This window comes from Bos indicus x Bos taurus, chromosome 1 (genome assembly GCF_003369695.1).
Source record: "Bos indicus x Bos taurus breed Angus x Brahman F1 hybrid chromosome 1, Bos_hybrid_MaternalHap_v2.0, whole genome shotgun sequence".
Classification (NCBI taxonomy): Eukaryota; Metazoa; Chordata; class Mammalia; order Artiodactyla; family Bovidae; genus Bos; species Bos indicus x Bos taurus.
The window spans coordinates 126,551,921-126,612,868 of record NC_040076.1 but is presented as its reverse complement, the minus strand read 5'-3'; the positions used below and the strand labels follow the sequence as shown (position 1 = coordinate 126,612,868).

The window sequence follows — 60,948 nt, the reverse complement described above, 5'->3', positions numbered from 1 at the left end:
CTCTCTTTTTCCCCTTTTAAACACTCTGGCATAATACTGAATGACTTTGTTTTTAAGCTGCCTTAGCCTTGCTTTGTGAAGAAAAAGCCCGAGAATTCTCTCCCTGTAGGACGCAAGTGTTATTTTTGGAGCAGAGATTCTTAGCCTGATCTCTGTCTAAACCAATTTCTGTTCTTTGTGAGGTCGTGGTCTGGGGCAGCTCAGAGTCATCTCCGTGGAGGGAAGCTTCCTGGTTTCATGAAGCAGCCTGGGCCGAGGTGTCCAGGGGCCATGCCTGGAACATCCCTGCTTGGGGTCTCCACACACAGCCCCTTCACTCTCAGGTCCCCTTCATTAGGCTTGTGCCCTTGGGAGATTCTGGGCCACCTGCCGTGAAGTGGGCGACTTCCCTGCTGATGTCATTTCACGGGATGTTCCGGGTCAGGGTGACCCTCCCCTTTTAACAGGGTACTGTAGGTCACAGACTCCTCAGAACTAAGGCAGCCATGTCTTGATCTCCACAGGCACTTGAGGGTGCCACCGGCCATGGGAGAGCCACAGCCCCTGCCCTGAGAGTCACGACCTGGGCCTCTGGGAACATGTCCAGTGACTCGCAGCTCAGAGCATCCCCTTCTGTAACCTGCTCTGTATCAGGCTGCTAGACCGGGGGAAGGAAAACCTCTCCAGCTTCTCACAGCTCCTCTTCCTGACCCGTCTCTCCTAGAGGTTTACAGAGCTTGCACTTGCTGGGAAATGTAAAATCAGACACAGTTGCAAACACTGCTGTCAACAGCAAACAGCGCATCACCGTAGAATGAGTCTTTTCCTTTGGTGATTGGTCACTGGATGCAGGAAGCAGGTGTGAGGAACATGGCCAGGGGATGAACAGGTAGACCCTGCAGGTGTTCCAGGTTGCTGGGTGATCCGTGATGCGCCCGTCCCTGGCCAGCTATACATAGCCAGCAAAGCTTCTTACTAGAGAAACCTCTTTCCTCACCCTCCACCAGTCCCATCCGTCACCCCAAAGATTCGCTGTAAATCCCCTGGAAGTCACTGCGTCTCGGATCAGAGAGCTGCCAGCTGGCCCCGGGCCTGACCGCGTCTCCACCGCCGCCGCTCTCCATCCTTCCTTGTCTGTACCAGGGGAGCACGATCGGTGCTCAGCCATGGTCGACATGGGGGGCCTGGACAACCTGATCGCCAACACGGCCTACCTGCAGGCTCGGAAGTCCTCGGACGCCGACAGCAAGGAGCTGCAGCGCCGGCGCCGGAGCCTGATGCTGCCCGGGCCGCAGAGCTGCGAGCAGCTCCGCCAGGCCCTGGCCACCGACTTCCATAGTCTGTGCGAGCAGCAGCCTATCGGCCGCCGCCTCTTCCGGGACTTCCTGGCCACGGTGCCTGCATACCAGGAGGCCAGGGGCTTTCTGGAGGAGGTGCAGAGCTGGGAGCTGGCCGAAGAGGGCCCCGCCAAGGGCAGCGCGCTGCAGGGGCTGGTGACCACTTGTGCCGCCGCCCCTGTCCCGGGGCGCCCACACCCCTTCTTCAGCCCAGCTCTGGTCACCAAGTGCCAAGCAGCCACCACCGACGACGATCGAGCATCCCTGGTGGAGCTGGCCAAGGCCGAGGTCATGGCCTTCCTGCAGGACCAGCCCTTCCGGGAGTTCCTAGCCAGTCCCTTCTATGACAAGTTTCTGCAATGGAAAGTCTTCGAGATGCAGCCAGTGTCAGACAAGTACTTTGAAGAGTTCCGGGTGCTGGGGAAAGGTGGTTTCGGGGAGGTAGGTGTCTGCGAGGAGCCAGGCTGAAAGAGGAGATAGACGGCATAATAGAGTTCTGTTTGTCTTCTTTTTGTCTTCTTTTTAATCTTAAGGGATCTTAGAACTAATTTCAGTGCCACATGTGGAGAAAGCATTCCTAGCTTGCTCTCACCTCTTCTTTTTGTCGCTGGGTGAAATAAAGTGAGAATGCCATAGGAAAAACAAACAAGATGTGGAACTGGCCAGGAATCATGATCATGGGGTTTCCAGGAGGCAGGAACACTCTGAAATGCCCCTTTGGTGAATGATATCAAGACATCAATACAATGGGAGAGTTCCCTTCCCCTTTACTTGTGCTCATGGAGGTAATTTGAGAAAAACTTCAGGTATCTAAGAAAACAATCATCTTGAATTAGAGTCTATAAATCTGTTTTGCACCTCTGCTGTGTTCAGCTTTTTTTTTTTTAAGAAGAAAAAAAAATTCTTTGAGATGAAATTTGCATAAGATTAGCCATTAACCATTTTCAGGTGTACAATTTAATAGCATTTAATACATTACAATGTTATGCAGCCATCATCTCTAGTTCCATTTTCAATACTCCTGTGCCCATTAACAGCTACTTCCCCACCCCAACCCCCAAGCTCCTGGCAGCCTCTGGGCTACTTTCTGCCTCTATGGACTTGCCTATTCTGATGTTTCATATAGATGGAGTCATACAATATGTGAGCTTTTGTCTCTGAATTCTTTCACTGAAAAGTGTACTTTTGCTGAGTAGTGTATTGGAGGTTCATTCACCTTGTAGCGTGGATCAATACTTCATTCCACTGTATGGGAATACTACATTTCATGTATCCGTTCCTCTATTGATGGACAGTTGGGTTGTTTCTGCCTTTTGGCTATCGTGAATAGCGCTGCTGTAAATATTTATGTACAAGTATTTATTTGAATACCTGCTTTCATTTCTGTTTCATATGTGGCGAGGAATGGAATTGCTGGGTCTTGTCTTAGGGCAATTCTGTGTTTAACTTTTTGGGAAATCACCAAAGTCTTCATGTTTTAAGTTCCCTCCAGCAATGCATGAGGGCTTCCCTGGTGGCTCAGTAGTAAAGAATCTGTCTACCACTGCAAGAGACTTGGGTTTGATCCCTGGGTCAGGAAGATCCCCTGGAGAAGGAAGAGGCACTCCAGTATTCTTGCCTGGAAAATCCCATGGACAGAGGAATCTGGTGAGCTACAGTCCATGGTGTCACAAAGAGTCGGGCACAACTTAGCAACTAAACAACAAGCAATGCATGAGTGTTTCAGTTTCTCCACATTCTGGCCAACACTTGTTATTCCTTCTTTTTTTAATGGCCCATTTAGTATGCATCACATGATACCTCACTGTGGTCGAAGCTCCTTCTCCAAGAACCCTCTCACTCACAGCTTTTCTTTCCTCAGTAAGCCTGCTATCTTGCCACCTTGATTGGTTTCTGCCCCTCCATCCTCTGTATCCTCCACTCCCTTCCTCTCTCCACTGCTGTCTATTTCTACCTCTTGTTTTCCCTTTCTTTCTCTCCTTAAGGTATGTGCTGTCCAGGTGAAAAACACCGGTAAGATGTATGCCTGTAAGAAACTGGACAAGAAGCGACTGAAGAAGAAAAATGGTGAGAAAATGGCTCTCTTGGAAAAGGAAATCTTGGAGAGGGTCAGCAGCCCGTTCATTGTCTCTCTGGCGTACGCCTTTGAGAGCAAGTCCCATCTCTGCCTGGTGATGAGCCTGATGAATGGTGGAGACCTCAAGTTCCACATCTACAGTGTGGGTGAACCAGGCCTGGACATGAGCAGGGTGATCTTCTACTCGGCCCAGATAACCTGTGGCGTGCTGCACCTCCACTCCCTCGGCATCGTCTATCGGGACATGAAACCCGAGAACGTGCTTCTGGACGACCTCGGCAACTGCAGACTGTCTGACCTGGGGCTGGCCGTGCAGATCCAGGATGGTAAACCCATCACCCAGAGGGTGAGTGAGCCTCCACTGGCCCAAAGGTGGGCCACAGAGTCAGAGAGGAAGGGAGAAAGCTGTTCTTTCCCAGAGCAGACAGAGCCTTGGACTTAATGCTTCTAATTTTCTTGTTCCTAAACCCCTTGTGCTGTCATTTGCCTTAAGTGGTGTAAGAGGATTAGCTTTACTGGCTCTTTGAGGTCTACTTTGTTCTCCTCTCATTGGAAGCAGAGGGTAGCCTTCTTTGTGAATTGGAGGTGGTCTGTGCCTTCACCATAGATAGCAAGAGCTGAATCCATAGCCAGGAGCTAGGTATGTCCTGCCCATGACCACCTCCCTGGTGCTGTGTTCCTGCATCAGTAGAGCTTTGATTTCCTCTTCGGGAAAATTTTAGGGGCTGGACCCTAAAATTCTAACCCCACTCCAGTACTTTTGCCTAGAAAATCCCATGGATGGAGGAGCCTGGTAGGCTGCAGTCCATGGGGTTGCTAGAGTTGGACACGACTGAGCAACTTCACTTTCACTTTTCACTTTCATGCATTGGAGAAGGAAATGGTAACCAACTCCAGTGTTCTTGCTTGGAGAATCCCAGGGACGGGGGAGCCTGGTGGGCTGCCGTCTATGGGGTCACACAGAGTTGGACACGACTAAAGCGACGCAGCAGCAGCAGCAACAGAAGGTAAAATTTAATAGGATAATAAATAGAAGAAACCCCAACACTTAGCCCATTAAATATCTCCTTTCCTGTTGAGTGCACAATGGAGAAATGTTTTACATTGGACAAAGGTGAAATTTTAAATGAAAAGATATATACAAGTCAACAAAGCAACTGATGTTTATTTTGATCAGTTTGGTCCAAAGAGACTTGCAGAGAATTCTTTGATTAAAAAAGGGATTATAAGAATATTAATTCTTATATGTTAAGATTAATTCTTATATCACATTATGTTAAGTGATCAATACAAAAATCTCTCAAATTCTGACAGGTCTTTACTATTGAGTTTCTGTGCACAAAGATGGGAGAAGTCCCAGGAAGATAAAGGCTCAAGTCAGGTTCCTAAACATACACTTAAAACTTTGTTTCTGCACAGTTTCCAGCTTGCAAGGCAGAGAGGACAATCAGGCAAGGAAGTGAGAAAAATCATGGCAAGTTTGGGAAACTGAAGGTGATTTTATGTGGCTATAATGGAAGGAATGTTGACAAGACGTGTAAGGCTCAGATCATGCAAAGACATTGGAATTCTTTTCTTGTGAGGGACAAGAAGCTATTGAAGGAATTTTTAAAAAGGAATGACATGATCAGATTTGCATTCTTTTAGACACCAGTTTGATCGTAGATGGGAAGCAGAGGAGCTAGCATATGCAGTGGTGCAGGAAGAAATGATGGCGCCTGTGTAAGACATTAGGACTGATGAAGTGGGAAGTAAATCAGAGCTGTTGGAAAGAGACTTGTTGGGATTTCAGGACCAGCTGAGTATGAGGGTGAGGAATTGGGAAGGTCCCTAGCTCCAGTGACTAGAAGGAAGAAAACAGTTATGGGAAAGCTGGAAAGTTTAATTGTGAGTATAGTATATATAAGGCTCTTCTATGACAGGCAGGTGCTGTGATGAAAGGTCTGAGTTAGACACTGGAATTTGGAGTCATCATGGCTTGGGAAGCAGCAGACACTACTGGGATTGTTTGAGAAACAGTGGAGGACAGTCTTTTGAACTCTGTGGGAGAGGGAGAGGGTGGGATGATTTGGGAGAATGGCATTGAAATATGTATAATATCATATATGAAACGAGTTGCCAGTCCAGATTTGATGCACGATACTGGATGCTTGGGGCTGGTGCACTGGACGACCCAGAGGGATGGTATGGGGAGGGAGGAGGGAGGAGGGTTCAGGATGGGGAACACATGTATGCCTGTGGCGGATTCATTGAGATATATGGCAGAAGCAATACAATATTGTAAAGCTTAAAATTAAAATAAAATAAAAAAAAAAAGAAAGAAAAACGCCTGACACAAAGAAAAAAAAGAGAAACAGTGGAGGAAGAGGACCAAGGAATAGCAACGTGTAGGGGTGTGGAAGAAGAGGGATCTTGAAGAGATTAAAGAAGTAGGATGAAAATGGCAGAGTCATTGGAGCTGTATCAGTTAAGTGTTGATTTCACTAGCAATAATAGAAAACCCAAATAACAGTGGATTAAACAAGAGAAAGGGTTATTTTTCTTATGTAACAAGTAGTGTAGAGATAAGGATGACTGATATTAGTTCCGCAGCTATGGGATAATGGCAGAAATCACATCTCTGTGATTTTGTCCTTTTCCATGTGTTGCAAAATGGCTGCTCTAGCCCCAACCATCAAGTCTAGGCAGAGAAAGGAGGAAGGGTCAGAAGTAAATAGGGATGCCCACAGCAACTGAATATATCTCCCTCTAAGGAACTTCCCTAGAAGGCCCATCTGACAGCTTCCATTTAAATCTCATTGGCTAGGACATTTATCTGGCCACCCTACCTGCAGGGGCAGCTGATAAATGACTTTTTTTGTTTTTGCTTTTTTGAGAGGGAGAGAGGAATTCTAGCTACTAAGGAAGGAGAGCAAGTAACTACTAAGGAATATGGAACAAGTAACTGGCGGCCTCTGCCACAGGAGCCAAAGAAAAAGAGGATTTAAGTGAGGAGTGTGGTCAGCACTGTTAAGTACTGCCAAGAGGTCACACAGACTGCAGGGTTTGACAATTCTGGAAACCACAGTGTCCTCAGGAAGAGAGGTTTTCAAGGTCAAAACTCAGATAGCAGAGGTTGGATTGACCTGGAAGTAAAGAGTGAGATGAAGGAAGGAGCAGGATGGAGTTTTAAGTAGGGAGACTGGAGATTTAGATGCTGAGGCTAGAAGCAGAAGAGAGGACTTCCCTGTCAGTCCAGTGGTTAAGACTCTGCACTCCCAAGGACAACAGGGCCTGGGTTTGATCCCTGGTAAGGGAACTAGGATTCTACATACCTTATGGCTTAAAACCAAAAATAGTGGGAAAAATAAAAAAGATTCAGGAGATAAATTGCTGGTCGTGTAGAAAGGAAAGAGGCTGAACGAAGGTGGAGAAATCGAGAAAGTGGTGGAGAAGGATGGAGAACTTCAGTATAACTATCTCCTAAGTAGAGGTGGAGGAAGCAAGAAGATGGGGAGGAAGCAGAGTGTTTGCCTCCCAGGGACTTTACTATGAAAAGAGAGACACCGTGAATGCATGTCTATCAATGCACACAAAATCAGAAGTGTACTACTTTCAGTATATTATTTTGAATTTGTATTGCTGATTATGCAGAGAGGAAGTGTTCCTTCTGAGCATCCCGTGGGCGTGCATCATGCTGACCGGTGGCACCGTCTCCACCTTGCTGAAGGATGAGGAGACACACAGCTCAGTCTCTTGTAAATCCCTTCTCAGTCTTCCTCCAGCTCTGTTCATGGGCCAAGAGAATATTTAGGGACAGTTCCTCCTGCATCCAGCTCTCTGGCTCTTTTGGAACCTGCAGGAAGCTTTTGGTGCCTCCTCAGTATTGTCCACTATAACAAGGGCAGTTGGTGGAGTTTAGGGCTTCCCCGGTGGTATTAGTGGTAAAGAACCTGCCTGCCAGCGCAGGAGACATAAGAGATGCGGGTTCAGCCCTGGGTCAGGAAGATCCCCTGGAGGAGGGCATGGAAACTCCAGTATTATTGCTAGGAGAATCCCATGGACAGAGAAGCCTGGCAGGCTGTGATCCATAGGGTTGCACAGAGTCAGACAGAACTGAAGCAACTTAGCATGCGTGCATACAATGCCTAGAGGCCTCTCACTCTTTTGTCTTTTCTGAGTCCCTCTTTGTCCCAAGAGACCAGATTTCTGGGTTTAGACCACTTGCCCCATCCAAGAAAGTTTATGCCCTGGTCCTTGGACCTGCCTCTGAAGCCCAGGAGATTTTCAGGAAGGATGGAGGGAAAAAAGGGGGTCAGAGAGAAGGTTTAGAAAGCCACAGAAAGAAAGAAAAAAGAAATGTGTTCCTCCTTCACTGTTTACTGGTCTACATATCTAAGTGAAGCCCTTCAGTATCGTACTTACTGCAGTTCCCACACAATAACTGGGCCCCCAAGTGGATTTTAAATCATTATACTCACAATCCATTTCACAGAAGAAATAAAAAGGAACATATTTTATACAGCTTCTGTAACTAACTAATGTTTTGATGTCAAGAAACCATGATAAAGAATTACTGGGTCTTCCCTGGTGGTGCAGTAGCTAAGACTCTGCACTCCCAATGCAGGGAACCCAGGGAACTAGATCCCACATACCACAGCTGAAGATCCTGCATGCCACAGTGAAGATTGATGATCCCACATGCCCCAACTAGAACCTGGTGCAACCAAATAAAAGCAAAATTTTAAGTACAGATCTCACTATATTCCCAGAGTATGATCAGCTGGATGAAGGTAGAACTGTAAAGAAAAGTCCTGCTAAATTTTTGCATAAATGTAAGGAAACCCACTAGAATATTTCGATACTGATTGGATCCTATCAAAGGAAAGCATGTATCATTTTGCCTTACAGGGAAATTGCATTTGTGAGATAATTCTATAACGTGGATTAAAAAGACTTTGAACAACAATTGTGCAGAGCTGAAGGAGCAAACCCAAATGGCATGCAGTGTAAGAAGTGAAGCGAGTGCCGTGGAGCCCAGAACAGAGTGAGCACTTCCATCTAAGGAGGGAAGCCACTCCTCGTGTCCAGTGACCACACTGTGAGAACAGAGATCCAAAGTTCTGGCTCTTTTTTCTTTAATATTTATTCATTCATTTATTATTTTTGGCTGCACTGGGTCTTCGTTGCTGCACACAGGCTTTCTCTAGGTGCAGCGAGGGAGGCCAGTCTCTAGTTGCGGTGCTCAGACTTCTCATTGCTGCGGCTTTTCTTGTTGTGAAGCAGGGGCTCTGGGCTCACAGGCTTCAGTAGTCACGGTGCACAGGTTTAGCTGCCCTGCAGCATGTGGGATCCTAGTTCCCAGGCCAAGAATTGAACCTGTGTCCCCTGCATTAGCAGGCGAGTTCTCATCCACTGGGTCACCAGAGAAGTCCCCTGACTTTTTAAAACAGAAACGGACACCTGTGAATTTTTGAGAAGTGTCTTGCTTTTAAAATGAGGACAATTCATTAAAAAGAATGCATTTGAATTAGTTCTAATGAGGTGGCTGAAACTGGAGCCTATTATACACAGTGAAGTAAGTCAGAAAGAAAAACACCAATACACTATACTAACGCATATATATGGAATTTAGAAAGATGGTAACGATGACCCTATACGCGAGACAGCAAAAGAGACACAGATGTAAAGAACAGTCTTTTGGACTCTGTGGGAGAAGGCGAAGGTGGGATGATTTGAGAGAATAGCATTGGAACATGTAAATTATCATATGTGAAACAGATTGCCAGTCCAGGTTCGATGCATGAGACAGGGTGCTCTGGGCCAGTGCACTGGGATGACTCAGAGGGATGGGATGGGGAGGGAGGCTGGGAGGGGGTTTCAGGATGGGGAACACATGTACACCCGTAGTGGATTCATGTCAATGTATGGCAAAAACCACTACAATATTGTAAAGTAATTAGCCTCCAATTAAAATAAATTAATTAATTTTAAAAATAGATAAATAAAATGAGGACAATTAATTCAAAATGAGCCCAAACCATAAACCAACAACAACAAAATCCTAGTGAGATTAATCACACTAGCTGCCATCTGTATTCATCGAGTTTGTTATCACGCTATCCATGTTTGACAGTCTCTGAATATAAAGTTCAATATAGATGCTCTGAAGGCCACTATATCTTAAAGGCAAGAAAAGAATGTGATATGCACCTAGTATTGAAGATTTTTTTCAACAAGAAAATGGCATGACCAGAGTGATTCTTCTTTTTTAAAGAGTTTTATTGAAGTATATTTGATTTACAATGTTCTGTTAATTTCTGCTATATAGCAAAGATGTGTGTGTGTGTGTGTGTGTTCTTTTTCATATTCATTTCCGGTGTGGTTTATCATAAGATACTGAGTATAGTTCCCTGTGCTATAGTTTATCCATCCTATATGTACTAATCGGAGAAGGCAATGGCACCCCACTCCAGTACTCTTCCTGGAAAATCCCATGGATGGAGGAGCCTCATAGGCTACAGTCCATGGGGTCGCTAAGAGTCGGACACGACTGAGCTACTTCACTTTGACTTTTCACTTTCATGCATTGGAGAAGGAAATGGCAACCCACTCCAGTGTTCTTGCCTGGAGAATCCCAGGGACAGGGGAGCCTGGTGGGCTGCCGTCTATGGGGTCGCACAGAGTCGGACACAACTGAAGCGACTTAGCAGCATATGTACTAATTTGCATCTGGTAATCGGAATTCCCAATCCTCTTTTCCTCCACCTCACCCCCGTGGCAAACACAAGTCTATTTTCTGTGACCGCGAGTCTGTTTCTGCTTTGTAGACACATTCATTTATGTCGTATTTTAGATTCCACACATAAGTGATATCAAATGCTATGGTATCTATCTTTCTCTTTCTGACCTTTTTCACTTAACATGGTAATCTCTGGGTCCCTTCCTGTTGCTGCAGGCGGCCTTATTTCATTCTTTTTTATGGCTGAGTAATATTCCATTGTGTATTTATACCACATCTTTTTTATCCATTCATCTGTCAGTGGGCATTTAGGTTTCTTCCATGTCTTGGCTATTGCACATAGTGCTGCTGTGAACATAGGGGCATGTATCTTTTCAACTTATAGTTTTGTCTGGCTATACAGAGTGCTTCTTTAAGAAGATGATTAACAGCATATATGATGAATTGAAGTATGATGAATTACTGTAATAATCCCCACACGAGGTAATGAGAATTGAAGTATGGCCCTGGGCTCTGAACAGCCTTACTTCCAGAGTTCAGCTCTCTGGCTTCACCTAAGTTCCACCAAGACCCACATCTGTGTCTAATTCTCTTAAAGCATGGCTGTCTTCGGTGGAAGAGGCCATGGTTATTGGGGGAATGGAGCCACTTCTAGAAGGTGATGCCCTTTGTCCAGTGGGTCTCCTTGGTTGCGGGTAGTTGGACAATGATTCACGAAGGAAAGGTGAGGGTAGTTCTGCCCTAGTCTGAGAAAGACTGAGGAAGACACACAATGAGAGGCAAGGATGCTTAAGAGCACTGGCTGGAATGCAGAGGCCCTGGCTTCCTGTCCTAGACCTATCCCTGACTCACGGAGTCAGCCATCTCAGGCAGGCCCCAGGACATCCTTAATCTATAAGATTTCATGAATCTATGAGATAGTCTTTGAATTATTTATAGGAAAAGACTCATAAACTCAGAAGATGAACATATGGCCTACGTTTTACTATGATTTACTGGGCTATCAATCATGGATCTTAAGGAACAAAGCGAAGTTACTTAAGAAAATGAAATTAATGATTTTCATAACTGAGAAGCCTAGCAGTTTGGCCTGATCCAGGGTCTGAGCAGTGTCGCTGAAAGCTCTCCCTCTGTGTCCCAGCTCTGCCCTCCTTGGTATTAGCCTCACTTTCACTCTCAGGAGCTCCTACGTGGAGGCCACCGGCAGCTCCACGCATATCTTAGCAACCAAACAATTTCATGGAAAGGGAACAGTTCTTTACAAAAGGTCCTTCAAATTCCCAGGGAAGACTCTCAATGGACAACTCAAGTTACATGCCCAATCATATCCAACTCCACCGGCCAGGACTATGTCTCTGTTCTCAGGAACTAGGGAGTTCGGTCCTATATAAATATCGGAGACAGGGGAAGTGTTCTCCAATAGAAAACAGAGATGGAGGGACTTCCCTGGTGGCCCATTGGTTAAGACTCTACGCTTCCAATGCAGGGACCTTGGGTTTGATCGCTGGTTGGGGAACAGAGATCCAAAATGCCACACCACAAGGCCAAAAGAAACAAGAAAATAGGGATGGAAGAGAATGGGAATGGAATTCAGATAGACAGAAACAGTGGATGCCCTTAATAACTGCTCGATGGTTTGGAAACTTTCTGACCTCTTACTTAAGTGATGACAGCATCTAGATAGAGCCTTTACAAAAAGATGTTACAAGGTAGGGGCTATTATTAGCTCCATTTTACAGATGGAGAAGTTGAAACTCAGGTTAAGTTACCCATCCAAAGTCACGTTGCTCATATGTGAGATGAACCCAGGTATGCCAGATTCAACAGCACTTATAGTTTTGACTCCACCTTGACACAACTGAGCGACTGAACTGAACTGAACTGAACTTTCAAATTCACACACAGGGCAGAATGTTGCCTCTGGTTTATAATGCTGTAAAAGACCCTCCACTGAATAAAACTCAGAATGAGTGTGTGTGATGACGCATAACTTCCTAAGTCTGGTCTGACATGTGTACACCAATCTCAGGCTTAGTTGAACCTCTGATGGAGTTCAGACTTTGGAAAAGGAGCCCAACCTTTACAGGGAAACATGTGACTAATATTTCAGAGTCAGCCTCCCACAGCCCGACACAATATCATTAACTGTCGTCCCAGCCACCGTCAGTATTCACCTATAATAAATGTGATAAGCACTCCAGCCTGTTTTCCAGCTGACATTCACATGCACACATTAAAACTAACTCTTGGCAGTTTTAGAGATATGAGGTAAATATAATAGGAAAATCAGGCAGTGGGGCTTGTGCTAGGACTTTTCAAGTTCAATGTTCTATGTGGAGAGCAGTGACCTTCAGATTTTAAGGAACATGAGTCAATCCTTAAAACTTGCTATTTTGTCAGGAATCAGAATGAAATTAGCACAGTGACCCAAGAGCTCATGACATGTTTGGTTACCTTGCCCTACCTCTGATCAGTTCTTCACACTCAGAAGGATGATGGGTGACAGAGCTCCAGCATTACATTTATTTTCTGAATGTTTATTTATTTGGCTGCATCGGGTCTTAGTTGCTGCATGAGATATTTATTGAGTCATGTGAGATCTTTCAGAGAAGGCAATGGCACCCCACTCTAGTACTCTTGCCTGGAAAATCCCATGGACGGAGGAGCCTGGTAGGCTGCAGTCCATGGGGTCGCTAAGAGTCGGACGTGACTGAGCAACTTCACTTTCACTTTTCACTTTCATGCATTGGAGAAGAAATGGCACCCCACTCCAGTGTTCTTGCCTGGAGAATCCCAGGGACGGGGGAGCTTGGCGGGCTGCCGTCTATGGGGTTGCACAGAGTCGGACAGACTGAAGCGACTTAGCAGCAGTGAGACCTTTTGTTCAGGTGCATGGACTTTCTAGTTGTGGCACGCAGGTTCAGTAGTTGTGGTACATGGGCTTAGTTGCTCTGTGGCACGTGGGATCTTAGTTCCCCTACCAGGGATCAAACCTGTGTCCCCTGCATTGTAAGCTGGATTCTAAACCACTGGACCACCAAGGAAGTCCCAGCCATCATATTTATTTTGAAGCTCTTATTGTGTTGAATAAAATGCTAGGGACACACTAAATAAGTGATTTTTAAAAGATCTCTGAGTGTGTTTTAATTACTTGAAACAGCAAGAAAGACCCAGCATTGCTGGGTTGACAACTACATATATCACAGCCCTTATGACCCTGCTCCAAGTATTTTTCTCTTTGAGAATTTACTTCTGAGAACCACACAGGACAGGCATTCTGGTTACTTTATTGTCACATGCTGGTCTCCACCAAAACTCCCTCAAAAAACAATAAAATAAAATAAGGCATAGAGCCATGAGCAAAAAGAGACATTTCTTGCCCTCATGGAGCTTACAGTCTAGTGAAGGAGACAGAACTTCATTTCACCCAATGAATGTAACCTTTCAATGATGACAAGTGCTGTGAAGATGTGGTACATGGGGCTCTTCAGGGAGGATTTGTTAACATGTGAGACTCTGGGGCTTCCCAGGTGGCTCAATAGTAAAGAACCTGCCCACAATGCGGGAGCCACAGGAGACAAAGTTTCGATCTCTGGGTTGGAAAGATTCTCTGGAGGAGGGCATGGCAACCCACTCCAGTATTTTTGCCTGGAGAATCCCATGGACAGAGGAGCCTGGCAGGCTACAGTACATAGGGTCACAAAGAGTCAGACGTGACTGAAGTGAGCCCACTCGCATGTGAGACTCTGAGCATCAGCCATAGGGGAAAACTCACTGACATCAGAAAGAAGATAGAAATTCACTCGGCAAAGCAGTTTGGGTGGTGTCTTGGTAGGTGTCACTAGAAACTGACTCAGAAACAGATTTCCATGTGGAGGATTTATTTATCTATTTTCAAATTTTTATTATTTATTCATAGCAACGCTGGGTCTTCGTTGCTGTGAGCGGGCTACTCTGTAGTTGTGGTGTGTGGTCTTCTTATAGGAGTGGTTTCTCCTGTTGCAGAGCACTGGCTCTAGGGCGCAGACTCACTAGCTGTGGCCCACAGGCTTATTGCTCCGAGGCATGTGGAATCTTCCTGGGGCAGGAATCGAACCCGGATCCCCTGCATTGGCAGGCAGATTCTCAATCACTGGACCACTAGGGAAGTCCCTGGAAAGCCTTTGAAAGTGTTTAACCAAAGCAGGCAAAGAGTTTAGAATTCCATTTTGGAACAAAATGACTCCATCTGAAGCGAAAGCAGATCAGAGGGGATTCATGTGGATTGTGGTTGTTTGCAATCCCGGTGAAAGATGATGGCAGCTCAGCCCACATGTGCTGGGGAATGGTGGGGGGTGTGAGGGGTAGTCAGAGCACAGTGTTTGATTTGGAAAGAGATTCCAGAATGACCCGGCTTCAGTAATGGTTTGGATGTGAGCTAAGGGAGAGGGGATCAAGGTGATTTACTAGGTGAGGTCATGTCACAGGTACTGACTTGGCTCTGAGTACAGACAAATGCCTGTCTTCATGAAGTCCCGGACAGGGAAGAGACCATCAAGCCACAGGGCAGTGACAGTACAGCAGGCAAGCTGTCCCAGTTGGGTGCGCAGGAAGGTCACCAACCCCAGCATGGGGTCAGGAAGGGCTTCCAGGAGGAAATGACAACCAAAGGCAGACTTGTAAGGCAAACAGAGGTGAGCCAGGTGAACCGAAAGGAAAGTGGGCTTGGCACAGGGCTCAGCATAGGGTGGTGGTCTGCAACCGAGAGCAGTTTGGGCCCCCAGAGCATTATGAAAATGTCTGGAGACTTTTTCGTTTGTCATGAAGGGGGAACTGCCACTGGCTTCTAGTGGATAGGGTCCAGGGAGGCTGTGAACATCTTACGATGTGCAGGACACCCCCTCCCGCTCCCCGCCCAAAGAGCACCCTCCATGTCCACAGTGCTTCAGTGGACAGCCCTGATCAGAGGCTTAGGGCTCAGCCACAGAACAGACTGACTCTGTAGCTGCCTCGAGTGTGAAGTCACAGGGCGTGAGGGGTGACAGCAAGTGCAACTGGAAAATGGGCGTATGTCAGGCCCTAGAGGGCTGGAGGAGTCGGACAAAGGCATTCGAACCCAGTGCCAAGGGTACTGGGGAGCCATTGAAGATTTCCAGGCAGAAAAGTGACAAATCAGCCTTGGAAGAACAGTCAGGAAGAGGGAGTTGAAGGTAAAGAATAGGGGAATGCAGTGTTCATAGTAGTACTATTTACAAAAGCCAGGACATGGAAATACCCATCAACAGTCGGTTTAAGAAGTGATGTGTGTATATACACACACACACATATATGTATATATACACACATACATTAGAATATTACTTCTCCATACAAAAGAATGAAATCCTGCTTATATAGGGAAAGTAAAAAATAATATGGGCTTCCTGATATCTCAGACAGTAAAGAATCTGCCTGCAATGTGGGAGACCTGGGTTGCTCCCTGGGTTGGGAAGATCCCCTGGAGAAGGGAATGGCAACCCACTCCAGTATTCTTGCCTGGAGAATCCCAGGGACAGAGGAGCCTGACGGGCTGCAGTTCATGGGATCACAAAGAGTGAGATACAGAGAACAAACCTGTAGTTACCAAAGGAGAGAGGAAAGAGAATTTGACAGTCTGCACGGCTTGGTGTGTGGAGAGCAGGTTGGCCCTGGGTCTTCCCTGGGGACTGGGCAGGCTGGCACATTGTCTGTTGATTTGTGGCTGTGAGGAGAAAGAAGAGCCGTGAGGTCTGCAGTCTGCAGCAGGAGGGGGCTGTCTTGCGAGATGATGCAATCCAGAGAACAACCAGTTGCCGCATCTTCTAATTTAAGGTAGACACGGGTTGGAGGCTCAGAGCATCCTTTCAGATCAAGTGCAGCTGATGAAATGCCGTCTACAGGATCAGTGAGATGGGAGGACAGTGAGTTTGTCAATCCGGTTCTGCCATTTACTATGGCTGCTGTTTATAGAAGCACAGGCTGACCCCACACCTGGGGCACTTGGCTGTGGGGACAGTGAGGACTGACAGCCAGCCAAGCCAGGCAGACTGCCTCCTAATTGGCCCAGACTTGCTACTTAGGCTGGTCTCAGCCCTGCACTTAACCCCAGGCAAGTCATGCCTCTTCTCTGAGCTTGGTTAATACTGCTCGCCTCTTAGGCTTGATGAGAAGATTAAGGTAGATAAATGCCTAGCAGAGATAAGCCACTTGGTAGGCACTCAAAAAATGATTGCTATGGTCATTCTACAAGAAGCCCAGCACCGAACCCTTTGTCGTGATCCCCACTATTGCACTGTTTCTGCCTCACCGGAAAGGCACTGTAGCTGCTCCAGGGACCTTGGCTGCTGTGCTTTTTCTCTGAGGGACGCAGAGAGCCAGCAGGACTCCAAGGCTGCAGCGGGGTGGGCAGTGGATGAGGGCACAGCTCACCTGCTAGCTGAGCCCAGCAGGCACACACCATCATCTTGCTTCCTCACAGCCACATGGAGCTTTGTGATTTTATTCTGAGCCTTTTAGAGGCATCATGGAAAACAGGTATCAGCCTGCCACTGGACAGATTCACAGAACATGAATCCACCCAAGGACACACTCCAGAGGAAGAACTACTGCTATTGATCTCTGATGATGCACCAGGCTCATCTTTCAATCTGATGGAGTCTTAGAGGCTTCTGGGTTTTTTGTGTGTGTAGCTGCCCTGCCTACAGGACCAGCTTTGGCTTGGTCGTGGCTAACACCTATTGAAGGTGTGAAACATGCCAGACTTTGAAAAAGCACTCAGTGTGTCTTATGGTTTTAATATTCATCACGATCCTATGAGATCAGAGCTGTGAAGCTCAGAGAGGTTGAGTAACTGGCCTGGGGGTGACCAGCTAATAATGAGTACAGCTGGGATGTGCACTAGAGCTGACTGACGCCAGACTGTATAGGTGCAGGATTCGTTCTTGCAGGGACCCCTTTTCTGGATCCCCTTCTCCCAGGGCTGTCAGGGAGAGTAGCAAAGCCCCTCTGATGAGGTTCCCGCCCCGGCCCAGGAAGTTGCTTTCCCCGGCTGGCAGAAAGCAACAAGGCAGGCGGACGAGGAACAAAAGTTAGGCCGGCGGCGATCTGGAGGCTGCAGCCGGGGGCGCTAAGCACATAGGGCGGGGCCTCGGAGCAAAGTCCCCTGGGGTCCCGGGCCGCATTCCTCTGAGGTCTGCAAAGGCCACCGCTTAAAGGCGCAGAGGAGCAGCTGGGAACGAGAACAAAGCGGCCGGGCCCCCCTCGGAGGAAGGAAGGAGCGAGCCCCAGGAAACAGCTGATAGCGCTAAGCTCAGCTTGTTTTTTTTCCTCTGCTCAACAGTTCTCCTGCCACGGCAAACAAAAGATGTACATTCTGATTCCCTCTTCTGTTTGGATTGTGCTGTCGAGTGGATCTGGTCTGTGATAAACTGGGGGGAAGAGAATCCGCGGGCGGTTTCTTGCTCCGCTGGCCAGTTTGCTGGGCCATCGCGAGACGCGGAGATAGCTTCTTTGACCGCCTCTTTGTCCCGCGCGACTCAGTAAATCCAGCCCGGCCTGGCCACACCCGGGGCCCGCGATACAGGCATTTCTTTTCCTGATGAATTGAAGATTGCCAACTTTGCAGGTTCACTGGGAACTGGCAGTGACCTTGACCTTGAAAGACCTGCACTGTACACACGGCACGCATGCTCGGGGGACACACTTTTTTTATGGACGTGTAAAACTATTAAGAGACGAACTATGCCCTCTCAGCCCCTCTGAAAGTCCACTCCCTGCTCTCATCACCGCGGCTGAGGTCACAGTTCACTCCTGCCCAGAGCCACCCTTGGACAACTCAGTGTGCAAATTCCGCCCAGCCTGGACCCAGCCACTTCGCTCTCAGGGGCCCGGGGTGAGAGCGACTACAGCTGCAGGGTCAGGGGAAGCCAGCATCTGACAGCAAGAGCAAGGCAGGCAGGAGGTGTCCACACAGGTCCCCACAAGCTAGCTGGGATCCTGATGCTCGCCTGGGGTGTCCACCTCCCTCCAAGTCTGGATACCTGTAGGTGACAGGTGGCCCTGATGGGACTAAGCAACCCACGTGTGATGACAGTGGCAGATGCACCTCCTGCTGCCCGCTTGCAGGTGGGTGGGGATTTGAACCTCCATCTGGCTTCCCTGGTGGCTCAGTGGTAAAGAATCTCCCTGCCAATACAGGAGAAATTGGTTTAACCCCTGGGTGGAAAAGACCCCCTGGAGAAGGAAATGGCAACCCTCTCCAGTATTCTTGCATGGGAAATCCCAAGGACAGAAGAGCCTGATGAGCTACAGTCCACGGGGTCGCAAAAGAGTAGGACACGACTTAGCAACTCAAGAACAACAACTGGCTTCCTAAACCCTACGAGGTTTGATGTTTGATATCCTGAATGCTGGGCATACTGTGTTTTGCCTGACCAGGTGTTGACAGAGTGAGCCCATCCAAGGGCACTAGAAAACCATGGCAAAACAAAACAAAATGAATCAAAAGAAGTTAAACTATACACAAAAACCTCCACTGAGTCCTGTTGCTGCTGATACTTGGGTGATCCCTACAGCCCTTGCGATGGCAGTTCTGGTCACACGGACTGAAAAAGATTGTTTTGATGCCATAGAGACTGATGTGCGGGGGCCCTTTGTAACTGCAGGAGTTAAACTGAGCTGCGAGAGGTCAGCGTGGCTGGACCCTGCCCGGTGCTGTTTGGCCCGGTCTCTCCTCCCACCCCGTTCTGAGGAGGCAGTTCACATGCAGAAGACAAATGGCGTAAAGGGCAGGCAATTAATTTTTTCAGCTGGAGGCTGTGAAGGAATTTGGGTGCTTAGACTCTGGCGTGCACTGCTAATTCCATTCTTCTCCTCTGTGAAATACCTCCACTCTGCAAGGGGGTGGTGCCCTTCAAAATTCCATCACTGATGTTTTCTGCCTTTGGGGCCAAGAGGTAAATTCTTTGTTCAGTCACTAAGTCATGTCCGACTCTTTGCAACCCCATGGACTGCAGCACACCAGGCTTCCCTGTCCTTCATTATCTCCTAGAGTTTGCTTAAACTCATGTCCATTGAGTCAGTGATGATATTTTCTCTTTAGAGTCAAGAGGTAAATTTAGTGCTGAAAATTATTTGGAATGAGTCTGAGGTTACCCTCTGTACTATTAATGCTTCAAAACCCCAAGGGGCTATAGTGTCAGCTGGCCGATTCTTCCCTTATTTCCTGGAGAGGGAGCAACGTGGTCCTGGCATGGTTCAAGGTCTGGTTCCCACCACCTAGCAGCCTCTGGTGTGGAGCAGCCCAGCCAACCTGGTGAGCAGAAATGCAGGCAGGGAACAGAGAACTTGCTGGGAAAAGGGGAAGAGATGTAGCTTAAGCAAGCATGGACCACAATGAAGACTTAGTACTTGGCAGATGGGGAGAGGGAAGGAGGATACTCTAGAGGGAGAAAAAGAAATCCTGAAGGGAACTTGGAAGAGTAAGAAAAAGTTACCTCAGCCATTTCCACAGAGGCAATGTAGTGTAGTAATTCACAACGCAAGCCTGTGTGTAAATCTTGGGTGGGTGACCTTGGGCAAGATTTAACCTCTGTGGGTTAGTTTTCCAGTCGGCAAAATGGGCGATAAAGTAGTCTCTATCTCATAGGGTTATCATGAAGAGTAAATAAGAAATTCATAGAAAGCAATGGAGAAAATATTTAGCGTGTAATAAACACTCAATACCTATTTCCCATTATTAATATTTCCAATTTTTCTCCCAGTGTGTGTCTCACAATCCTTTGTTCAGGACGGACTGGCATATGCTCTCCACTTTTACCCTAAAGCTTCTACCAATCAACTGATGTTTATCCAGTGTCCTGATTAGTGATTTTAATCCTTCAAGTCACTTGCCTCTGAAATCTGCTCATTGGAAGCTTGCCACACACAGAGTAAGCTCACAATAAATGTAACCAAGTAGAATTTACCCATCATCACCATCTGAAATGCAGTAGGATGTGGTTTATAGTCTTTTTTTATGCCTCTCCCACCCCAGCTCAAGAAATTCAACAGAGAGAAGCCTGACCCAGGAACTTACAGCCCAACTCAGAGCTGTAGAGGATGAAATACCACACACAAGGAGACCTTTAGCAGCTTTCCATCTCAGCACCCATAATGAGGGCAAGCAGACTGACACCTCTCTTATGGAGTAGTAGAGAATCTCCCTCTGGGGACACTGAATAGCCTAACAAAAAAGGTCTACAGGTGAGATCCTTGATGACATGGCTTGGCATAATCACCCTACAGTGAAATCCAAGCTTTTGTCAGCTTTTTGGTGTCACACTGTTAAGCATAAACAAAGATCGTTTGTCACTTGAAAAAAATCATCCAAAATGAAAGGCAGTGCCAAAACAAACAGAAGAAAGAAACTTGGAGCAAACAGGAACAATTCAGGGAGTAAAAAAGAACATTTTTGAAAACCTACAATTCTTATCTTTGAGATTTAAGGGAAGATATTGCATCCATGAAACAGGGACAGATGCTGTAAAACAAAGAACATTCAGAGAAGAAAAAGGACATTTGGAAATAAAATATGTGTAAATATGTCTGCAGAACAGCATGGATAAATCTCAAAAAACACTATGTTTAAAAAAAGAGAAGTCAAACACAAAGGAGAATCTATCTTACAATTCCTTCTATATGAAATGCAAGACTAATTGATGGTGACAGAAATCAGGAAGTGGTTGCCTGGGAAGCAGGGAGGAGAAGGAACCAGAAGGGGCACAAAGTAGCTTTCGACGTGAATGGAAATGTTCTTTATCTGGTTTGGGTTCTATTTGTGTGGATGTAGTCAATTATCAAAATTTACTGAACCAACAGTATAAGATCTATGCACATTATTCTGTGTTAATTATGTTAATAAAAACATATTTGCAGAAATGAAAAGTTCAGTAGAAGTTTCTAGATCTAGCTATCAACTTACAGGAAACAAAGAACAGAGGAGCATGTTAAATGACATCACAGGAATGCAATTAGCAAAGTCTGACTGTGGGAAACTCTAGAGTTTAACCAATTTTTTTTCTAATAAAAACTTGCAAGGGGAGGTGGTGAGGAGAGACAGAAAAAATTAATTGTCACAGAGATTTAAGAGACATATAATCAATCACATTGTGTGAACCTTGTTTGAATCTAAATTTAAACAAACAATTTAGAGGACAAGTTTACTGAACAATAGGGAAACATGTCCAGATATTTGATAATATTCAAGAATTATTGTTATTTTTAAAGTGAGATAATGGTGTTTGTAGTGCTTTGGGTTTGTTTGCTTTTTTTTTTTTTTAAAGTGACCTTACCTTTTAAAGATTCATAGTGAAATACTTCAAGTAATATCTGAGTTAGTAGAGTGGAGGGCAATAAGAGTGAGTAAGGACAAAAGAAACAAGATTGATCATGTGTTGATAATTGTTAAAGCTGGGAGTAGAGTACACTGGGTTTATTATTCTAGTGTCTTTTCTTTTGTGTGTGTTTGAAATTTCCCATTAATAAAGTACTTTAAAAAAAATAGAAGAGTTAGAAGAAAAACTGAGGAAGTCTCCCAGATTAAAAAAGGAAGGAAAGAAAAAGACAAAGAGATGGAAAATAGAAGCAAAAGGTAAGAAACACAATAAGTTCAGATTTAAAGAGAGAGAGAGAGAGAGCAGGAGAGAGAGAAGAAAGAAAATGAAAAGAAGAAAATGATCAAAGAAATAATTCGAGCAAATTTTATGATACTGACAGCCATTAGTTTCTAGACTGAGAGGCCAGCCAGTAGCCAACACGGGGTGAAAAATAGCCCACACCAAAGCCCATCATAGAGAAATTTCATGAAGCTGGTGTACCGGCTCACAACCTCACACACCGACAGTCTTCACTGATGCCTCCTTTTTCTCTCTCTCTTGGGCAGTACCCTGTTGGCACCACTTGTAGAGGCCAAGTTGCTCCTCCACTTTTAGAAGCGGATGAAACATCATACTTTGGTATGATGCGGGACCTGGTTTTCAGCGCGACTGCTGAGGGTCTGGATAACATATCTGGGTAGACAAGCTAGCTTCAGCGTAACTGTCTTTTTCTTTCATGCTTTAACAATTCTGTTTTTTATTATATTTAGTCATGATATAATTTCAAAATACAATTAAACATTTACCTGAAAATAACATTTTCAAATTGAAATATAGTTGGAATTTCCCTCGTGGGCCAGTGGTTAAGAACCGCCTGCCAATGCAGTGTACACGGGTTTGATCCCTGGTATAGGAACTAAGATCCCACATGCCACAGACTACTGAGTCCTTGGGCTGCAACGAGAGAGTAGCCTCTGAGCATCACAACTAGAGAAAGTCCACACACAGCAATAAAGACCTAGCAGAGATTAAACTTAAATAAAATTTCTTTAAAAAATGAAATATAGTTGATATACAATATTATGTAAGTTATAGGTATGCAATATAGTGATTTTCAATTTTTAAATGTTATGCTCCATTTATGGACTTCCCTGATGGCACAGATGATGAAGAATCTACCTGCAGTGAAGTAGATGAGGGTTCAATCCCTGGTTCTGGAAGGCCCCCTGGAGTAGGAAACAGCAACCTACTCCAGTATTCTTGCCTGGAGAATCCCATGGACAGAGGAACCTAGCAGGATACAGTCCATGGGGTTGCAAAGAGCTGGACAAGAATAAGCAACTAACAGGTCAGGAAGCAACAGTTAGAACTGGACATGGAACAACAGACTGGTTCCAAATAGAAAAATGAGGACGTCAAGGCTGTATATTGTCACCCTGCTTATTTAACTTATATGCAGAGTACATCATGAGAAATGCTGGGCTGGAAGAAGCACAAGCTAGAATCAAGATTCCCGGGAGAAATATCAATAACCTCAGATATGCAGATGACAACACCCTTATGGCAGAAAGTGAAGAAGAACTAAAAAAGCATCTTGATGAAAGTGAAAGAGGAAAGTGAAAAAGTTGGCTTAAAGCTCAACATTCAGAAAACGAAGATCATGGCATCTGGTCCCATCACTTCATGGCAAATAGATGTGGAAACAGTGGCTGACTTTATTTTGGGGGGCTCCAAAATCACTGCAGATGGTGATTGCAGCCATGAAATTAAAAGACACTTACTCCTTGGAAGGAAAGTTATGACCAACCTAGATAGCATATTCAAAAGCAGAGACATTACTTTGCCAACAAAGGTCCGTCTACTCAAGGCTATGGTTTTTCCAGTGGTCATGTATGGATGTGATAGTTGGACTGTGAAGAAAGCTGAGCGCGGAAGAACTGATGCTTTTGAACTGTGGTGTTGGAGAAGACTCTTGAGAGTCCCTTGGACTGCAAGGAGATCCAACCAGTCCATCCTAAAGGAGATCAGTCCTGGGTGTTCATTAGAAGGACTGATGCTAAAGCTGAAACTCCAGTACTCTGGCCACCTCATGCGAAGAGTTGACTCATTGGAAAAGACCCTGATGCTGGGAGGGATTGGGGGCAGGAGGAGAAGGGGACGACAGAGGATGAGATGGCTGGATGGCATCACCGACTCGATGGACATGAATTTGAGTGAACTCTGGGAGTTGGTGATGGACAGAGAGGCCTGGCGTGCTGCGATTCATGGGGTCGCAAAGAGTCGGACACGACTGAGTGACTAAACTGAACTGAACTGAAGCAACTAACACATACACATACTCCATTTATAGTTATTATAAAATATTGGCTATAATTCCCAGTGTTGTACAATATATCCTTGCTTATTTTATATTTAATAGTTTGTGCCTCTTAATCTCCTATCCCTATATTGCCCCCTGGCACTGGTAGCCACTGTTTTATTCTCTATATCTGTGAGTCTGCTTTTTTGTGGTTGCTGTGGTTATAGCCACTGATTTGTTGCATTTTTTTAGATTCCACGTATAAGTTATAGCATACAGGGTTACTATTGACTAATGGCAATGGGAGATGAGAGGGAGCTGGGCAGACAGATGCCCCTCTCCTATGGTTCCTCCTTGTGACCCTTCTGGAAGAGTGTTATGTACCCATTAAACTAGAAGCCAGTGTGGTAACATCTGACATCACATTCCCCCTGCCCCTCTTTCCTTTTTTCCCTGTGCGTTCTTTTTTTTCTATATAGTTTTATTTCTTTTTGACTGTGCTGGCTCTTCGTTGCTGTGGGGGCTTTTCTCTAGTTGTGGTGAGTGGGCTGCTCTTCACTGCAGTGGCTGGGCTTCTCTTGTGGTAGCTTCTTTTGTGAAGTGTGGGTTCTAGGGCACAGGCTCAGTAGTTGTGGCAGCCGTTTTAGTTGTTCCTCGGCATGCGGAATCTTCCCAGATCAGGGACTGAACCCGTGTCTCCTGCATTGGCAGGCAGATTCTTTACCACTGAGCCACCAAGGAAGCCCTCCCTGTACATTCTATTATGAAAACTTTCAAACATATAGAGAAGTTGAAAGAATTCACAATGAGCGCCTGTATACCCATTACCTAGATTTTACCATAGACATTTTAAACAGCTTTCAGTTCAGTTCAGTCGCTCAGTTGTGTCCAACTCTTTGTGACCTGATGGACTGCAGCACGCCAGGCTTCCCCTTCCATCACTAATTCCCGGAGCTTACTCAAACCCATGTCCATCAAGTCAGTGATGCCATCCAACATGTCATCTTCTGTCGTCCCCTTTTCCTCCCTCCTTCAATCTTTCCCAGCATCAGAGTCTTTTCTAGTGAGTCAGTTCTTCGCATCAGGTGGCCCAAGTATTGGAGTTTCCGCTTCAGCATCAGTCCTTCCAATGAATATTCAAGACTGATTTCCTTTAGGATGGACTGGTTGGATCTCCTTGCAGTCCAAGGGACTCTCAAGAGTCTTCTCCAACACCACAGTTCAAAAGCATCAGTTCTTCAGCACTCAGATTTCTTTATAAACAGCTTTATTGAGATATAACTTACTTTTTTAAATATTCATTTGGCTGCACTGGCTCTTAGTTGCAATGTGCGGGATCTTTTGTTGTGGCACGTGGGCTCAGTAGCTGCGGCCTGTGGGCTTACTTGCCCTGTGGCACTTGCAGTCTTAGTTCCCTGACCAGGAATCAAACCCACGTCCCAAGCAAGTTCTTAACCATTGGACCACTAGGGAAGTCCTGAGATATAATTTAAATACATAAAATTGACCATATAAAGTGTACAATCCAGTGGTTTCTAGTATATTCACAGATACGTGAACATTGTCACAGTTTTAGAATATTCTCTTCACCCCTAAAAGAAACCACCTGTCAATTAACAGTCACTCTCATTCCCCTTCTCCCAACCTTGCACGCATGCGTTCCTGCCCAGTTGCTCAGTCGTGTCCGACTTCTTGCAACCTTATGGACTGTAGCCTGCCAGGTTCCTCGTCCATGGGATTCTCCAGGCAAGAATACTGCAGTGGGTTGCTACGACCTCCTTCCTGACCCAGAGATCCAATCCTCATCTCCTATGTCTCCAGCATTGCAGGCAGATTCTTTGCCCGCTGTGCCACCTTTCCCAGTCTTAAACAACCACTAATCTACTTTCTGAATCTATGGAATCACCTATTTTAGACACTGCATATCAATGGAGTCATACAGTAAGTGGTCTTTGGTGACTTGTTTCTTTCACTTAGCATAATGTTTTTAAGGCTTATCCATGTTGTAACATTTATCCATGCTTTATTCTTTTTTATATAGTATTTCATTGTATATTATTAACATTTTATATGTGCTTTATCACCTGTCCATCCATCTATCCTTCCCCCTATGGATCCATGAATCCATCTTATATCTTTTATGTATTTCCGGTTTTTTAAGTCTTTCCACAACTCTCATTGCCTTTGCCTTGCACACCTTTCAATACAACTCATGTCACATTATCACATGGCCACCCTGGGAGCAACAGGGGCTGGGAGATGGAGTACTTAGCCTTCTGGCTCTACACAGAGGGACAAAGAGAAAAGGGAGCCTGGGAATGGATTTTTGTTACCTTGGCAGACAGCATTTCTCAATTTCGTCCACATCTCCCCCTCCAGATTCCCCTCCCACCATTGCATCTCACAGATCTTTTATTCTAGAAATCCGAAACTCCTTAAAGTTCCCTGGGCACCCCACGTTTTTCTGGACTCCAACTCTTACACTCATCCTTTACCCGGACAACCTTCTCTGTGTGACAGGTTCTTTCCTCCTAATTCAACTCAGCTGTCACCCTTCAGTGAAATATCCCCAACACACAAACACACACACACACCCTCTGGCCTCCCTTTGTTTGCTTTCCACTCCCATTTTGGCATTGACCCTCCTTTATTGAATTAACCTTTTGATCTGTCTCCACCAACCTGTAAATCCTCAGAGGCAGGGGCCAGGCCTTGTATATCTTGGTATCCCTAGAAATCACTGCAGGGGTGGCTCCACAAATATTTGTTGGATATTGAATGGAAAACGTCTGGTTACCATTGTTACTATTGTTTACCTGCCAAACATGTTTTGGGGCATGCAGGAAAGGAGACTTGGGAGTAAATACCTGGTTTGAAACAATGATGAGTAAGACTATATCCTGGGCCTCAGAGGACCTCCAGCACCCTTTCGTTCTGGGCAGATGTAACACTGGACAAGATGCCAGGACAACAGATGTAAACTGGTACTGTCCCGGGCAAACCGGAACATAAGGTCACCCAAATTACATGTCCACGTCTATGAAAACAGCAGTGCCACGCTGACTCATGACCAGCCTGTCAGACCAGTCACTTCCAGAATTTTCTTGCACGGGCCAATTACTCCTAATCAGTGCTTGGGTTATTCGTGTTTTTCATTGTTATTATCCATGTAAAAAAATCACCCATGAAATTTAATATTCCTAAGGTAGTACATACATTGTGCACATAAAAGAAACATATACTTGGGCTTCCCTGGTGGCCCAGTGGTTAAGAATCCGCCTTGCAATGCAGGATACATGGGTTAGATACCTGGTCCGGGAAGATCCCACATGCCACGGAGAAGCTAAGGCTGTGTGCCACAGTGACTGAGCCCACAGCTCCATGAGCTCCGCACACCGTGGAGCTCATGTTCTGCAATAAGAGAAGACACTGCAACTAGAAGCCCACCATCTACAATAAGAGAAAGCCTATGCACAGCAATGAAGACCCAATGCGGCCAAAAATACATTGAAAAAAATATATATATATACTTATGCAACCAGAAAGAAAAAAAATCACCCAATGAACAACAAAAACGTTTTTCAACCTTTTCTGGTGTACTAAATTCACATTTACAAACAGTATGCAAAACCCATTACATATATGCACTTCTTGGTATTAACATGTGACTCTGGTCTGTTGTCTTTACTGAAAGGCATTGGGTGTTTCCAGCCTGTGGCCATAATGGCACTATGAACATCTTGATGTAGATTCCTTTCCCTTTCTTCTGAGTCAATTCTTTGAGCTACTTGCTCCAAGTGATCTGGTTCTGGAACGAGAATGGTAGATACATCTTACTTACCTATTGGTCTGTGTCTGACCGCTCTCCTGAAAATCTGAGTCAAATCACAGAGCACATCTGTTTCTCAGAGCTCTGTCAATAATTGATGTTTTCATGTTTTCTGTATTAATAGGTGTTTATTGTGTTGCGATTCATGGGGTCGCAAAGAATCGGACACAACTGAGCGACTGAACTGAACTGAACTGAACTGAATTGTCATTTAGGATGTTGTTAGCATTTTTAAGTGCTGCAGAGGTTATACATTATATATATACATTATACTTTAAACAAAAGCAGCTTAGTTTTTATGAAAACACATTCTAATGTAAATATATACATTATAATTATAAGATTTGTTGCAGGTATTCGTTAAGTATTTGTTGAATGAATGAGTGAAATTATGCTGAGTTACAAAGAGAGATGCTGTGTGATTCTACTTAAATGAGGTACCTAGAATGGTCAAATTCATAAAGACAGAAAGTAGATGGCAGTTGCCAGGGCTTGGGGAGTGGAGGCAATGGGGAGTTGTTTAATGGGTACAGAGTTTCAGCTTTTAAAGATGAAAAGAATTTAGGAGATTCATTGCACAATGTGAATGTACTTACTAGTTGAACTGACCATTTAAAATGGTAAGATGGTAAATTGTGTATTATGTGTAATATATATATGTGTGTGCGTGTGTGTGTATGTCTTTGTGTGTGCTCAGTTGCTCAGAAATATCCAACTCTTTGCAATCCCATAGACTGTAGCCTGCCAGGCTCCGCTGTCCATGGGATTTCTGAGACAAAAATACTGGGATGGGTTGCCATTTCCCTCTCCAGGCGATCTTTCTGACCCAGGGATCGAATCTACATTTCCTACATTGGCAGGCAGATTTTTTTTTACCACTGAGTCACCTGAGAAGCCTGTAAAAAAAAAAAAAAACATATATATATATATATATATATATATATATATATATATATATATAAACCCAATGATCATTTGGTATATATTATCAGTGGCAGTGTGCCTATAATATATAGTCATTCATGTTAAATGAAGTTTCATGTGTGGAATTTTCTGATTTAAAATATTTGTGTTAATTTTTCAGTGCAGAGACAAATAGGCAAAGATGGCTGATGATAATATCATCACATGCCAAATAGACTAAAAAACTCTTATACAGATACTACTATGTGAGCATCCAATATTATCATTAAAGAGCTCTACCTTTTAAAAAATCATGCATCTAATTTTCTATTATCTTTGAATGAAAAGCAGAAGCACAATTTAGGGGCTCTTAGCAACAGCCATGTGAATTTTTCACCTAAGGATGAAGTGAGGAGACTAAAAGAGTTTGCTGCTGTGCTAAGTCGATCAGTCGTGTCCGACTCTTAGCAACCCCATGGACTGCAGCCTACCAGGCTCCTCCATCCATGGGATTTTCCAGGCAAGAGTACTGGAGTCGGGTGCCATTGCCTTCTCTGAAAAGAGTCTAGGTTTGATTTTGATCAAGAGACCAAAATCTCTTGATTTTCCCACTTCAAGAGTCACAGTATCTCTCTCCATCATAATGCACTCCAGCCAAGTCCTCTTAATGTCTCATTGGCTAAAATGGATTGCGTGGCTTGCCCTGACTACATCAGAGGCTATTGGGAAAGTTGGGGAATAGAACAGGTTAGACACGTGGCCACTCCAAGTAAATTAGGGTTCCCTCATAAGGAAAGAGAAGGAGAATGGGCATTGGGAAGGCATCAGCCGTGTCTGTTACACTCACATTAGTGTTTTTGTTTTGTTTTTTTGCTTGGGGCATTACAGGCTGGAACTAATGGTTATATGGCTCCTGAAATCCTAATGGAAAAAGCAAGTTATTCCTATCCTGTGGACTGGTTTGCAATGGGATGCAGTATTTATGAAATGGTTGCTGGACGAACACCATTCAGAGATTACAAGGAAAAAGTCAGTAAAGAGGATTTAAAGCAAAGAACACTGAAAGAGGAAGTCAGATTCCAACACAGTAACTTCACAGAGGAAGCAAAAGATATTTGCAGACTCTTCTTGGCTAAGACACCAGAGCAACGCTTAGGAAGCAGGTAACTATTATATAAAGATAATGTTTATATTATCTTATAAATAAATATTTATTGTCAGCATTGCCACAGGGATTTGGAGAATACTTTGGATTGATGATAAGGCCTTGGTATTAAATAATAGCAGTATTTTCTTATTATTTGCATATTGTGTGGTTAAGTATTTTCAACACTTTCAAATACTAGAAACACTTGATGTCCAACAGTCTCCAAAATACATTTTAAAGTGAAAAGGTGAGGTGCAAAGCAGCATACATTAAAAAGAAGAAAAATAATACATAATTCAAATAGTTGCATTGACTATTTCAAGCAGAGTATAGAAGGAATATATAGGATTGATTGAATTTACTTTTATTTTATCTTTTGCCTGCACTGTGTGTCATCAGTTCAGATCAGTCACTCAGTCCTGTCTGATTCTTTGCGATCCCACAGACTGCAGCATACCAGCCTTCCCTGTTATCACCAATTCCCAGAGCTTGCTTAGACTCATGTCCATCGAGTTGGTGATGCCATCCAACCATCTCCTCTGTTGTCCCCTTCTCCTTCCGCCTTCAATCTTTCCCAAAATCAGGGTCTTTTTCAATGAGTCCGTTCTTTGCATCAGGTGGCCAAAGTATTGGAGTTTCAGTTTCAGCATCAGTCCTTCCAATGAATATTTATGACTGATTTCCTTTAGGATGGACTGGTTGGATCTTCTTGCAGTCCAAGGGACTCTCAAGAGACTTCTCCAAACCACAGTTCAAAAGCATCAATTCTTCGGCACTCAGCTTTCTTCACAGTCCAACTCTCACATCCATACATGACCACTGGAAAAACCATGGCTTGGACCTTTGTCAGCAAAGGAATGTCTCTGTTTCTTAATATGCTGTCGAGGGTGATCATAGCTTTTCTTCCAAGGAATAAGAGCCTTTGAATTTCATGGCTGCAGTAACCATCTGCAGTGATTTTGGAGTCCAGGAAAATAAAGTCTCTCACTGTTTCCATTGTTTCCCCATCTATTTGCCATGAAGTGATGGACTGGATGCCATGATCTTCGTTTTTTTAACATTGAGTTTTAAGCCAGCTTTTTCACTCTCCTCTTTCACTTTCATTAAGAGGCTGTTTAGTTCCTCTTCACTTTCTGCCATAAGGGTGGTGTCATCTGTGTATCTGAGGTTATTGATATTTCTCCCTGCAATCTTGATTTCAGCTTGTGCTTCATCCAGTCCAGGATTTCTCATGATGTACTCTGCATATAAGTTAAATAAGCAGGGTGACAATATACAGCCTTGACGTACTCCTTTCCCAATTTGGAACCAGTCTGTTGTTCCATGTCCGGTACTAACTGTTGCTTCTTGACCTGCATACAGATTTCTCAGGAGGCAAGTAAGGTGGTCTGGTATTTCCATCCCTTGAAGAATATTCCACAGTTTGTTGTGATCCACACAGTCAAAGGCTTTGGTGTAGTCAATAAAGAAGAAGTAGATGTTTTTCTGGAATTCTCTTGCTTTTTCTATGATCCAACAGATGTTGGCAATTTAATCTCTGGTTCCTCTGCCTTGTCTAAATCCCGCTTGAACATCTGGAAGCTCATGGTTCACATACTGTTGAAGACTGGCTTGGAGAATTTTGAGTATTGCTTTGCTAGTGTGTGAGAATGAGTGCAATTGTGTGATAGTTTGAGCATTCTTTGGCATTGCCCTTTGGGATTGGAATGAAAACTGACCTTTTCTAGTCCTGTGGCCACTGCTGAGTTTTCCAAATTTGCTGGCATATTGAGTGCAGCACTTTCATAGCATCATCTTTTAGGACTTGAAATAGCTCAACTGGAATTCCATCACCTCCACTAGCTTTGTTTGTAGTGATGCTTCCTAAGGCTCACTTGACTTCACATTCCAGGACGTCTGGCTCTAGGTGAGTGATCACATCATTATGGTTATCTGGGTCATGAAGATCTTTTTTGTATAGTTCTTCTGTGTATTCTTGCCACCTCTTCTTAATATCTTCTGCTTCTGTTAGGTCCATACCGTTTCTGTCCTTTATTGTGCCCATCTTTGCATGAAATGTTCCCTTGGTATCTCTAATTTTCTTGAAGAGATCTCTCATCTTTCCCATTCTATTGCTTTCCTCTGTTTCTTTGCACCTATCGCTGAGGAAGGCTTTCTTATCTCTCCTTGCTATTCTTTGGAACTCTGTATTCGAATGTGTGTATCTTTCCTTTTCTCCTTTGCCTTTAGCATCTCTTCTTTTCTCAGATATTTATAAGACCTCCTCAGACAACCATTTTGCCTTTTTGCATTTCTTTTTCTTGAGTCTTGATCACTGCCTCCTGTACAATGTCATGAACCTCCGTCCATAGTTCATCAGGCACTCTATCAGATCTAATCCCTTGAATCTATTTGTCACTTCCACTGTATAATTGTTAGGGATTTGATTTAGGCCATACCTGAATGGTCTAGTGGTTTTCCCTACTTTCTTCAATTTAAGTCTGAATTTGGCAATAAATAGTTCATGATCTGTGCCACTGTCTGCTCCCAGTCTTGTTTTTGCTGACTGTATAGATCTTCTCCACTTTGGCTGCAAAGAATATAATCAATCTGATTTCAGTATTGACCATCTGGTGGTGTCCATGTGTAGAGTCTTCTCTTATGTTGTTGGAAGAGGGTGCTTGCTATGACTGGTGAGTTCTCTTGGCAAAACTCTGTTAGCCTTTGCCCTGCTTCATTTCGTATTCCAAGGCCAAACTTGCCTGTTACTCCAGGTATCTTTTGACTTCCTACTTTTGAATTCCAGTCCCCTATGAGATGGTGATGGACAAGGAGGCCTGGTGTGCTGCGATTCATGGGGTCGCAAAGAGTCAGACACGACTGAGCAACTGAACTGAACTGAACTGACTGATGATGAAAATGATATCTTTTTTTAGGTGTTTGTTCTAGAAGATCTTGTAGGTCTTCGTAGAACCATTCAGCTTCAGCTTCTTCAGCATTACTGGTCGGGGCATAGACTTGGTTTTCTGTGATACTGAATGGTTTGCCTTGGAAAGAGACAGAGATCATTCTGTCATTTTTGAGATTGCACCCAAGTACTGCATTTTGGACTGTTTTGTTGACTATAAGGGCTACTCCATTTCTTCTATGGGCTTCTTGCCCACAGTAGTAGATATAATGGTCATCTGAATTAAATTCACCCATTCCAGTCCATTTTAGTTCACTGATTCCTAAAATGTCGATGTTCACTCTTGCCATCTCCTATTTGACCACTTCTAATTTACCCTGATTCATGGAACTAACATTCCAGGTTCCTATGCAATTTTGCTCTTTGCAGCATTGAACTTTATTTTCATCACCAGTCACATCCATAACTGGGCATTTTTTTCACTTTGGCTCCATCTCTTCATTCTTTCTGGAGTTATTTCTCCACTCTTCTTCAGTAGCACATTGGGCACCCACTGACCTGGGGAGTTCATCTTTCAGTGTCGTATCTTTTTGCCTTTTCATACTGTTCCTTCGATTCTCAAGGCAAGCATACTGAAGTGATTTGCCATTGCCTTCTCCGTGTGTCATATGGGATCTTAGTTCACCAACCAGGGCTCAAACCCATGCCCTCTGCAATGGAGGCATGGAGTCTTAACCACTGGATAGCCAGGGGAGTCCCAGGATTAACTGACCTAAAAAGAGAGAAATTGAGAGAGCTGGCGACAGGGATACAAAATAACAATTTTCATTCAGTTCAGTTCAGTTCAGTCGCTCAGTTGTGTCCGACTCTTTGCGACCCCATGAATTGCAGCATGACAGGCCTCCCTGTCCACCACCAACTCCCAGAGTTCACTCAGACTCACATCCATCGAGTCGGTGATGCCATCCAGCCATCTCATCCTCTGTCGTCCCCTTCTCCTCCTGCCCCCAATCCCTCCCAGCATCAGAGTCCTTTCCAGTGAGTCAACTCTTCGCATGAGGTGGCCAAAGTACTGGAGTTTCAGCTTTAGCATCATTCCTTCCAAAGAAATCCCAGGGCTGATCTCCTTCAGAATGGACTGGTTGCTTGAATTTTGAGCTATGTGAATAAATTATTACTCAAAAATGAGTAAAACTTAAAATAAAAGCCATCAGTACAGATAGCCATAGTTCTGGGAAATTCTGCCCCTTTTAAACATCTCTGTAAAATACCATCAATCAGTCAATAGATATTTAATAAGTACATATGATGTTGCCAGGTATGTTAAGTACAGTTGAAATTAGTTTTGAGAAAAGTCAAGTTTTATTGCTTACAATGGAGTAATAAGATCAAGATATTTTAGAAGAAAAAAATTACAAAAGCTGACCTGTGATAGCACCCTCGGCAGCAAGTAATTGTGTTACGTAGGGGGAAAACCAAGATTTTTCGAGTCACAGAGATAGACTCACATCCCAGCTCTGCTACATACTGGTCATTTTATCCCCAGCAATTGAATTATTTTCTCTGAGTCTCAATATCCTAATATATAAAATGAGATTTTTGTGGGCGTGATGGTTAATTTTGTGTCTCAACTTGACTAGGCCACAGTACTCAGATATTTGATCAAACATTATTCCAGATGTTTCTGTGCAGGTATTTTTAGGCAAGATTAATATATAAACACATGAGTAAAGCAGGTTATTCTTCATTATGTGAACGAGCCTCTTGCTATCCATTTGAAGGCCTTAATAGAAAAGAACTGGCTTCCCTGGGAGAAGAGGGAATTCTGCCAGCAAACTATCTTTAAACTTGAACTGCACCTCTTCCCTGGGTCTCCAGCCACACAGCCTACCTTGCAGAATGTGAACTTGCCAAACCTCCACAGTCGCCTGAGCCAGTTCTTTAAAATAAACCTCTCTCTCTCTCTTTATCATATACATATTGCTGGGAGAGGAAAGAACTTTTCTTCTACCTTCCTTAGGTTTAGGAATGGAGGCCTGAAAATTAAACTGCCGGAAGATGATTAACAAGAGACAGATTTTTATTTACATTCATACCCGGAGTTCACAGAAAATTGTGGCTAGGAGGCAGTTAGAATTTCAGGCTTACACACCATCCTAATAGGGAAGGTGGATGGGGAGAAGGTTACTTACCAGAAAACAAATGATTTCTTTGAAATGGTGGGGGAAGGGCACTTATGGGAGAGCAGTTGACTTTTAGGAAAGATAAATGGCCCTTAGGAGACTAGATGGGAGATATGATATCTTTGTGACAATGTCTATTTATGTGTGGTGCTGACTTCTCTCAGTGGTGATAAGAGTCAGTCTTACCTGATTTCAAAACTCTGAAACTCCTGGGGAGAGGATTTATGAGTTAGGTATTTTTCCAAGGCTCTGCTTATCTTAAAGGCAGACAAGGGGACTTCAAAACCTGCATCTGTTGACTCTCAAATACCTACAGCACAGCTCAGTTGTGTCCGATGCTTTTGACCCCATGATCTATATAGTCCATGGAATTATCCAGGCCAGAATACTGAAGTGGGGACCTGGGTTGGGTAGCCTTTCCAACCCAGGGATCAAACCCAGGTCTCCCGCATTGCAGGCAGATTCTTCACCAGCTGAGCCACAGGGAAGCACAAGAATACTGGTGTGGGTAGCCTATCACTTCTCCAGCAGATCTTCCCAACCCAGGAATTGAACTGGGGTCTCCTGCATTACAGCCAGATTCTTTACCAACTGAGCTATCAGGGAAGCCCAGTTTTTATGTCACTGGCGTGCATTCTGGACCCCTTCAACATCCTTTTGGTTCTGTTTTTCTAAAGAACCCTAACTCACTCAGTGGGATATTTTGAGGCTTAGATATAATACATGCAAGGTTAGATTCTTTACCATCTGAGCCTACAGGGAGGTTAGATATAATGTATGTTAGGAATCATTCAATAAATGATAGCAATTATTAAGTAGTCCTAAGAGTGATATCAGCTAATGTTTTAACTCACCTATGAGTTTATGTGTCTTAAATTACTTGGATTGAATTTTCAAAATCTAAAAACATATAACAAATAGAAAGTTACAACCATAAAGTAATATGACTGATTTTTAAAATTACCAAAACTTGGGGGGCGAAATTAAAATCCTCTGAGTAGTTGTCATGGAAGCTCTAGAACAAGGCTGCCTTAGCGTACAATGCTTTTGTATGGAGGCAAGCTTTTGATTTTTGACCTGATTTTTTAAAACAGTGAAACAAAATGTATTTATAATGACTTTCAAAACATTTCAAAGATAACCAAACTTACAGAGGAGTATTTTGAAATGAGATGAAACCCTACATTGATGGGAAGTAAAATCTGGAAGTGATTTTCTTGTGTAGATTTCAACATGGTTGTATTAATGTGGTCAGAATAGGCCATGTTGTGATAACAGGCAAATCCCAAAGTCTCAGCCACTTTAAAGTATTATTTCTCATTCACACGAAGTCCTTTATATGTCCAGTGGTTCTCCAGCGTATTTCCTTTCAGAGCGGTGACTCAAAGCTCCAGGCTACCTCCATCTTTCAGCTCCACTGGAACTTGTGGGTTTCGGTTGCTATGGCAACACAAGTGCATGTAGAACACCTGGGAGCTTTGTCCTGCCTCAGACCCACTTCACAGGTCAGTTCAGACACACTTCTGTTAGCCAGAAAGAATCCTTGGGCCCTAAGAGCCAGGAGGCTGTCTCGTATTGCCTTCTATCTGCCCAGGAAGGAGGAGAGGAGAACTGAATATGGTGACCACTGATCATCTCTACCATCCTGGATTTCAAGCACATGCAGGGGGTGGGAAGCGGGGGTGGAGTGTCAACAGTGGCCAAGGCACTGGAAGAAGTGAACAGTCTCTTTAGATCACCTCCCTGAAGGAAACACGACCCACTCGTTGTGTTTGAATAAAAATCTATCTCAATACTTTATAAGCACACTTTGAATCTATAAAATGAAACATTGACCAACCTCTTTAGGAAAACACCACCTTAAAGCACCATATCATGGCCTGAAGCTGCTCTGTCAAGCGAAACCTTTTTAAAAAGCATCTGTTGTTGAGACTGTTTTGAATAAAAGCTGTTTACAACATTAGAGCGAAGGCATATAAAAACCAGCTGTTCAGTGAAAGAGAAAACCTTCCAACATTTTCATTTCAACTCTTTGTATTTTTTAAACATTCATTCAGACGAGATAACGTTTGATTACTGTCGTGGGCATCCTGCAAAGACAGCAAATGCCTAGACAGAGTGTTACACAGCGGAGAGGTCAAGTGCCCCCCTCACTGTTGCATTCACGAGCATTTGAAAGAAATTAAAAACCCTGCTCTTTTAGACATCACTCAAGGGAATCTCCTCTTTTGCCTTTATGTGGGGTTTGTGAGTTAATTTTGCAGAGAGGCCAAAAACCTTTTTGACACAGGGACTCCAGATAGAGTCAACTATGGTGTTTTCCAATAAAATAAAAAGTGAAGACTCAAGTACTTTGCAGGATTTATTCTGATCAGATAGTGCAGACAAGGACAAATAACCATGTAAGTCTCTGACTTAAGCGCTTCTCCAAGACACAATTTTGGGCCAATTCAGGTTCTTGGCAGACCAAACCCCACAGTGTGGTCCTTGTGTATGGGCAGCTGGTATCTTTTCTTCAATGATTGTTACCAAAAAATCCATTGTAATCTGTGTGGGGCTTGGTAACACAAGAGCCCCTGTCAGTGCTCTGAAATGTATTTAATAAGCAGAAGTCTCCCTGGAGCTGCTGATTTGGCTATTAGAAAAGGTGCTGCTTCCTTCAATAGCCTCTTCTATTAGTCCAAAGGGCACAGCATGATGATGCGTCAAAAGAACCCTGAGCAGGGACTTCCCTAGTGGCTCAGGGGTTAAGATTCCCACTCCCACTGCAGAGGGCCTGGGTTCAATCCCTGGTCAGGGAACCTGGAGCTCCCCTGAGACAACTAAAGATCCCATGTGCCGCAACTAAGACCCAGTGTAACCAAATAAATAAAACTTAAAAAATAAAATAAATTTTAAAAGAGCCCTAAAGAAAGCTGCCAGGGAAATGTTTAAGAGTCAACTGACCTTCACACAATTTCTAATTCCACAACTGAGGCTAAACATCACTCGTGCCAAAGAACCAAGTGAGCAGCCCCATGGTGGCCTAGACACAGAGGGAAAGAACAGAAGTTGGAGAGCCTAGTCTTCTGTTGTTAGCATCAGCAACCAGAGGCATTTATTGGAAAGGGGCAAAAGGCATGGGCCCTGCCCTCTAGGGGCACCTGGTGGGAGATGTTGAGGAACATGAGGGAAACCTCAACGTGGCCCATTGTGTCCTTGTCTGTCTGTGACTAGTTGCAAAAAAGGCAGCAGTTGGTCCTTCTTAATGGACAAACCAAGGCCATCTGGGCCTAGTTGAGATGTTAGTTGAGAACTGTACATTTGGGGGGACTTCCCTGGTGGTTCAGTGGCTAAGAATTTGCCTTCCAATGCAAGGGACACAGATTTGATCCCTGATCAGGGAATTAAGAGCTCACATGCCATGGGGCAACCAAGCCAGAGCACTCTAGAGCCTGTGCACTGCAACAAGATTGCCTGTGCCACAAGCAACCAAGAACCAACGCAGCCGAAAAAACTAAATAAATATTTTAAAAAAGAGACAGTCATCAATGAAAAAACTGCATTTTTAAAATTATACGCGATTTTTAAAACTATACATCATTCTACTGATGCATGGTGTTAATGTCTGCTATACAGCAAAGTGATTCAAATAAGGTAAGGTGAAGTCGCTCATGCGACACCACATGCTGTAGCTTAATCAAGCTCCTCCATCCATGGGATTTTCCAGGCAAGAGTACTGGAGTGGGTTGCCATTTCCTTCTCCAGAGGATCTTCCCCACCCAGGGTTCAAACCCAGGTCTCCCACATTGTAGGCAGACGCTTTACCATCTGAGCCACCAGGGAAGTCAGTTATACATATATAAACATATTCCTTTTCATATTCTTTCCCATGATGGTTTATTACAGGATACTGAATATAGTTCCCTATGTTACCCAAAAGGACTGTGTTGTTTATCCATTCTATATATAACAGCTTGCATCTGCTAATCCCAAACTCCCCACCCACCCACCCCCACCTCTTGGCAACCACAAGTCTGTTGTCTAGATTTGTGAGTTTCTTTCTGTTTCCTGCATAAGAAAACTCTGCATCTTGATGTGAAGACTGGCTCGGCAAGTTCCCCATGGTTACTGAGCTCCTGGGCGCTCTCCTTTATCCAAGTTAAATCTGCTCAGAGTGACTTTAAAGGTGCCCTCTTGACCTCTGGTACAGTGCGTTCATACCTGCCAGCAGCCATCAAGGTGGTACAAGCTCCTTTCTCATGGCACCTGGTCCCATCCTAACTCCTCTGTTGTCTTCAAGACACACAGACCTGAGGTTCATTCCTGATATACTTGGAATAGAATTTTAGCTCTAGTCTAGTTCTGACACATTTAAAATCTATCTGATTCCAACCCCCATTCCTTGAATATACTTCAATAAAACTGACTGAACAACAACAAAAGAAAAAGAGAAAAAAATTGTTTGAACCTGATACTGCAAAACAGCTCCCCTACTTTTTAAAACATTTCTTGAAAACTTGGACTTAAGAAAATCAAGAGGGGACTTCCCTGATGGTCCCTTCTCACTCACAATGAATAGGGCCCAGACTCAATTCCTGGTTGCGGAACTAGATCTCACATACCACAACTAAAAAAATATATCCCATATGCCACAACTAAAATATGGTGCAGCCAAATAAATATCTTCCTTTAAAAAAAAGAACCAAGAGAAGTGTATGGCAGACCACCCTTGACATAATCCCCAAAGATCTCCACCTCTTGCCGTCCACACCCTTGAGTAACCCCTTCCCTTAAGGATGGGCTGAGCTGACTGACTTGCTTCTACCAAATAGAATAGGCTAGAAGTAAGGAGATGTCACTTCCAAGATTAGGTAATAACAAGAAGAGGCTCACATGGTGAGGGGGGTACTTTCCAGTAACCATGTCAGTGAGCTTGGAAGCAGATTACCCCTGTCACTGACCCCCTAGTCAAACCTTCAGATGAGACCACAGCCCTGACCGATAGCTTTACTGTGATGTCACTAGAGACCTTGAGCCAGAAGTGCCTGCCTGGTTTATCAGAGCCTAGATACTTGCCCCACAGAAACTGTGAGATAATAGCAAATGTTTGTTGTTTTAAGTCACTAAGTGTTGGGGCTATCTGTTACACAGCAAAAGATAACTAACACAAAAGGTTACTCAACTAGAAACACACTTTCCCCCCTTATTATAAGGCAAATACCAGAATAATTTCTAGCATTGGGAAGAAGGGCTTGAAAACAAATAATGAAAGTCATGAGTATCAAATGTATGCTCATTTATGCTACTAAAAATTGCTAATGGGTTATTTTAAAGTCTTTAAATATTATTGTGGCAGTTGGGGGAGGTAGGTGGGGTTCTTAGAAATTGTGTCATATGAACAGTAAGGAGATATGACTGCTATCTTTTAAAAAGTAAGTGGTGATCAGGTGAGGAAAGACATGCTTAACTTGTTCTCTCTAACCCTGAAGGACAAAGCAAGAGGATGTGACTGGAAGTTGTAGGCAAGCAGGTTCTGGCCCCACTGAATTTTGCTGGTGTTTCCGTGAAACACCATGAACAAAAGTCATGCCAAACTGCCTGACTCTAAAAATTACATCTAAAGTGAAAGTGGTCTACAAACAATGAAAATGCTACTGAATGCATATGGTAGAATTGTGGAGTGATTTTTAAAGATGTTATTTTTCTAAATTATTATTTTTATATCATCTTTGCAATGAGAATGAAATGTAATTCTAGGAAAAGAATACCACATGCTTTGTATTGCTAGAAGAGTTCCTCTTTGGGTTTGTTACTATGTCTCAGGCTGACCGTCTCCTTTCTTCACAGAGAAAAGTCTGATGATCCCAGGAAACACCATTTCTTCAAAACCATCAATTTTCCTCGCCTGGAAGCCGGCCTAGTTGAACCTCCATTTGTGCCAGACCCATCAGTGGTTTATGCCAAAGACATCAATGAAATCGATGATTTCTCTGAGGTTCGAGGAGTTGAATTTGATGATAACGATAAGCAGTTCTTTCAAAGGTTTGCAACAGGTGCTGTCCCCATAGCTTGGCAGGAAGAGATTATAGAAACGGGACTGTTTGCAGAATTGAATGACCCCAACAGGCCCGCAGGTTGTGGGGAGGGTTCATCCAGGTCTGGCGTATGTTTGTTATTATAAGTTGTTGTCTCTACCAGACCAGCAGCAGGAGTCTCAGCTGACAGAATCCTCGAATGTTCTTAATACATGAAATCTGTTGTGAAGGACTGATCAATCAGGAGGGGTACCTCAACTACAGAACAGTTCAAAAGACAAATGAACTCACCACTAGGACATATTTGCTCTCCTTCCTTCCCTCCTTTCCTCCCTTCTTCTTTTCCTCCCTACCTTACTTCTTTATTCTTTCTTTCTTCCTTCACAAAGAAAAGTACAGTCTCGGTTTTCACTGAGTGCTGGGAAAAGGAGCCCTCAGATTTGTTTTGATAAAGTAAAAGCCTGAGCCTTCGCCATCATGCCCTTGAAAATGACGTCAAGTCCTAGGAACAGAGGATGGAGCTTTGGGGTATGCTCAGAAAAATGAGCATTTTCAATTCTTAGTAAATAATCATTTTAGTTTTTCTTTGTTTATATCTTTTCTTCCTTTCATCTTTCAGTATTTCTTCCCCTTCTGTACTTATGAAAAGGATTTTAAACCTGAAAATAAATATTTCTGACTTCCTTCTCCCCTGTTTAAAAAAAAAAAAGGGAGTGGATTGTAATATTTTGGAAATATTTCAGATCACAAAATAATTTTTAATTTGCAGAATGTCTCTTTTTCATATTTTTGAAATATTCTACCATTATAATGTTCAGTTCAGTTCAGTCGCTCAGTCGTGTTTGACTCTTTGCGACCGCATGAATCGCAGCACGCCACGCCTCCCTGTCCATCACCAACTCCCAGAGTTCACTCAGACTCACGTCCATCGAGTCGGTGATTTCATCCAGCCATCTCATCCTCTGTCGTCCCCTTCTCCTCCTGCCCCCAATCCCTCCCAGCATCAGAGTCTTTTCCAATGAGTCAACTCTTCACATAAAGTGGCCAAAGTACTGGAGTTTCAGCTTTAGCATCATTCCTTCCAAAGAACACCCAGAACTGATCTCCTTTAGAATGGACTGGTTGGATCTCCTTGCAGTCCAAGGGACTCTCAAGAGTCTTCTCCAACACTACAGTTCAAAAGCATCAATTCTTCAGCGCTCAGCTTTCTTCACAGTCCAACTCTCACATCCATACATGACTACTGGAAAAACCATAGCCTTGACTGAAGCATGTTAAATATAGATACACATGATGTCTGTGGATTAAAGTATTCTGTAAATTGAGTTCTTTAAGTAGTATTCTACAAATTGCTCACTTGTATACTCCCATATTCCATTGCTTCCCAATTTTTGCTGAACTTTGGAATCACCCAGAAGTCTTTTAAAATACTAGTGCGTTAACTCCCACTGCCAGATTTTAATCGATCTGGGGTACAACCTGGGCATCTAGATTTTCATAAGCTCTCCAGGTGATACCAGTGTGCAACAAAGTTTGGGATCTACGGCCTTGTAGATTTAAATGTTTATACACGGATCCTTGTTTGGGTCACTCAAAACCCTAATCAGACATTTTGACAGCAATCTTCCAAATACTCCAAAAAATGCATAACTTGGGCAATTGCACTTAAATGAAGCGATTATAATCTGTATTCATCTTGTAGATTTTCTTGCCCAGGCACACTTTAGTTCTTCACACATATCTTGGAAAGTAGATCTCTTGACTGTTTCAAGACCTAAAGGAGAAACATGGGCCTTGAAACTAATTTGAACAAATGGTGGCTTTCAATTCAAGTGGGTGCCCAGCCAACACTCTATAGGAGTATTGTACTTAATCACTCAGTCGTGTCTGATTCTTTGAGGTCCCATGGACTATAGCCTGCCAGGTTTCTCTGTCCATGGAATTTTCCAAGCAAGAATACTGGAACAGGTTGCCATTTCCTTCTTTAGGGGATCTTCCCGACCCAGGGATTGAACCTGCATCTCTTGTGTCTCCTGCATTGGCAGGTGGATTCTTTACCAGTAGCACACCAATTAGCACTTCTCAAAAGCACAGCCAGGATTTCCCTGGTGGTCCAGTGACTAAGACTCTATGATCCCAATGCTCAGGTTCTATCTGTGGTCAGGGAACTAGATCCCACATGCTGCAACTAAGATCCCAGTTGAGACCTGGCATAGCCAAATAACTAAATAGAACAACAAAAAAAAAATTTTTAAAGCACAGCCAAAGTAAGAATTTTAAGGCTGAGATATATAAATTTGACATAAATATATCTGGAGTGATTGTGTGTGTGTGTGTATGTGCGCGCGCATAAGGCAATCTTGTTTGTCCCAAAGGTGAGAAACTTGGCTGAACTTATTTTAAAAGTTTTGTCCCTTGAGTAAGGGAGCCAAAAATTACAAAAACACTGGCAAAAATTCTTTTGGTTAATTGGAATCCACCTAACAGTAATCCTCAACTACGAGACTCAACTACAACATCAACCATATCAGGAACCAGGAGGAAGAAATGCCCTTGGAGTTGAGCTCTGGGTTAGAACACCTGCCATTCACCCTCCTGCTCACCCTCTATCCTCACTGAGCTCCCTGAAGCTGCAAACCCTACCCTGGAGACACCACAGAGTCCTGAGTCACCCAAGTGAAATACAAGTGTGTCCATCAGATTCTCCTTCCTAAGGCCAGAAAGTAGATTACAACTTGATAAAATGTCTGTTTAACAAAAAAACTAATCAACAGTTAACAGAAACCTAATTAACCACAGCATTCCAAGAGTAGAGATCTCAAGATTTAGCTTTATAAGCATTAAACATTTTTTAAAAGTGAAGTCTACTTGCATTCATTTTTTTCAAGTGAATGCCTACTGGTTTTGATAAACTTCAAAAGCAAATCTGTTTCACTTTTTAGAAGTAACTCAGGAAAATAATTGAGTAAGATAAGCATGTTCAAAGAATCCGCCTGCCAATACAGGAGACTCAAAAGAAGCAGGTTTGATCCCTGGGTCAGGAAGATCCCCTGGCACCTCACTCCAGCATTCTTGTCTGGAAAATTTCACGGGCAGAGCAGCTTGGTGGGCTACAGTCCATGGGACCACAAAGAATTGGACACAACTGAACACAGCAGTACATTTAAACAGTCGCCAAGTAAGTATGTGTTGAGCTTTAATTACATTGAGCCCTATACTGGGTAGTGTTGGGGACACAGCAGAGAAATAAGACAACCATCTAAGAAAGGCCATGTGGTGTCATGTAGAATGCAGATGTATGTGGGTATATTACTCACATTTTAAAAGAGGAAACTGATACTCATAAATGTTTTATAGCTTTTCCAAGGTCACACAGCTTTACAGTGTTATTGAGAAGACATGATGTAGAAATAATAGAAATAATGTATAGGAAGCAAATAGCCTGAGTTGTTGTTGTTCAGTACCCAGTCGTGTCCGACTCTTTGTGACCCCATGGACTGCAGCATGCCAGGCCTCTCTGTCCCTCACCATCTCCCAAAGTTTGCCCTAGTTCATGTCCATTGCAACGGTGATGCCATCCAGCCATCTCTTTCTAACAAATTGAAGATCATGGTCAGGAAGTAGCAGCAGGTCAAATGACTCTAGGTTGAGGAACAAAGTATCAAGAGCTGAACCCACATCTTCATTAAAAGTTACAGAGTGGGTAAGAGAGGCAAGAAAGATGGTTCCTGGGGAGTGGTTGAGAAGGTATTCTTTACACACAACAGAAGAAAAATCTAACTGCAATAAGTGGAGACACAGAAGCCCATCTTAGGCCTTCTGCCTATCATATGCCAGGTGGGGATTCACTTGGGCCAAATCAGAGTGAAGGAGATCCTATAAAGGAGATCGTATAAAGATCCTATATGCCGCAACTAAGACCCAGCACAGTCATAAATCAATACGTAAATATTTAATACATTTTTTTAAAAAGTATTCTCAATTGGTTACTTTGAATATCAAATTTAAGATGTTTCTCATTTAGGTGACCAGGCATGAATGTGAAATAACTGAATAATTTAAGCTTTGCTTCTTGGGAATTGCTCATATGAAAACATAGAGGAAGTTCCCTGACAGTCCAGCAGTTAGAATTCAGCACTTTCACTGCACACAGCAGTGGCCTTGGTTCAATCCCTGGTTGGGTAACTAAGATCCCACAGGCCATGTGGTGCCGCCAAAAAAAAAGGCAGAAAGAAAAAAGAAATCATAGAGAATTCTACATCGATTTTAAAAGATCATTATTATTATATTGTGTTTATCATTGGGGCAATTTAACATACATTAAGTTTTAGACAGTAAAACATGATGAAAATAATGAAAAATATATAATCCTTCTTAAATGATTGTTCTTGGCAGTTACAAACCTTAAGGAGAAAAAAAAATCATAAAGGGAAAAAAATAGATAAAAGATTTTGGGGGGTGGCAAAGGGGAGCCTAGAAGACTTACCATATTAGCCATTTTGATTATCAAAAATGTAAAAAGACTGAATTTTCTTGGATCATCTGGGAAAAATAATTGCAGTTGTTTAAGCTTCATCTTTCAATAAATATTCTTACAGTAATGTTCTAGGCCCCGTTTCAGTTTGAGGAGATATTCTGGGGTTTGTCCCTTTAAAATTTTTAGATTGGAGGGTGCTTTCATTCACTTTGTATTTCACTAAAACTTTATACCTCTCTGGGGAAAGATGAATTTTGTTTTCTTCATTTTTTCCTAAGTTTTCTGCACTGAACATTTAAACTTAAACTTGAACATTAGAACTTAAAATTAAAACTTCCTTTTAAAAATCAAGAAAAAGTATACATTTTAAAGCAAAACATAATTGGACCTGGGTGTGAGCCCAGGCTGGCTCTGGCAATAACCAACTCCCAAGGACTTCCTTTTGCAAAGGAGAAAAGGAAAGATATACCCATTTGAATGCAGAGTTCCAAAGAATAGCAAGGAGAGATAAGAAAGTCTTCCTCAGTGATCAGTGCAAAGAAATAGAGGAAAACAATAGAATGGAAAAGACTAGAGATCCCTTCAAGAAAATCAGAGATACCAAGGGAACATTTTATGCAAAGATGGGCTCAATAAAGGACAGAAACGATATGGACCTAACAAAAGCAGAAGATATTAAGAAGAGGTGGCAAAAACACAGAAGAACTGTACTAAAAAGATCTTCACAACCCAGATAATCATGATGGTGTGATCACTCACCTAGAGCCAGACATCCTGGAATGTGAAGTCAGGTGGGCTTTAGGAAGCATCACTACGAACAAAGCTAGTGGAGGTGATGGAATTCCAGTTGAGCTATTTCAACTCCTAAAAGATGATGCTGTGAAAGTGCTACACTCAATATGCCAGCAAATTTGGAAAACTCAGCAGTGGCCACAGGACTGGAAAAGGTCAGTTTTCACTCCAATCCCAAAGAAAGGCAATGCCAGAGAATGCTCAAACTACCGCACAATTGCACTCATCTCACACGCTAGCGAAGTAATGCTCAAAATTCTCCAAGCCAGGCTTCACCAATATGTGAACCATGAACTTCCAGGTGTTCAAGCTGGTTTTAGGAAAGGCAGAGGAACCAGAGATCAAATTGCCAACATTGCTGGATCATCGAAAAAGCAAGAGAGTTCCAGAAAAACATCTATTTCTGCTTTATTGACGATGCCAAAGCCTTTGACTGTGTGGATCACAATAAACTGTGGAAAATTCTTCAAGAGATGGGAATACCAGACCACCTGACCTGCCTCTTGAGAAATCTGTATGCAGGTCAGGAAGCAACAGTTAGAACTGGACATGGGAAAACAGACTGGTTCCAAATAGGGAAAGGAGAACATCAAAGCTGTATATTGTCACCTTGCTTATTTATCTTATATGCAGAGTAAATCATGAGAAATTTTGGACTGGATGAAGCACAAGCTAGAATCAAGATTGCTGGGAGAAATATCAATAACCTCAGATATGCAGATGATACCACCCTTATGGCAGAAAGTAAAGAAGAGCTAAAGAGCCTCTTGATGAAAGTGAAAGAGGAGAGTGAAAAAGTTGGCTTTAAGCTCAATATTCAGAAAACTAAGATCATAGCATCTGGTCCCATCCCTTCATGGCAAATAGATGGGGAAACAGTGGAAACAGTGGCTGACGTTATTTTTGGGGGCTCCAAAAATCACTGCAAATGGTGACTGCAGCCATGAAATTAAAAAATGCTTATTCCTTGGAAGGAAAGTTATGACCAACTTTGACAGCATATTAAAAAGCAGAGACATTATTTTGTCAACAAAGGTCCATCTAGTCAAGGCTATGGTTTTTCCAGTAGTCATGTATGGATATGAGTTGGACTGTAAAGAAAGGTGAGAGCAGAAGAATTGATGCTTTTGAACTGTGGTGTTGGAGAAGACTCTTGAGAGTCCCTTGGACTGCAAGGAGATCCAACCAGTCCATCCTAAAGGATATCAATCCTGGGTGTTCATTGGAAGGACTGATGTTGAAGCTGAAACTCCAATACTTTGGCCCCACCTGATGCAAAGAGCTGACTCATTTGAAAAGACCCTGATGCTGGGAAAGATTGAGGGCAGGAGGAGAAGGGAACAATAGAGGATGAGATAGTTGGATGGCATCATCGACTCAGTGGACGTGAGTTTAGGTAAACTCTGGGAGTTGGTGATGGACAGGGAGGCCTGGCATTCTGCAGTCCATGGGGTCACAAAGAGTCGCACACAACTGAGCAACTGAACGGAACTAAAAGGACCTCCTTGGGGGCTTCCCTGATGGCTCAGTAGGTAAAGAATCTGCCTGCAACATAGGAGACACAGGGTGTGCAGGTTTGATCCCTGGATGGGGAATATCCCCTGGAGGAGAAAAATGGCAACCCACTCGAATATTCTTGCCTGGAGAATCCCATGGACAGAGGAACCTGGCAGGCTGCAGTCCAAAGGCTCACAAAGAGTTGGACACAGCTAACCAATTAAGCATACAAGGACCTCCTTGCCTGCCAAAAGGCATAAATTAGCCTGGGTACCAGGATTAAGTCCAGGACTCCTGGTCTGAGGCTAGAGGGTCTTTCTCAACAGAGCCAGAAGTTAGTGCCTAAGGTTGGGCCAGATTATTGGCTCCACAATCCAGACCATGAACTGCAGCTGGTTGGTGGCAAAATTTTGACAGAACCTCAAAGAAAAAAAAGAATGGAGAACGTAGCAAGTTTTTCAAGCATTATGCTCTTCAAAATATCGTCTTTTATCAAGGAGCTAAAATGTCTCCTTTTATGAAGTAGTTGATATTTGACAGAAGTAAAAAATGTAGACCAGTGACCACCCCTCATGTATTTTTTGGAAATTTTACTGACACATGAGATTTCAAAATCTGGAACCCCACTGGACTGGATGACCTTGAAGGGCATTCCAACTATAGGGAAACTATGCTTCAGTGCAAAATGATGCATTGTCTAGAGGAAGATCTACAAATTTTTTCTGTAAAAGACGTGATAGTAAATATTTTAGATTTTGGGGATGAGAACTACTTAACTCTGCCTTGTGGTGGCAAAGCAGCTACAGACAAGGGAAAGGAGTAAATATGTCTGCGTGCCAATAAAGCTTTATTTACAAAAACAGGTGGTGGAACTGGATTCGACCCACAAGCTGTGGTTTACTGATTGTAGTCATAAATGTCTTATTAAACTGACTAGATTATCTGACTCTAACAGAGCTATTTTACAATTCTATACATTATAAATAGCTAACTGGGGTGTAAATTAATTCTTGATTATCTATGTTCAAATGAGCCTTTCCCACTGAATTAGTTAGGGCTATGATAACGAAGCACCATAAACTGGGTGGCTGACACAAGGGACATTTATCTCAGTTCTGAAAGCTGGAAGTCTTAGATCAAGGTGTCATTGGGGTTGGTTTCTTTTGAGGCCTCTGTCCTTGCTTGACTTGTAAATGGCCACCTTCTCCTTTTGGCTCAGATCAGATCAGATCAGTCGCTCAGTCGTGTCCGACTCTTTGCGACCCCATGAATCGCAGCACGCCGGGCCTCCCCGTCCATCACCAACTCCCGGAGTTCACTCAGACTCACGTCCATCGAGTCAGTGATGCCATCCAGCCATCTCATCCTCTGTCATCCCCTTCTCCTCCTGCCCCCAATCCCTTGGCTCAGGGCTCTCCTTCTATGTGGGTCTGTGTCCTAATTTCTTCTCCTTATAAGGACAACAGTCATATTGGATTAAGGCACTCTGATGACCTCATTTTAACTTGATTACCTTTTTAAAGACCTTATCTCCAAATACAGTCACAGTTCAAGGTACCTCAGGGTTAGGACTTAAACATTTGGGGAGATACAACTCACTTTATAACACCCCTGAAGCTAATTTTATGTCCATTTGCTCACTCATTTCAACATTTCTTTACCCCATATAAATCTGTGGCTTTTATTACTTCTTGAACTGGTCATAAGGCCAGTTTCCTTCTTAAAGAGTTAAAGTCTAACATGTGTTCATTTTTGTTTCTGTATGACAGTCATAATTTTAACACTCCCCCTTTATGTTTTGAGGATTATCCATTAACACAATGCAGAATGTCACAATGCCATTAAGAAACCTGGGGCATATTTCGAAAATTCCACTTCCATAAGCAAAAGTTCTCAACAAGAGCCCTCTCTCATTTTGTTCTCTTATGAAACACACAGCAGAGAGCAGAGCCCCTAGACAGAGGGCTGGTGGGAACTGTGGTGAGCCCAGAAAGCTGCTAGCATTTCCCAGGAAGTCTGGTTGAGGTGCAGGGGGCCAGCTGACTATTCCATATTTTTAAGCCTATTCTCTTCATCCTGGCTCTCCCATCTGCATGGCCAGCTGTCAGGCACATTCCTGCCGTGCCCGCTGTTTCTGCATGCAGTAGGGGAAGCTTTCAGGAAAGAGGAGCAGGGAGGAGAGAGCCAGGGGCCACAAGAATCAAAGACAGCTTCACAACTTCACCTGCTCTTAGGGCGGGGCGCTGAGCCTGAGGCCACAGTGCAGACGTGCATTCCAGAGGCACACCCAGAGGTGGGCCGCATTTCAGAGTCCCTGGACTAAAGATTCCCCTCTGAAGTGTGCCAGTTCAAATCCAGGATGTCCTGTTACATTTGAATTTTAGTAAACAATTAATTGGTGTTTTTGCTAGTATAAGTATATCCCAAATGTTGTGTGGGACATACTTGTACTAAAAAGTCTCAAATAAATAAATATTTTTTAGAAGTCTCTTGTCCACAAATGTACAGAATTGACTGAGGATAGTCAATTCTGTCAGGACTAAAGAAAATACAGGAAAACTCCCAGCACAGCACCTGACAGATAGGGCTCTACCTGGGCTGCTCAAACTTGTGGCCTCTCTCCTCCTGCACAGCTGCTGTGAATTTTATTTTTTTTTTGACAAGCCCACATGTGAGCTCTAACTATCTCTAACTCTATCTCTAACTCACCTAAAGAGTTGGCCAGACAGCATTGCCAGCATCGCCAATAATAATAACACAGCAAAAAGTCCTATGTATTGAGCACCTACAATTTGCCAGGCTCTGCACTTAGCGCTTTTTGGGTATTATTACCAGTGGTCACAATAGCCAGTGAAGCTGGTATTATCTGCATTTTATTGAGGAAGCAGGAAAGCTCCAGAATTTAATGGACTTATCTAAGTACAGAGTAAGTGCTCAGTAAACCCAGGTCTACCTGATAGCTCTTGTCTATGTGGTCACTGGTTTCCCAGGTAGGAACTGCCCCTGTTCTACTCCCTGAAACATCTCCCCTGGGGCTCAGAGCAGAGTCAATGGACCAAGCCCAAGAAGGAAATAATTTTTTAAAAGATGTATTTTATTGGTTCTAAATGGACCAAGTTGGGGTGGGGAGAGAACTAGGAGTGAGGTGAATGAGGCAGCTGGAGCACAATATTTAGAACATTTGAACAGCACTCTCTCTCAGGATCATGCCAGCAGGTGCAGCCTGGAAACCTGCACAAAACCGAAATGAGTGCCTCCCTCACAAAATGGAAGAGAGTACCTCAGTCAATTCTGTAGACCTTTCCTTCTGCCGGCCCTAACTCTGGGCCTGTGGCCTAGCCAGCTCAGGTGCAGAAACATAGAAAAATGCTTTTGAAACATTTATTTCTTTGCATCTTCAAAAACAATCATTTACATTTATTCATACAACAAATTCTAGTTTAGGACTTACCATGTGCTAGGCCTGTTGTAGGAGACAGGCATACCACCTAGGATAGACCATACTTGTCCTGAATTTGGCTGGATATCTCTGTTAGGCAATATCAATCAATAATTTTTTTCCTCCTCCTCTTGTCACCCTTTAGTGGATGTCAAGGACCCAGAGGCATAATGCCCAGGAGGTAGGTAGTTAAGAACAGAAACTCACTTTCCCCTCTTCCTTTCCTCTTCAAAAAATTTCTTGCAAGGACTTCCCTGGTGGTCCAGTGGTTATGAACCCAGGCTTCCACCCCAAGAGGTGTGGGTTCAATTTCTAAGATGCCACAGGCTGCACTGCATGGCCAAAAAATAAAATCTTTTTTTAAATCAATAAATTAAAAAATTTCTCCTGGGTTTATGCTTTAAAATCCTTGTTCTTACAAAGCTGTGAAATTAAGACTTGTAAACTCCTCATTACATCTCCCCTAAAGTGGAAAGTTACAGGCAGACCAAAAGACAGATCCAGATCAGATCTTGGTAAATGTTGTTTTAACAAATGCCAGCGGAATGAAGGCGCAAAGCCTGCCCTGGCACATGTCATAACTGGTAACAAGGCAGACAATGGTGAGACCGCAGCTCAACCAAACAAACATGCGGATGCCCTTGTCTGCGCCTCGCTTCCCAGGGAGCGGGGTGCCCTCCGGCTCTCGCCTCTGCTTGGCTGTGTTCTGGGCCAGGCTCATAAAAACAGCACAGCAGATACCACAGGGCAGAACTGGGCCCAGACATGTGGGGTTTTCATGACTGTGATTACTTTACGACTTTATCGGCCACATTTCCTGTCACGGTTGAGTGTTTAATCAATTCTAAGTCACTTAAGATTCCCATGCAGTTTGTAGATTTGCTGGCCACCTTGCCTCTCCCTCCTGCAGAGCATTTTGGGGCAATCTGTCACTCACTGTGCCCTACCTTCCTGTGTGTGGGGCTGCAGAAAGGAAGAGAAATAAATCCATTCATTTGATTTGGGAACAAGTATTTAAGAAGACGGCCAAAACCATTCACTGGATTCTGAATTCTCTGTGACATACTGACATGCTCTATCTGCTCACATCTCCTACCCCCCTTTCTTTGATGAAAAGATAGCTCAGCTCATTCACCTCAGATGTTACATTAAGTTGGAATTTTCTCTTTTTTTCAAGATTTATTTATTATGTATTTAGTTATTTATTTTTGGCTACGCTTGGGTTTTCAATGCTGTGAGTGGGCTTTCTCTAGTTGTGGCAAGAGGGGGGCTCCTCTTCGTTGCAGTCCACAGGTTTCCCATGCAGTGGCTTCTGTGAAGCACCGGCTCTAGGGTGCTCAGGCTTAAGTAGTTGCCACTTGCAGGGTCTAGAGCGTGAGCTCAGTAGTTGTGGTACACTGGCTTAGCTGCTCTGCAGCATGTGGGATCTTAATTCCTGGACTAGGAATCGAACCCATGTCTCCTGCATTGGCCAGGCAGATTTTTAACCACTGGACCACCAGAGAAGCCCAAATTGGTGACCATCTTGCCAGTGACTATAAGCCAGCATGCCTTCGTATAAGGAAGAAGGAAGGACAATGGGAAAGACTAAAAGCAAAATGCAGGACTTCCCTGGTGGTCCAGTGGTTAAGAATCCACCTTCCAATGCAGGGGACAGTGGTCTGATCCCTGGTTAGGGAACTAAGATCCCACCTGCTCTGGGGTAGCTAAAAACCCACGTGTCACAACGAGAGAAAGCCCATGCACTGCGATGAAGACCCAGCACAGCTGAAAAGCAAAATGCAATTTCAAATCAAAGCTGACTTCTAATCATACCCCTGCCTGCTCCAAATACTGACTCAGGGAGATTGTGAGCGCATGGAAGATTTCCATTGGAAAAAATTCCAGAGAGAAATTGTTTGACTCTGTTTTGGAAGACATGGACTATTAAAATATTGCATCATGAGGGCCATGTCTGCACTGGCCCTGCAGCATGCTCACCTCTTCCCGTCTCTAAGGTCTGGGTGACCTCACTTCTGTAGCTTGGATTAGATCACAGTGGGTGTGTCTGCATCATGAAAATTGGCAAATCCTACAAAGCAGATTTATCTTTTTTCTGACGAGTGAGTTTTTAAGCATTTACCAGCTCTTCACTGACTTGTCCCTGGCATATACCATGTCTAGTTAAGGTATGACTCTGCCTGGGACCCCACACGCTCTGCCTCAAACTTTGCTTCTATTTGCAAGGGGTAGGGCAAGGCTGTAGGGGAGACATTAGCTAGAGTCACAAGCCACTGCCCAGGGGAGATCACTCAGCAGGAGCTGAGAAATGGCAAGGGAAACTGGATGTGAGGCTTTGAATATCTGAAAGATGACACTAAGAGAACGTGAAAGAAGGGAAATCACCAAAACCAGGAAGGAAAGGAAGGCAGGGAGAGGAAAATGGGCCAAGAGCTCTGTAAGTTCACTACAAAAATTCTACATAATGTCCTGAGGTGTCCCATGGAATCATCTCTCCACATGGAGGACTCATTAAAATTGTGAGGAAGCTAATGTGGGCATGAGGTTTGATGGAAGTTACTTCATGTTACTGGGATCTGCCACCTCTTCCATATACACTTCCATGAGTGAGTGAGTGAAGTCATTCAGTCATGTCCAACTCTTTGCGACCCCATGGACTGAAGCCTACTAGGCTCCTCCATCCATGGGATTTTCCAGGCAAGAATACTGGGGGGAGGTGGGGGGGTTGCCATTTCCTTCTCCAGAGGATCTTCCCGACCCAAGGATCAAACCCAGGTCTCCTGCATTGTAGGTCGAGGCTCTATCAACTGAGCCACCAGGGAAATCACACACTTCCATAAACATGTTTAAATCAAACATGATTCATTCATCTACAAAAATACAAAACACACAGAGTTAAAAGCATCCCCAACAGGTTCCCAAGAAAGACATCCTTCTGCTAGGCATTCTGGTCCTTCAGGCACAAATCACCACCGCAAGCATCAGCCACAGACCTAAGCCATAGACCCCAAAATCACAATTTCAAGCAGCTGAGCTGTCACTGAGAAAATATTACAACTCCCTCCTGCCTAGTAAGTTCCCCCTTCTGAAACATTTGAGATTGAAGGATCAGGTATTAGGGTATGTGGTAGGCTGATTAATAGCCCCCAAACACAGTCAGGTCCTGCTGCTGCTGCTGCTAAGTCGCTTCAGTCGTGTCCAACTCTATGCGACCCCATAGACGACAGCCCACCAGGCTCCCCCGTCCCTGGGATTCTCCAGGCAAGAACACTGGAGTGGGTTGCCATTTCCTTCTCCAATGCATGAATGTGAAAAGTGAAAGTGAAGTCACTCAGTCATGTCCAACTCTTAGCGACCCCATTGACTGCAGCCTACCAGGCTCCTCTGTCCATGGGATTTTCCAGGCAAGAGTACTGGAGTGGGGTGCCATTGCCTTCTCCGAGTCAGGCCCCCTAATTCCTGGTAAATGTTAACCTTATATGGCAAAAGGATCTTTGCAGGTATGATTAATTTAAGAATCTCAAAGGCCTTCTCTGGTGGTTTAGCACTTAAGACTCAAAATGCAGGGGACTTGGGTTCAATTCCTGGTTGGGGAAGTAAGACCCCACATGCTGAGGAGCAGCTAAGACCATGCACCACAACTAGAGAGTCCCTGCGCCACAGCAGGAACTCCTGCATGATGCAATGAAGATTCCATGTGTCACAGCTAAGACTTGTTGCAGCCAAATAAATAAATATGTTTAAAAAAAAAAAAAAGAATATTGAGTCTGCCTGTGGCTGTTGGGGTCCATTCCAGAGCTACAGTAGTTCCAGCACCATGTGAATGGCTGACTGAAGGCTTTCAGTTTCAGATCTTGGAGACAAAGTGAAAACAAAACAAAACCAAAAAAATGTTGAGAAATGGAGATTATCCTGAATTAATAATCACATCCCTCCTTCTAAGAGGGATGCAGGAGTCAGTCAGAGGAGAAGACTGTGGGATACACAGAAGCAGATGCTGTTGGTACAGTTAACCCATGTTAAGATGGAGGAAGGGGCCATAAGCCAAGGAAGACAGGAAGCCACCAGAAGTTGAAGAAAGCAAGGAAATGGACTCTCCTTGGATTCTCAAGAAGCAACCAGGCCAACCAACACCATGACTTTTAGCGCAGTGAAACAGATTTTGGATTTTTGGCCTCCAGAGCTGTAAATGAATAAATTTGTGTTAAGTCACCAAGTTTGTGGTAATTTGTTACAGCAGACATAGGAAACTAATACAAGGTCAGATGTATTTTTTATGGTATTGGAATTAGAGAATTTTCTGAGGCTTTAGGAGAATTAGGAAAATACAAAGGTCAATTATTCTGCAAAAAAACAACTATGAACTGCATCAATTAGCAAACCATGTCCCCTATTCTCCAATCCTGACCTGGACCTTAACCCAGGGGAGGGCAGGGTTGGTGTTTTTTTGTTTTTGTTTTTAAGGCTTTTGGGGAGGAAGAACATGAGAGAAAAAGAAAGGCAGCCTACCCAACAGCCATCTTTCCTCCTTCCTTGCACACAGATGCCAAATATTGCTCAGGGAAGCTGCATGACTTTACCTAGAAGATGAATCTTGATTGGTCTCAGCCCAGCATCCCTTTTACCAATAATTGGTCTAGGCATGGTCATGTGACCTCTCCCTGGCCAATGAGAAGTAAGCAAATGCCTCTTGAGATGTTTTTCTGGACAGAATTTTTTTTCCTTGTTCTGAATAAAAAGAACCACAGGAAAAAGAAATCCCTTTGTCCTCTTCTTTTTTTTACTGTTTAAGTGATAAAGGAACAATGGTGCTTTGCCCTGAGGTGGCCATCTTGAGACCATAGGGTAGGAACCTGAGGATAAGAGCTAACACATGAAGAGGCAGAGTGGCAAGATGGAAAGGCCTGGATTTTTTTTTTTTTTTGGCTGTTTTCCAGGCCCTTGGCAGTAAGAGCACAGGGTTCAAACTTCTGGACCACCAGGGAATTCCCCAGGCCTAGGTTCTTGATGATACTACTGAGCTGTCAAACCTACCACCCTCAGACTTCTGAAGAAGATAATAGACCTCTTAAGGTTTAGATTTGCACTGATAGTAGAGATTCTGATTGCTTGCTGCCAAACATACTTAAAGAATAAAAGAAGGAAGAAGAAAAGCCAGAGGGATACACAGCATGCCGTTACAGAAGGAGATGTCAGAAAACAAATGCACAGAGACAGAGAACGGAGGAGTGGTTACCAGAGAGGAAGTGGCAGGAGGTGGGGAAGAAGGTGAAATAGGTAAATGAGATCAACTGGATGGTGACAGATGGACACTAAATTTTTTGTGGTGAGCTTACTGTAGGCTATCCAGAAGTAAAAATATAATACTGTACACATGAAACTTGTATAATGTTGTAAACCAATATGATGTCAATAAAAATTAAATCCCAAAATTCACCAGTAAGTGTTCAGTGTGATGAAGTTTGTATTAGATATATAATTGTGTAACCACCACCACAATAAATATATTGAACTTGTGAATCACCCTTAAAAAAAAGTGGACTGTCAGATCTACAGCTGCTGCCAGAACTTCCAAAGTGAGTCCTCAAAGTGGGCTGAAGAACGCCCTGTGGGGGCCTAAGGCACCCAACACACCTTTGGCTGTAGAACTACATCTGCTCTCTCTTTTCGCACCACAAATCCCTTTCCAAACCCTGGGACTAGTTATCCAAGTGCAGACAAAGTGCTACCAGCACCAAAACCATGAGAAAAGCATGCAATAGAAAAATCAGAGTCATCACAGGAAAAGGTTTTTAAATGTATACAATTTCATATCCTACTTCAGAATTTAGTGTTTTGGATTTGGATTATATTTGCTCAGAGGCATTTTTTTTTTTTTTTTTAACCACAGCACATAGCTTATGGGAATTCTGTGACCAGGGATCGAACCTGGGACCCAGCATGAAAGTGCCAAGTCCTAACCACTGGATTGTCAGGGAATTTCCCAGGGGTGCAATATTTCTGATGCTCAGAATCTCAAGCAGTGAAATCACTGATGGGTTCATTGCACTGAACCTTGAATCCTGATTCTGTTACTTGCTAATCATATGACCTTGGGTTTTTTTTAATTTTTTGCCTTTTTTCCCCATCTCTAAAATAGGGTAATGATGCTAATACTAGCACCCACCTTTTAGAGATGTTGTGAGGCTTCAGTTGAATTCATTTCAGTTCAGTTGCTCAGTCGTGTCCGACTCTTTGCGACCCCATAAATTGCAGCACACCAGGCCTCCCTGTCCATCACCAACTCCCAGAGTTCACTCAAACTCATGTCCATGGAGTCAGTGATGCCATCCAGCCATCTCATCCTCTGTCATCCCCTTCTCCTCCTGCCCCCAATCCCACCTAGCATCAGAGTCTTTTCCAATGAGTCAACTCTTCGCATGAGGTGGCCAAAGGACTGGAGTTTCAGCTTTAGCATCATTCCTTCCAAAGAACACCCAGGACTGATCTCCTTTAGGATGGACTGGTTGGATCTCCTTGCAGTCCAAGGGACTCTCAAGAGTCTTCTCCAACACCACAGTTCAAAAGCATCAATTCTTCGGCGCTCAGCTTTCTTCACAGTCCAACTCTCACATCCATACATGACTACTGGAAAAACCATAGCCTGAGATGAGTGCATATATACATAGTGTTTGGACAATACCTGGCACAGAACAGATACTGTATGTTTACAAGCTGTTGCTGTTATTAATATTATTGTAATATTACTGTTACAACCTCTAACTATCTCATTATGGCCCTGGCTCTGTGCCTCCTGGTCACAGAGAAGTGACTTGAGCCAAGGACCATCATATAGAGGCCACTCCAGTTTCTGTGACTGACAGCAGTGGGACTCACATTCCCATTGCTGAGAGCCTGTGTGCTGCTCTTCCTGTGACTCCGGTAGATTAGGCCTGAGGCCCTAGGGACCTTTGCCTCTGTCTGCCCTCTTTCCCCCACCCCCAGCCCCAGCCCTGTGAGATCACAAAAGCCAACCTCTTCCCACCTTCACTTGGTAGCCCTGAGTTTCTGTACTTGTACCAGAAGCCAGTCTTGACCGGGATGTGTTTCCGTCTGTGGAGAACGGCTCTTGATATGATTAAAAATGCCATGCTCTGGACCACTATGAATTTTGAACTAATGTCTATTATTTGTCCTGTGGGCTGTGTGTGTGCTCAGTCACTCAGTCATGTTCGACTCTTTTCAACCCCATGGCCTGTAGCCCTCCAGGCTCCTCTGTCCTTGGAATTTTCCATGCAAGAGTACTGGAGCAGGCTGCCATTTCCTACTCCAGGGGATCTTCCCTGACCCTGGATTGGCAGGCAGATTCTTTACCACTGTGCCACCTGGGAAGCCTATTATTTATCCTGTAGTTGGAGTGAAATGAACAGCCATACCTCTTCTAAGATGAGAGTCTTGGAAATTTTTTCCAGAGATGTTTTTCTTTCCTATTAAAAAGCAATATGGGACTTCCCCAGCAGTCCTGTGGTTAAGACTCCACCTTCCAATGTAGGTAGTGTGGGTTCCATTCCTAGTCAAGGAACTAAGATCACACATGCCTCTTGGCTAAAAAACCAAGACAGAAAACAGAAGCAATATTGTCAATGCAGACTTTAAAAAACTAAAAGTAAATAAAACTTGTTTTAAAAATAATAATACAAGATGAAGCAAGACTGGTCATAGATAATTACTGAAATTCAGTGATGGGTAGATGGTGAAGAGGAGGGTTATCATAACTTTTTCTACTTTTTGTTTATGTTTCAATTTTTCCAAAACAAAAAGACCAGAAAAAAGCACAACATATTCATTGGATAAAATTAGTTTAAAAAAAAAACTAAATCCAAAAAAGAACCATTATCTTAAGCTAACCATTTATATTTTGGTAGATTCTGGTGGATACATTTAGTGGACTGGTTTCATATTTGGTGGATCTGGTAGACTATTTGGTGTGGATATATATGTTGGTTTTTAACTACTCTGGGGTCTTAGTGTCTATATTGAGAATATGTCTTTCATTAAACAATGTATTATAAGCTCTTCTCATGTGGAAACATTCCTTGTTAATCATGATAACAACTGCATTTCATTTCATACGGTATAGAAAAAAAGAAAGAAAGAAAGTGAAGTCTCTCAGTCGTGTCCGACTCTTTTCGACCCCATAGACTGTAGCCTACCAGGCTCCTCCGTCCATGGGATTTTCCAGGCAAGAGTACTGGAGTGGGTTGTCGTTTCCTCCTCCAGAGAATCTTCCTGACCCAGGGATCAAACCCGGGTCTCCCTCATTGTAGGCAGACGCTTTACCGTCCGAGCCACCAGGAAAGCCCTTTCATATGGTATATGTACCATAATTTAACCAATCCTCTGTTTTGATTATCAATATTTTTTCAGTTCCTTATTAGAAATAATCCTGTAATGACTATCCTTGTAGCTATCTTGCAACATCCTCAATTATTCCTTATTCTTGTTCTAGGATAAACTCTGAGAAATGGGATTTAGGGGCATAATTTTGAGACTTTGGATAAGTATTGCCAGATTGACCTCTGGAAATGTTATACCAGTGTACTCCTATGAACTGTGGGCAATCATCTTCTGGTAAGATAATTGGAAACTACACAACCTGATTGTTGCTAGGTTGCCTTGTATCAGTAGCAGGTACTATTGTCCGTATGCCTCAGAATTTCCATTTGGAAAATGCAAAAAATGTAAATTGTAAATCAAGACCTTTAAGGTCAGTTCAGACCTTATCTGATCCAACTCCTGAATTTTACAGATGAGAAAATTCAGCCCCAAGGTCGGATAGCTAATTGAAAACTTTCTGGAATTTCTGTAACATCTGCTGAGCACTTTACTCCAGGCTCTTCATGAATTCATGATTTGATCCCTCCCCATTTTACTTTTAAGTTAAGAAGTTACATTTAAGTTAAGAAGTTAAGTTACATTTAAGTTAAAAAGACACTTGCCACGGTCACAATAATCTAAAAGCTAAACATAGATCAAACTAAAAATTATATACAGGAGGATTGGGGAAAGATGTATGCATGTGGTTTAAAGGAACAAACAAGTAAGAGGACAAAATCTTTATCCCTTACACAGATGTTCAATCAGGAAAAAAATCATTTATAAATGATTTAGCAATACGGATATACTCAAAAAAGCAGCTAGACGAAAATAGGAATAGAGGGAGAAATGGACCACAAAGCTATGTTTTTTACAAGTGACCTTGAAGAACCATTCAACTTTTAAAAATTGTGGATATGTACCACTTTAATAAAAACAAAAAATGAAGTGACAAAGAAGAGAAAAAAGCACAAGGAGGTGAAATAACTAGACAAAAGACACACGACAAATACATTAAAGATTTCAGGTTTAAATCCAGGCAAATAATGCCCCAAAACTCAATTTAACCGTAGATTATCAGCACATGCCTTATTTTTAATCCTGGAAGTGAAATTGAATAAATTAATTTCTTTCAGGGGACTTCCCTGGTGGTCCAGTGGCTGAGACTCTGTGCTCCAAATGAAGGGGGACTGGGTTCCATCTCTGGTCAGAAAGCTAGATCCCTCATGCTGCAACTAAGAGCCGGCACAACCAAATAAGCAAATACGTATTTTAAAAGTAATAATAATAAGTCCTTTCAGGCCAGGCTGGTCCCCACCCAATTTTCCAGGAGCACAGGTGTGACTGGAATCTTGTGGCTTTTGTTCCGTACCTGCACCCCACCCCGGTCATGCTCTCGTCACTGCTCATTTCCTCTTAATGGAAGGATTTTTATGGAACTTCATGTTTCTTAAACTTCTTTTCTGATTGTTGATAGGAGCTACTATTCTTTAAAGCAAACCTTCTCCTGGAATAGCCTGAGAGAACAATGTGTGCGATTTCCCCCTCAATCTAGATAGAGCTGGATGTCCAAACTTTCAGTTCTTCAACAGTACTGGAAACGATGACAGATACCCAGCAATTGTACCTTGTAAATGGTTACTAATTGACAGCTCTTC

At 43.5% G+C, this 60,948-nt stretch overlaps 1 protein-coding gene across 1 annotated transcript; it reads left to right on the top strand.

Annotated features, from left to right (window-relative positions):
- Positions 1-1,145: 1,145 nt before the first annotated feature.
- GRK7 (G protein-coupled receptor kinase 7) lies at positions 1,146-41,439 on the top strand. The gene is made up of 4 exons (XM_027552536.1): positions 1,146-1,757; positions 3,302-3,739; positions 29,385-29,659; positions 40,543-41,439. Exons 1-4 carry the CDS (start codon positions 1,146-1,148, stop codon positions 40,874-40,876), a joined length of 1,659 nt encoding a protein of 552 aa, XP_027408337.1. The 3' UTR covers positions 40,877-41,439.
- The last annotated feature ends 19,509 nt before the right edge of the window (positions 41,440-60,948 follow it).

Excerpts from the sequence above, each read along its gene's own strand:
- GRK7 (XM_027552536.1), top strand. The coding sequence starts at position 1,146 with ATGGTCGACATGGGGGGCCTGGACAACCTGATCGCCAACACGGCCTAC. Across the intron at positions 1,758-3,301 it reads GGAAAGGTGGTTTCGGGGAG|GTATGTGCTGTCCAGGTGAA; the intron begins GTAGGTGTCTGC and ends TCTCTCCTTAAG. Across the intron at positions 3,740-29,384 it reads GTAAACCCATCACCCAGAGG|GCTGGAACTAATGGTTATAT; the intron begins GTGAGTGAGCCT and ends GGGGCATTACAG.